Raw genomic sequence first — 60,948 nt, 5'->3', positions numbered from 1 at the left:
GAGAACATGCAAACTCCGCACAGAAAGGCCCACCATGCCCAAACGGGGGTTTGAACCGGTAACCTTGTAGCTGTGAGGCAACAGCGCTGACCAATGCAGCACCGTGCAGCTCCCTCACCGATCAATCAAAATCTAAATTTGTGGGACTCCAAATATCAACTTTGTCAACAACAATGGCGGCGGAGAAGCTAATACTTTCGTTTTTTACAGGGTACAATTTCCAGGTGTAGAGCTGCTGCTAAGGACAGGACGTGATTCCTTTCCACTGTCTCTGTTTTATTTATAAAACTTATTTTATTAAAAGCGATTATTAAGCAAATTTAAAACAGAGCTACCGGTCAGTACCAAGGGCAGCAGAAGTGCCATGATATAGCTTTCGTAACCTAGCAACAGTAAGCGCAGGTAAGAAGCGATCTGAAATTGAGTTTGTGGGCGCTGCCAGCTCAAAAAACGCTGTTAGTGGACACAGGCCTTTCCTGTTGGTTCTCTGTGACTACTTTCATCGACCTCATTGCAGTTAGTTATTCGTCAAAAGCTCTGACTAATCTACTGTATGCTGCGACCGGCTGGTGAACAGTTAGCGGCTTATGAACCAGGTATTCGCCACAAGAGGTGGTGCGGACCAAAACTTAAAGGAGAGTGAATAATAGTTATGCTCATCAGCCCAATACATTTATTCAACAGTTAAACAGGCCATTGTTTTCTAATTCACAATATTGGCTGTGGCGGCTGTGTCTCAGTGGTAGAGTGGGTCGTCTCTAAATCGGAAGGTTGGGGGTTCGATCCCTGACTGCTACAGTCACACGTCAAAGTGTCCTTGGGCAAGACACTGAACCCCAAATTGCTCCCGGAGGCCATAGCCATCAGTGTGTGTATGAGCATAGATCCTGATTGGGTGAATGTGAATGTGTAAAAGCGCTTTGAGTTTTCTGAAGACTACAAAGGCGCTATATAAGTACAGTCTATTTAGCATTTTTACTAAAACAACACAAGTCTTTAAGGTGATAAAATGCCAGTTTTGTTTTAAGAGCTTTCACCAAGTTGCCAAACAAGAAACTAAATGCAGGTTCAATGACATCATCAACTAAAGATGACGATGAGGATTAAAACTGGGCAATAGCGTCTCTGTTATTTGCTGAGCAATAAGCCTGTGTTTATTTATAGGTGCATAAGTTAATGAACATTGGTATTAAAATACAGGATATAACTGTCATGAGTTCTTATTGTTTAATTTTGTATTTAATATATTGTGTCCTTGTCTTGATTTAGTCTTGTTTAGTTATGTAATTAATTTGTGTTTCATTGTCTAGAGATTTTCTGCTTGAGTTCTGCTGTCACAGTCCTGAGTTTGGTTTTTAGTGTTTCCTGTTTTATTTTGTAGTTCTTGCCCTATGTATGTTTTGTCTTGTTTTACTTCCTGCCTTTGTGTGTTTTCCCGCCTGTTGGATTATGTGCCCTGCCCTTATTGTTTTCACCTGCTCCCTTGATTGTCTCACCTGTGCCTGATTAGTTTCACCTCCCCAGTGTATTTAATCTTTGTCTTCCCTTGTCCCTGTGCTAGTTTGTTGTCGTCTGTCCATGCATCATGTTATTTCTCTGTGATCTCAGTGTTCCCTTGGATTACTTATCACCTGTTTTGTTGGACCTTTTTCTACCATTGGATTTTGTTTGCCATGCCCCCCATTGGATTCCTCATACCAGTAAGCCTTTTGTTTCGCCTTCTGCCTTTTTGTTTAATTAAATACTTATTTCAGTCTGCATCTGGGTCCTCAACCATTTGTTTAAACCCTAAACTCGTGATAATAACATGCCAGAGTTAGCAAGAAGGCTGGCTAACAATCTTTGTCACTAGGCAGGACACATGTTGACATGAACAGCAGTATTACAAGTTTGCTAACATTAGCCACCATGAGTTTCTGTTAATAAAAGACCATGCAAGGCTGTGTTGACGAAACTCCTGCATGCATTAACTTGCTTATGAATGTAACTTTGTATTTGTAAGAGTATTAATGTATGGTCAGGCTTAATGTGTCAGTATAAGAAAATCAGACTCTTCATTTTTCAGTTCTCTGTAATGAACTGAAAACTTTTCCACTTCCTGCTTTACGTTTGTTTAATCAACTCCCCTATACTTTCAGCATGTGGCTCACTATGTCAGTTGTTTAAAAGTTATGCATATCTCACGCAGAGATGTAGATATTGTTTAACATCAGTCGTATTTATTTTCGCACACTTCCAATGGACAGTTACACGATTGAGCCAAATTATCCGAGACCACTTGACATCATGCTCCTGTGTAATGTTTGAAGCGGGAGCTGCAGCGAACATAAAACGCCGGGTTTTCATTGGACCGCTCCGGTGTCTTAAAAGGCATCGTTATGATCTCAGAGGGTGCCTGCAGATCCTCAGCGGTGTGATGAAATTATACTGCCACGCTTTGGCAGAGCCGGAGCTTCAGGCCTGGCAGAAGTGCCACTGCTGTCCTGACTGTCTGGTTTGTAGCCTTTACTGCAGAGGAGACGTGAAGACACACCAATGACTGCATCTCCACTCAGCCGTTTGTGCCTCTGTCGTGTCTGTGTGCTCAGTTATGTGTGACACTGACAATAAGCATGTTAAAGGGAAATAAAACAAACTACAGGGCATGCTCTTTTTTCCCTGCTGCCTAATTCGCTACATAGAGCCTCGACATGCTTTTACAGTACGCTTTTATGTGCAGTCGTAACTTTCTCCCCGTATGTCTGCAAAGGCCCTTAATCCCTTGAAAGCCATTACCGTCTCCCCACATCATGCTGCTCCTTTTCCTCCCAAACACGACATGATAGACACATTAACACTCCTTCACACCCAATTGAGCACAGCGTCCAAAAAGGAGGAAGGAAACAGCATTAATGTAGAGGAATGCAGGCGTTAAAAAGAAGTCGATCGAGCAGCTTGTGTGAAGGAGACGAGCAAAATGTGCACCCGGCGGGAAGCTGTGGTGCTCGAATATGAGTATGTGTTAATAACGTGTCACTAATTGAGAGTTTCTGCCAATTATTTTTAATTATTTTTGCATAGGAAAGTTCTCTACACCAGGCTCTCCCAAACTTTTCAGCCCACAACCGCCAAAAAACTTCTTGAAATTCCTCGAGGCTTATAACATTGCACACAGCTGGGCACATGCATTTTATAGTAGTGTAAGAAAGGCTAGAAGCAGAATAGTGTATAGACTGTAGCACTGAGTGGACATACAATATTGTAGAAGCAGACACACAGGTGTTGTTGCTGTCATCTGCATGTGCTTACATTACTTTCATTTCATCTTTACACTCATCCTAACGAGATGGGCGGGCACCGTGCATGGAGCAGAGCAAGTCCATTCTGGGTTTCATTTTGGAGACGGCCACTCAAAGATCGTCCTCCATGTTTCATCGGGATCAGTATTTATTTTTTATGTCAGTCAGCGCTCAGAAAGTATTTTCGCATAAGGAAGTAGAGCCTCTCCATTGCCCCCAATGTGTCATGAGTCATTCTAGTTTAGTTATGTTGTTGATTTGTATTTTGGTGTTTTGATTTTATGTCACTTTGTCTCTTGTTGTCATGAGTTCTTATTGTTTAGTTTGTATTTTGTGTTCCTGTCTTGGTTTAATTGTGCATTTTATTTACAGAATTTCCTGTTTTACTTTGTAGTCCTCTCAGTCCTGAGTTTGGTTCCTAGTGTTTCCTGTTTTATTTTGTAGTTCTTGCCCCTTGTATGTCTTGTCTTGTTTTACTTCCTTCCTTTGTTCTGTTTCCCGCCTTTTCGATTGTGCCCTGCCCTCATTGTGTTCACCTGTGTTAATTAGTCTCACCTGTCCCTGATTACCCTGTGTGTATTTAGCCTCTGTGTTCCGACCCTTCTGTGCCAGTTCATTGTCATCCATCCTGTGGAGTTTGTCTTTGACCTTCCTTCTGTGATTTTGTTCCTCGTCTCTACTTTGGATTATCTTCGTGCCTCCCCTGATTTCCTCGTGGCTCCTTGTGTTCCCTTGGATTACCTGTTTCCTGGTTTTGTTTGTAAGTTTTTTTGCTGTGTCTTTTGATTTTCCTTTTTTGTCTTTTGTTGGAGTTTAGATTTTGTTTGTGCATTTTTGCCTTTTATTTAATTAAACCTTATATCTAAGTCTGCTTCTGGGTCCTCACCTTTTGGTTTAATCTGAAACCGTAACAGAATGACTGTATGTATAGATGGATGACAAAATAAAAGGAACAATAACAGGAACAACCAAAAATACCTGATGACCAGGGAAAGTTTTGCGGTAAACAGAGTGAACATTTCAAAAGATACGAGTCATTTCAAAAACCTCAAACATGGGCTGAAGATATGGAAAAGAAAATCCATCAGCTGACTTAGCGAGTAACGAGAACATTCATAGAAATGTAGTGGAGTCAAAAGTACAGGATTTGTCTGTCAAATGTAGTGGAGTAAAAGTTCCCCAAAAATAATACTCAAGTACAGATACTCAAAAAATGTTTCATACTGGTTTAAAGCCTAAGATACTTAATTTAGCTGGTTTGAGGAAAATTTGCCGACCAACGTGAACTTGTCGCTGTGTGTCCTGTGCTGCTGTAACTTCACCTCCTGCAACTGATGCTTCAGTTAATCTGTCGTCATCACCTCAGGGGTCACATGGCAACAAAGACAAGCAGGAAACTGAAGACACATTATTTTATTGCATGGTTTGATTTTAAAGTAAACTACTTTAATAATAATAATTTAAAATGTTCATATGTTTTCAGGAAAGCTTCTCGATGTCTTGCCACCACCACTCCGGGAACCACTGCTCTAATTGGTCCATGAGGGAGCAGAATTTCAGCGCAGGTTGTTAAAAAATACACAAATTCATGCTTTAAAAATATCAACAAAAAAAAATTCTACAGCGTCTACAGTACCATAATTATAAAAAAAACTACAGTATTTATCTCCAACATGTACACAATTCAGCCATGAAACAGGTTTTCCTTCTTCTTCCACAGCCTTTAATTGTCTGTTATCTTCTGTCTGTCCCCGTTTGGTTCAGCTTGTTGTTGGCAGCGCGTCTCCCTGGCTGCTACTAATAATATTTCTCTGGTGTACATTACAGTTAATTGAAGTGCAGCAGCTGTCAGAATAATTACATGCTGATGTTTGCGACTTGGCAGGGGAGGATTACACTCAGCCACAAGCTCTGGAGAGTTTCCTTTTTTTTCTTCGTCTTCGTTCTTATTTCAGACAAATGCCAGCAGAAAAGCTGGCTCAGAGACGGAGAGAGGGGGAGAGATGGATTCTGTTTGCCTAATTAGATACACACTGGGGGACACGATGGAAAACCGTGGTAGTCACACAACTTATTTACAAATGGAAAACAAAATATGACACAAATTCAATGTTTATAAATAGAAATTAAGAAATATTTCTGTTTGTTTCTTCGAGTGTTCAAAGTTCAAATCCAGCCGCCCAAATGGCCGCAGCTCCTTCGTGCTTTTGTTGGCGACGATGGGCACATCCACTCTGCAGGAATCCACTGGACTTCTTCCTCGTCCACCTTCCTGAGGTCCGCCTTCAGCTCTCTGAACGCCATGGCGATATCTCCGTTAATAATCACCTTGTCAAACAAGTGACCGCACTGGCTCTCCATGATTTCAGCCGAGTCAATCATGTCCTCGAAATCCTCCTCCTGTGACAGAGAGAAACCAAGGTAAACAAAATGTTGTAACAGGACGCTGGGTTCGGCTTCCAAAAGATCAATCCAGTTTTGTGGTTTGATTTTTGGGTCCTTGAATTTATCATCAATCAAAAGATGAGAGGATAAAAGAAACACCCAGTAATTGATGTTTAATGATGATTAATTGTTAAAGGGCCAGTTCGCCGATTTTCAACCTCAGTCCTATCATGCTATTATGTTGAGCTAATTTCATTATGGTAGAATAAAAATGCAGTTTGGCTCTGTGCCTTTGGAGGACGCTATCAGCTTCTCAAATGGGCCCTGGAAAACCTCCATCAGACTATGTAAAAGTCTCGGAGCTCGCTAAACTACACTTCCTCAATCTAGGACGCCCGCCTCCGATGTCATGTCTCGTCCAGAATTGTCAGGTTTGAAATGTAGACTGCAGACCTTCTCGTCGTATTTCCGATTCTGTGCGGCTCTGAGTCATGGCCTGCAGAGAACACCGTAGTATTTCACTCCAGCGTCTCTCGCTGGGCCGTTCCTTTCAGAGGGAGGGGCGCAATGCATGCTGGGTGTTGTAGGAATGTAGAATGGGCAAAACCACAAGCTGCATCTTTCTCCACAGCTATTGCGCCAATTTCAAACATTCTTGCTTCTATTGATTACAGAGAACACCAGCTTTGTCTGACAGTGGCTTTTTTCAGGGGTGAACTGCTCCTTTAATGTTGAAGTAATGCTAATGAAGCAGCTACATTCGGGCCATATGGTGACAAAAAAATCTCCTCCAAGAAGTTTTTTAACAATAATCTGCACCCACTGTAACGTACCAGGACATGGAACGGATCCCCATGAGCGTTCAGCTGTACAGACCGAGACGTAACATGTCGTAACATGCTCAGAGTGAAGGAGGAGAGGCCTTCTCACACCAGCTGTAGTGCAAGTTCAGAGCACAGCCCCTATAAGACATGCCTGACCTATCTGTGATGTTTGGCACTGGGCAAACTGCAGCCGGGCTGCAGCACAGGTGTGTGACCTGCTGGGTTTAATAAGGGCAACATGGGCAGCCGGGGTCAAACGGCGATGGCGAGCCAGATGGAGATTATGAGAGTGACACGGCATCATTTAGGCATGTCTGAAACACATCAAACACCCTTCATCTCCAGGAGAAAACATCCTCACTTATAAGTTAGAAACAGAACAAAAAGCCACCCACCATGCAGCCCTGTAACTCTCCCGTCTCTTAAATGTCTCTTAAATGCAAACCAAAGGGTCAACCATGTGTAGGGCAAGGTGTGTGGATGAGTAAGGGAGCCGTCTGTGGGGCTGGGCGGGTGTATGTTTGACCTCACTCCGCCCTACATGTTACAAGACATGGAACAAGCACCTGCTGCCACGCGTGTATTCAGTGTGTTACAGCGTCTCTTACTGAGAAGATCCTCATTGAGGTCTTGTCCTCTTCGTCACAGATGAACTTAGCTCTCCGTCTGGTGAGGCGCAGCTCCTCGATGCGCGGGGGCTTCACAAACACCACGTACGGTTTGAATTCAGCGGTGTACACCTGCTTGATTTTCTGTGGTGACAAAGGAAAAAAGGAAAAGGAGGATGAAGCCAGAAGTAAATATTTCACTAAATTTCAATCAAACCACATGATCTTAATGTTTCCTCTTGAGTTTTAAGCATGGTGGGAAATTGCGAGTATTATTTCAAATGAGGCGAAGTGAACCTTGTAACTGGAGAGCAGAAAATTGATTTAAAAAAACGTCTTGCTTTGAACCATGGTGGATTACTTTCCATACTGTCTGAATGACATGCAGGCAGTAATGTGCAGCAGATTACCAGCCTGCAGGGGAAATCTTCTTCACTTTTATCCCTCTTTTTTTCTCCAATTTTGGAGTCACTAATTCCCTCTGTCGACCTGTGGGGACTGAAGAACGCTGTGTGCTGTCTTTGATGCACATGGCCCTTGTTTGGACTGTTGGCACAAATTAGCTTATTGGCATCTCCAGGTTGTACGCGAATGATTTTAGAAAGCTTGGACAGCGTGAAACCTCATGAGCTAATCCGATCCAAGTCACATATGATGTGTTTGAAATGGTATTCTAGCCTGATCAGTCAGTCAGGACGCTCCTGCAGCTCACATTGGAAGACATCAGATCCAGAGTGCAGGCAGACATTTACCATATTTACACTACCTTCATTTTTCTCTGACGTCATACCGAGGGAGGGAAGCTCAATGCTGTTTTATGTCAAATCGTATATATGTTGGTCAACTTATTATCATTTTGCTACTTCATGAATGATCAGCAACTAAAAAGACAATGGACAGTGAAAGTCTGGCCGCCATATTTCATCACTCATTAGTTATCATTAGACAACAGCTAACCTTAGCATTCATCTACTTCTTAGCCAACGAAAACAAACAAAGTTAGGGCTTTGCATCCTTCCCATCTCATCTTGTAACTCTATGAAATGTTATGTTAGCTTGGAAGGGGCTGAATGCTAACATTAGCACTAACTAACCGTAGCGTATAGGTAATCGAATATGTCCTCGTCAGATTTGTTAGAAGTTGCTGATCAATCAGCTAGCTGACAATTGATACCAATTTGCCAGACTTTTTGCTTCTACACTGATCAGCCATAACATTATGACCACCTGCCTAATATTGTGTAGGTCCCCCTTTTGCCACCAAACAGCCCTGACTGGTCGAGGCATGGACTCCACCAGACCTCTGAAGGTGTGCTGAGGTATCTGGCACCAAGACGTTAGCAGCAGATTCTTTAAGTCCTGTAAGTTGCGAGGTGGGGCCTCCATGGATCGGACTTGTTTGTCCAGCACATCCCACAGATGCTCAATTGGATTGAGATCTGGGGAATTTGGAGGCCAAGTCAACCCCTTGAACTCGTTGTCGTGTTCCTCAAACCATTCCTGAACCATTATCTTGCTGAAAGAGCTCACAGCCATTAGGGAATACGGTTTCAATGAAGGGGTGTACTTTGTCTGCAACAATGTTTAGGTAGGTGTCAAAGTAACATCCACATGAATGGCAGGACCCAAGGTTTCCCAGCAGAAAATCATTGCCTCAGCCCAAAGCATCATCAGCATCATTGTCAGCGCAGACACCCTTACTGCTTGGCGGCTACATAGCCCCATACACAACAAACTGTGACGCTGTGTGTTCTGACACCTTTCTATCAGAACCAGCATTAACTTTTTCAGCAGTTTGAGGTCTGTTGGATCGGACCACACGGGCCAGCCTTTGCTCACCACGTGCACCAATGAGCCTTGGCTGCCCATGACCATGTCGCTGGTTCACTGGTTTTCCTTCCTTGGACTACTTTTGGTAGGTCCTGACCCCTGCAGATCGGGAACACCCCACAAGAGCTGCAGTTTCAGAGACGCTCTGACCCAGTCATCTAGCCATCACAATTTGGCCCTTGTCAAAGTCGCTACGGTCCTTACGCTTGTCCATTTTTCCTGCTTCCAACACATCAACGTCAAGCGCAAAATGTTCACTTGCTGTCTAACATCCCACCCACCGACAGATGCCACTGTAAAGAGATAATCATTGATATTGACTCGACCTGTCAGTGGTCATAATGTTATGGCTGATCCGTGTACATGCCTTTCAACCTTAAACATAGCAGAACAACATTATAACAGAACTCCCATCCTGAGAGTGATGTCAGAGGACCTCTCTGTTGTTCCTACCACTACCTAACATGACTGTTTGGAGGGTTAGATAAAGGCTTTCCATCTCTTATGTCAGAAAGCTGCATCATCAGCATACAGTGTGACTTTAGCCTTCGTCTTTACCACAGAAACAGATGCAGATCGATTGGTGATCGCTTGTAAGTGACAGTGTGTGAATAGTCCATCTTACAGATCTGATTTGAGAAACCTGCAATCTGAGACAAAGCCATGGAGTCACCAGTCCCAGCGTGTTAGCATGGACTTTCATGGTTAGGGCGTAGCACATTTGAAGGTCCATGCTATCCGTCCTCAGCACAGGCTCGTCAACAAACTAGTAGCATGTGATCCCTCACTGGCTTCCCACCATGCACAAGCCGCCAATTCAGTGTTCAAAGAAGCCTCTGGCTAAGTGAGAAGCCGCGCTGCCAGGAACAAAACACTGTAGTGGTGACACACAGGTTCTTGGAAACTTGATTTTTATTATTTAAACATCCACAAGTCACTCGATAAAAGTTCCACAGTGACTTTTTTGTGTTAGTATGAAGCATTTTGAATGATCTACCAGGGACACGTGAATTATTTTGGCTCAAAAACTTGTTAAACAGTCGTCCAAATTTAGTTGGCTATGCATCATCTTTGATGGAATAATACTTACACTAGGGTGCACATCCAGGAGGCACACCTTGCCCTCATTCATCACTCTGTGCACAGAGTCTAGACTCGTTCCATAGTAGTGTCCTCTGTGTCTCCCGTACTCTATAAACCTGGAGGCAGAAGGAAACAGGGACAGGAAAGAGAGCATAAAGTGGTGCTCAGACAGCAGAAGAAAGGGTGGACACCAGAAGAGCACCAGAGGGACTATTTTTAACATCCTGGGAATGGAAACCTCAAAGAACGGTACCTATGATTGAGGATATCCTCTTCAAACATGTGAATGGATACAAAATGATAATCCACCCCTTCGTTCTCCTGCCTCCTCTTCTCACGCGTGGTGTCTGAAAGAGAACAGGGCAGGAGGCTGAATAAAAAGATGAGAAACCATTACTGGGTGCAGGAGGTGAAGGTGGCGGTCTTACGAGGCACGGTGACGCCATAGTGGTCAGGGTCGGATATCAGCAGCCTCCTCTTCAGTTCACTTACGCCAACGCCGCTGGGCCCTGGAGACACAGATCAAAATGTTTCCCTCACGACAACATCGAATGGGCTTAGTGATCTGGTGACACATCTGTCTTTATCATCAGAGGAAGGGAAAGGAGGGTCAGACAGACAGAGCTCTGATTTCATTCTGATTCTCTTTCACTCAATTGAACGTAAAACGCTCCTTCACCCTCTGGAAAATCCATAGCATCGCATCTTAATGTGACATCTGCAAAGCCACACAGTATCAGTGCCCTTATAGAGTAGGATGCACAGGATGGAGCAGTAGTGTGCACACACATACTGCCGCATCTGGGATTTTTCTCCTGCTAGCAGGCTCCTGCGCGCTGAGATTGCATCAGCCTCTAATGGAGCGCCGTCTGAGAGGAGGATTCCTGACATACCTGCCTTTTCCATCACAGCGTCGCATGAGCTCGATACATTACAAAATATCAAGTTTATAGACTCTCCGCTCTTACACCGCTGATGTTTTTCACAGCTGCCCCGCAGAACTGGAGAGGAGCATCATCGGGCTCTTTGGCTACTTTCTCCTGACCTTTATTTTTTCAACAGTTATACGATCTGTCGGGCTGGCAGCAGCTGCCACCAGCTTTCCTGGGGTATAACGGGCTTTTGTTTCATTCAGAGTGCGTGTAAAATGCAAACAAAAAGGGATATATTTCCAACCTGGTCAAACATTATCCAGCCGGTTCTGTTTTAGCAATCCAGGTTTTGGTTTTCCTGTCTATAACTATCTCTGCCAATAAGCTATATATTCCTAATGATGACCTCCGTTCAATGAAGCGCCTTCACAGCAGACAGTAATCCAGAGTCCGGGTGAGCTCAATTAAAGAGGTCTGAATGTAAATCCAAGCTGTCTTATCTGCTCAAGTTTGATGATGGAGAACTTGGCTGACATTATAAGGGATCTTATTCTAAATCCACTCATATCTTTCTCTCCATTCATCTTCCTTTTATCTCCTCATAAGGTGAAATATGTTCCCTCTTTTCCCTCGTTTTCCGTCCCATCTCTTCTCTTTCTTTCTTCGATTTCACCTCGGTCACAGACAGTTGTATCATAATCTGACATTAAAAAGACCTCACTGTAAAAATTCCCCGGGGAGAGATACAGCTCAAAAATACATAGAGCAGACCTGCAGGATTGGCAGAGACTTGAATCTTAGGGTGGGCCACGTGGTAACTTAAGAGAGCGCGATATATTCCGACTCAGGGTTTTCTGACAGTGTTTACGTGGTTCTGATGGGAAATGATCGTTCTTGAGCTCAAACGCGGGAACATAAATCTTCATCAATGCATTACTTTTTTCTTTTGATCAACAGCAGATTCAATAATTGTGTGCTTTATGTGAATGGGATCACGGTATGATCACGAGCCGTTGGGTAACATAAAACAGAGCACAGCTGACCATCACATGCAATAATGTGGATATTACCACAACATGTTAGAAGCTTTGTCTACAGCAGTGTTATATATCAGACCAGCTGACAGCATAGGACCCCAGTTCACAAGCTTTTGATGTGTGCATTAACGGCAAACTTTCCACACTACATGGGAAGTTTCCTTTGTCCATGACTGTAGCTCTTACGTACCAACCAGAAGGACCAGGCGGTGTCTGTCCGTGGGCTCTTTGTTGTAGGGGATCACCTCTATGTAGGTAGGGGCACTAATTGTGCTGTGTACGCCTGTGCTCCACCTCCTGGACCGAGCTGCTTCTCTGGCCCAGCTGCTCTTTCTCCCGAGGCGGAAACTTCTTCTTAAACCAGCTAGAAAACAAAGAGGGGGATATTTGACCTGCCAGGTGAATCACCGAAAATCTAACAGAAAGGTATACACACTTTGACAGTATTAATTCATTTTTTTGGCTGCTTGGATTCAAGGCAGCTGAACATCTCTGGCTTATGAAGTATTGTTGTAGTAGCAGCCAAGATTGGTTTTGGTCTTAAGAGCAGTCTCATGAGCACTATTTGATAGTCTCGGTCTCGTTTTGGACCTGCATTTGGACAAAGAGGACTCTGGATTTTATTTCAAGACCTGCCGATTCCATATTCGGCCCGTACCTGGACTTGAACCGGCCACCCTCCAGTTCTCAAGCCAAGTCCCTACAGACTGAGCTCCCACTTTCAAGGCCCTTTAACACACTTTTGATCTGCGATGTAACTCGATATTTAATTTCAGGATGGACTGGTAAAAAAAAAGAATGCTTTAGTCTACTCAAACACTGTTCTCATTTGTTTTCTGTGGTGGTTTTTTGTAGGAATGTGAATCTCCCAGATCAATTTGAGGGCTGCCAATTGTTTTTTAATTGTTAATGTGTCATACACTGACTTGCACTAGTGTGGTCTTGGTTTTGGTTCAGTCTTAATCAATCAAAGTCTAGATCTTGTCTCAGTCTTGGTACAAGCTGGACTTGGTAATGACTCGGTCTCAGTTTAGGTGTTCTTGACAACAACACTATAAAGATGACATGTTTAATGTGTTTGGAATCAATCCCCCACCAAAGTCCACATCCATTAGTTTCAGAGTGATGTTTGCATCCATGTGAATGTCTATTATTTAACCTCCTTTAGCTCTGTTTTTGGTCTCCACCAGTTCTTGTGTAAAATAATGGCCATATTTATCCATCATAATAGTTTATTTGGCCCAATTTCAAGTTATTTAACTTAATAACAACCAACATTTTTTGTAAATAAACTCCACAAGTGTGTGAGGCTTGATTAACTTAAATTAATTCTATGATTCAGCATCTATTTACAGTAACTAAACCTTTGCTGATGAAAGATGCAAATACCAGAAGCCTTGTTATAAAACAGCAGAGAAACCAATAACTATGACGGCTGCAGTAGGAATGAGAGGCAGAATCGAAGAGTACCATTTAACAAATCATCAACACCCAGACTCTGATGTCAACGCTACACTGAACAACAAAAATCTTAGTGAAGAGACGACAACTCTGTCTGTCACGCATCCCTTGTAGGCCGTCTGACGGCGATCGTCTGCCATGCGTCTGTGGTCTGGCCTGGCTCTCTTTTATGATGTTAACTGCTGCTAAGTGATGGTGCCAGGCTCTCTTTGACGTCAGCTGTAATTTCACTTTGTAAGCATATCTGTCTATTTCCTCTCCAGGCTCATTCTTAGAAACGCGGCTGTATGAGTTTAGAGAGTTTAACATTTTGTTTACATGAGGATTAAACTGATGATTTCACTCAGAAGAGAGAGTAATAATTGTGTAAGACAACATCAGAAAACATAGTCAGTCTAAAGTAATCTGGCAGTGAAGAGTTCCCTGTTACAATGCTCTCAGCCGTAAAACCAGTTCTTTTTTGGAAACGCTACAAGAGACTTCTTCCTCACAGGACTGTGTGAAGTAAGGATGAAAGGAGAGATAAGACCGAGAAGAGAGTGATGACCTTGAACACAAAATAGACCTGAGCCGTCAATGTCTAAATTGTAAGCTATGAGGTACTACCTGTAGTTCTCAGAATGAAACATTTTGCCCCCCAAAAAACACCGAGACCATTAAGGTCACTTAAGTGGTACTGAAAATTACAATCTTACTATTCAAGCAGCTAGTTCCACATGTTTGGGAAAAGGTAAGACATTGATACAACTCTAACATCTGTTCATTAAAGTCACACAGGAACAGAAGTCAGAGTGTCCTTACCTGTTTTGTTAAACTCAATAATGATCTTTAGGCACGTAAAACAAAACGTCCCCCCCCAACTGATTTCCAAACACAAACCTTCAAATACTAATTTGCAAGCTGCTTGCAGCATGATAGTGGTTAGCTTGTGGGTCACCTGGCTAGTGGCTAGTATGACCCGCAAGCTAACCAACAAGTGGGTCATTCTATGATTATATGAGTTAGCTAGCTAGTTAGCTTTCTGATAAGGTCAAAATTACCAGTAGTCGTCGTTTTCTTAACATCTCATTTTCATAATGCAAAAGATAAACTATTCGGAATGGGAAAACAGCTAGCTTTGCTCTTTCCAAAGGTAACAAAAACACCTACCACTACATCTGAAGCTCACCAAATAATCGTATTTGTGCAATCAAAGCAAAAACATGACAGGTTAGATGAGTAAAAAATGAATATGCTTCTCCTTGATAACAGCCTTTAGGCTAAACAGATCTGACTGCCAGCTTTGGCTTCATATTCAACAGACAGACATGAGACTGTCAAGTATAATGGGCAGAGTTAGCTAGTAGCTAGCTGATAAAAATAGATAGCATTATACGTCCTGAGGTCAAGATGAGTCATCATTTTTTAAGAAGAGAAAATGCATTGATTTATACAATTTAGATATTTTCGAATAAAAAAAGTTTTATAATAGGAAGACAAAATTAGAACAGGATTTTTTTAACACTGTCTTTAAAAAAGAAACTAGCAGTGGTTAGGTTAGCTTAGCTTAGCCTGAAGACTTGTAAGCATGGCTCTGTCTAAAAGTAACTATCACTACTGAAGCTCACTCGTTAACATGTAATGTCTTGTTTGTTCAATAAATAAAAAAAAACTAAAATGTGTAAAAACAATTAGTTTGGTTTAACAGGGATTATGTGCTTCCCCCTGATTCAAGTATTTAAGCAGAGCTTACTAGCTGCTAGCTTTAGCTCTGTATTTAGCGGAAATTTAGCGGTAGACAGAAGACTAGTATCAACCTTGTTGTCTAATTTCGGCCAACATCCAAAAAAAGAAGAATTCCTAAAATGTATAACAGGTAACCACCACAAAACATCATTAGCAGGGAGTACAAGCTCTAAGCTTGTTATTTTCCCTCTTCAACATGCCTTTACTCGTGTATCTAAATAGACTCCACTATGTCTATTCTCTCTCTCTCTCTCTCACTCTCTCCTCTGATTCCTCTGCATGAAGTCATTTGTGCGTGCAGCATCAGTAAGGGTGTACATGTCAGACAAAGAGGAAACACAGGACGTCAGGTGGAAGCTGGCCTGAGATAAGATGAAACACACATTATTAAATGCACATGACTTATTTAATGCAACATCTAAAGTAACCTTGCCTTTTTACAATCAGTTTGAAGTGCACGCACCCATGTGAACATGCTCATATGCACATACATCATATCCAGTCCGTGAGATCGAGACAAATAGAATAAATGGGAAGGATAAAACCACATTTGCTGTTCCAGTCCTGTCCCACAAATCTCCAAACCACAAAGCTACATCATCATATAAACTGCTTTGTACTATAAATATAACTGAAGTCTCATTTTTTGCTTGTCTTTCTCCATCTAGGTTCAATATATACAGTATGTTTACTATATGTGTGCTTTGAGCTGTCATGTTGAATTGCCTGTCTTACTGTCTTACATACTGTCCCTTTTACAGTATCATTGGGACAGAAGTGGAACAAGTTCAACATCTTACCAATGTGAATCCCAGTTATAGCTCTGTAGTCCACATCCTCCAGGACTGGAAAAACAGAAGAGAAAAGAGTGAGGAAATCGTCAAACCACACAGGGATGGCATGTGCGATGCTCTGAAATGTCATACTCAAAGTATTTGCGTGTACTGACCCACACGTCATACTGTGCTTTGTAAATTCTAATTATAGGTTGTTTTTTTTAGAAATTATATCTACGGTTTATGAATATTAATAACTACCATACTCTGACACACAAATTGTTGTTGAAAACTAGCACAGCAGAAGATCAGATACTTTAAACCTGCTTGGTTATAACAGAGGAACATTTAACAGACTCCTCTACATTTAGGAAATATGGCACGTTTAAGGACATATGGATATGATTGTTATTGTTGGATATTACATGGCTGTGTTAAATACTTGATTCTGATTAGTTAATTACAGCATTCCGAGGGTCTGTATTTCTAGACCGTTGTTATGTATAGCAGACCATTGCTAGGGATGTGACTCTAATCACAAATCCAGAGGACTAACTGTAATCATATTGATGCGCCGACAGAGGACCGGTAGCCTAAATTTGACATCGGTCTGTTTACAGAGGGAAAAAATGAAAAGAGACAAGGGAGAAATAAGGGTTCAGTAATGCAAAAACTGAAGGCTACGACAGAGAGCTCTACAAAACTGAAGACAGCACATGAAGTAAACATTAAACAGCACAGAAAGGCGGTGTTTAAAGACGGTGAATGGAAAAGAAAATGTCAACAGACTCTGACAGTGACGAGACAGAAAACCTCAATCAAGTGCTGTGCTGTTGCTGCGGTCTGCTTCATCGTGTCACACTTCACCATCAGTGGAAATGTTCACATTTAATGTGAGTAAAAACAGCTAGGTTAGCTAATTTTAATGTGAGTAATAACAGCTAGCTTAGCTCATTTTAATGTGAGTAAGAACAGCTAGGTTAGCTAATTTTAATGTGAGTAATAACAGCTAGGTTAGCTGTATAAATAGCTAGCTTAGCTCATTTTACTGTGAATATAATAACAGCTAGGTTAGCATATTTTAATTTGAGTAATAACAGCTAGCTTAGCTTATTTTAATGTAAATAATAACAGCTAGCTTAGCTCATTTTAAGAAGGCTACAGAGTTAACTGTTGCTATGGACACAGCTTTCACTGTGAGTATAACAGACTATTTTTAAACAGAAAACGGAGATATAATCAGTTTTTAAAAAATAAAATAATTTCCAAATAAATATATTGTGTCAAATAATGGATTTCATAGGTAAATAGCTGTGTATGCAGGATAATGTGTAGTAGCAGGTTGTTATCCCAGAGGAACCCCGTCAGGGTGAGACAAACCCTGTCGGGATTACATTCCAAGATAACAACCTGCTCACTACACATTATCCCTTACATAATACACCTCTTTAAATTTTTAAAAAACCCAAACCCAACATGTATGATGATGTAAATTATGCTGAAGGTAAAAAGGAACAGGCACACAGACAGACAGACAGACAGACAGTACCTTCACTCTCATCTGTGGGGCATGTGGAGAAAACAAAAGCAGTGAGTACAACAGCAGGGCAGCAGAGCTCAACCATGACCGTGATCTTCAGACATGACCTGTCACCTCTCAGCTCAGTACTAAAGGACCTCTAATGTGTTTATTGGAAAGTGTTAAAAGGTTTTATTCTTTTCAGGTGGGCTGACTTTATGGACAAACGCTGGATCATCACCTGGTGGTTTGACTCGCCGTGGCTTGAACAGGGCTTTAGGTCGCTGCAGAGCAACTCTCCTGCAGAAAGACAAATACAACAGGACTGAATCGAAGCAGTGAATATCTTATAGATATTACATGACAGTGTAGCACGTTGCTTTCAACAAGAGCAGCCACTTTAACCACCTCTCATGGAGCTGCTTGGAGGGGATGAGTCCTGCCCAACTGCTGCTGTCCCCGAGGTGACAGGCCTGCCACCAGGTGTCGTCCTCCATGCTGACAATCTGGAGGACGTCGCCCCTTTTAAAGGCCAACGCTGCGTCCTTACAGGGCACAGTGGGATCCTCGTTTGGGTCATAGTCAAAAAGGGTCCGCAAAAACAGCTGAGGAAAGAGTATTATTTCATAATATGCATTCAAATAGACAAATAGGCGACAAAGAAAGACACAGATTTTATCAGTCGATTCAGTCTTCTCCTCTTCGACTGCGGATTTGTGAATTTCTTCTGTCCTTCTCGGTGCATTTTTGCATATGTGGATGTCATTTTTGACAAATGACCATGATGGAGAGACTAATTTGTCTTTATCCCTCACAAACATTCCCTGCACTAAAAGTTTCCAGCTTTGACATCTTCTCCGTGTGTGTCATGAAGTGTCCTTGACTTGTAAACAGAGAGGACTGGGACTTAAATTCCACTGTCCACATCAGGTGAATAGATTTATTGTTAATGTTGAGTCGATGCTGATATGAATTTTGTTGACATGGCGCTGCTGCAGTCCATACATATAACCAAACACATTAGATACTACTGATTTGATCTTATTTTACTAAAACCACGTGGGCAGCCTTCTCAATGCAGCAAGATGACATGCATATATAGAAAGTATACACAGCACAGAACATGTGTAGTGGGAGGTGTAGCTTTTACTTTACTATACCTTCTTCTTATTTGGTGACATCTCGTCCTTGGAGGAGGCTGGAATGATTTTAAATTTCACCTCACCTTGAGAACAAGCCTGCAAAGAGAAAAGTATGAGGAGTAGTTTGATGTTTTGGGAAGTATTCCCGCTTTACTCTTGCTTTCTTGCTGAAAGGTGGACAAAAAGATTGATTCCACTCTTGTAATACGATAGCATCCAGTTAGCTGAGGTTACCATAAAGACTGAAGGCAGGGGGAAATGCCTACTTTGGTTTGATCCAGATGTAAGTGAAATCAGCCTACCAGCATCAATAACTTATTATTTTGTTTACTGAATTTGTTAAATCCATTCAAAAACTGTGGTGTGAAAGAATACTTGATCATGTGAGCCTAACAACCCTTCAACACCGGATGGCACTAACAACTCTCAGTAATACTGGGTCCACAGCTCAGTCCAACAACTCGTGGAGCGAACTCTTAAGACTTACACACATACAATATTTTGGACTGACCTTTTGACCTTTTGACCAGACTAAACAGTCAGGGATTCAACCTTGCGGTATTGATAGTCTAGTATGCTTCATGAGACTGAGGTAATTAGATGGTTCTTTTCTTAACTTCGTTAAGTGGTGCCAAAACAGAGGTGATTTAATGTAGATTAAATCATATAATTTATATAATTAATAATTATTTTTAATAATTTTTAATTTCATTTAATAGCCATTTTTTATACCTCCCTTTACTTATGGAATCTGACTTAGAGGCATAGTCCGGTCAAAGTGTATTTACACTACATGCCTCATTCACTCTTTCAAACACAGATGTCAAAGGCCAAAGTTCAAATCTCTAATCAGGATCTCACTAACTACATTCATACACTGAAGGCGATGCCTTGAAGAGCAACTTGGGGTTCAGTGTCTTTGCCCAAGGACACTTCGACATGTGACTGTAGCAGTCAGGGATCGAACCATCAACCTTCCAATTGAGAGACAACCGACTCTACCTACAGCCACCCCTTGTAACATCTTGGACCACAAAGGGTTGGTCATAAATAATAACTGCTTAGTTATAACAGAAGAATACAGGTAGAAACAACAGGATCAATCGGATCATGGACTGGATTTCTCGTGTCCATTAGGTTCTGAGCTGGTACTGACACACGGACTACTAAGTTGGTTGAGCTCTTTTGGTTGACAATAAAAAAAATCTCAAACCTTATCCTTAATGAGAGCAAGAAAAGAGAAAGAAACAAACATTCAGTGAGGAGCCATTAAAGCAGATAGTGTGAGCGAGCAGCTGAGGTGAGACTGACCAGAAGAGGAATGATTTCTTTTGGCTTCTTGTGCTCCAGTGAGACTCCATTCACCTCCTTCAGCTCGTCTCCTTCATGGATCAGACCTTCACAGTGTTGGAGATATGACTGGAAATCTTTACCACATTTATTTTGCACCATAATTATGTAATTACACCCGTATTTAAAGGTGCAGAAAGGTGTACTATTTCTCAGCTCACCGCTTTTATCAGCCGCTCCTCCTTTCATGATCCTCGCCACAACAATGGCCCCGGTGCACTTATCCCTCTTAATCGTTGCCCCCTTGTGGATGATGATGGGCGAATGAAAGGTTGATGGACAAACACATGCACAGAGGAAAAGAGATCAACTAATGGAAAGTCAAAATAACATGTTGATTTTATTACAGTCCAGACATATTCGGAGTCACTTCAGTCCAGAGAAGCTTATTCGTATCAGGACGGGGCCGTTCAGCCAGCTGCCTTCATGTTACACACAGAGCGCTGGGAAAGGTTATCCAAATCAGCATTATTTTCAACAGATGTTATTGATGTGAAGCAAATCGCAATGGAAAGAGCATCTTATGTAGAGGACTACAATCAGCTCACGCTCGGGTGTAACTCTGTTGTCTGGAAAACTGGAACATGTTGGATCAATCAAAGCAAGCGTGTCAGAAAAAGGTCAGGCCCCTCCAATCTAGTTTTGGGATCAATACAAAAGTATGTTCTCTATTATTGGTCCTGAGCTCAAACACTAACACACAAGCATGCACGCACTGCAAAAAGGCCCCTTTATTAAAGATATCATCTCGAAGATTTTCATGTAAATAAATGTCTGTTAAGTCTCTATCTATCACCGAATGAGGTAACACGATGGTGATTGAGCCTATGGCCCACTGGTGAAGGCTGTTGCATTTGCAATATTACAGACTGGGTGTCTGTGGCGACATTTGTGGGAAAAATCACAAGTGGCGCCCAGTTAGTGACGCGTTTCCATCACCCAGCAATGATTGGTCTGCCAGAGAGGGTAGGCGGAGCTAAGCGGCTGCTTTTCCGGTCTCTGCAAGTGTTGCGAGTAAACAGTAATCTACTATGGCTGAACAAACAAAGAAAAGATCGATGATACAGATACAACTTCAAAAATAACTGAAAATCTGGAAAAAAAAGAAACAAATTCGATGCTCAGATGAAGGCAAACAGTCTGAAAAGGAAAGTGACTGTCAGCGAGGAAAATCAAGAGAAGCAACCAGAGCCAACTGTGGACGTCACACATGAGACACTGTCTGGATATCTGGGAAGTGTGCCCCCGCAATTACCGTTTATCGCCACAGGTGCCGCCAAAGAGAACGAAACTGAGATCTTCAAGATTACAACTTTAATTAAATTACGATCATATTTACCCACAAAATCATATTGCATTTATAAAAGATAACACTATCTTGCTGCAGGGTTGTGACGTTTTGTCAGAATTATCTCAAAAATTCAAATGTAATTTGGTGGAAAAGTGAGGCCACATTCTGAGAAACGAAAGCTTAGTTCTTGATGAGGATCCAGGACATTCTTAAAGGAATTTGTGCGTGAGGGCATTTTTGATTATTTCTGATATTTTCTAATGAACTACTGGACCTGTAGAGTGGAAAGCAATCTGGCGCATGCAGCCCACAGCTGTCGGTTACTGTATGTATTTTATGGAGACCTTGATCCAGATGCCGATCAAAAACCTTCTATTTATTATTGAAATAACACATTTAAAGGATTTAGCTGCCTTGGCGAACATATGCATCCTTTATACTTTGATTAGTTTAAAGTCCAGTTTCTCCTGATCCAGGAAATTTCCTGAAATAAGTGACGATGGCTCGGAACGAGGTGGACCAGTCAGGTAGCATCAAGAAAATGAGGCATGATTAAAGACCTTGAAACAAGTGGATTTACATCAGAAAGAGAAGAGAAATTATCTGAATCCATTTAAATGCAGGCAGGGACGTAGATTTGCGGCGCATATACACACAATAACACACACAACAATGCTGAAACTATGTCGTGCGTCAGAGCAGATATATGGCAACAAAGACGTGGAAGAATTGACTCTGCGAATTCTTGGTGGAGGAAAGCGACTAGCAGGCCAGACACAAAGGTGATCCAGGCGGCTGCAGGAACCTGCTCTGCTGTTTCCTGTCGTTCCCGGAGCAGCAGACCTGCTGCACCTTGGCATACGTGGCTCTAGCAGTCACGCTGTTTGACAATATGACATTAATCTAGCCGCAAGAGAAAAATTTGCCAACTCCCCAAGTTTATTTCTTTGAACAGCCTGTGCATGTCAGATATTGTGGCAGGACAAATTGCACATAGAAATGCAGTTGCCTTGTTACATGGTTGTCTTAACTTAAACACTGTTTTTTGTGTGCGCATTATAAGGGCAGGTAGACCACATTAGAAACACAATGACATCTAGTAAAGTGAATTCCTGCTTGTTTCAGAGCCATTTTAAGGTTTCTCGTAGGTCATCATGTATAGCAACAGAGGGAACTTACGTTTTCAGTGCTTATTAGAGTTTATTAGTCTTTCTAGCTGCAAGGTCACGAAGCACTCGCTATAGCTTTTAAAGGAATAATTCAGCATTTTTGCAAATATCCATTTATCCCCTCGTGCATGTGTGGGTTCCCTCCGAGTTCTCCGGCTTCTTCCCACGGTCCAAAGACATGCACGTTAGGTTCATTGGTGACTCTTAAGTGCCTGTAGGTGTGAGTGTGAAAGGTTCTCTGTCTCTGTGATTGACTGCCCATCATTACAGGGTGTCAACCCCGCCTCTCACCCAGTGACAGTTGGGATAGGCTCCAGCCTCCCTACGACCCTGAACAGGATAAGTGATATAGATAATGGATGTATGGATGGGTCTTTTTATCCTTTCTTGCCAAAAATAAGATGAGAAGATTGATACCACTCTCACGTCTGTAAACCAAGATAAATATGTGGCTGAGCTGGTACGTTGTTATCATTTCTTTGCTTAATGAATGGGAACAAGAAGAAACGGCTAATCTTGCCCAAAGCTTAAACAAAAATCTGCCTTTCAACAGACGCAAAGCTTACCAATTAACATTTTATCTTTCATTATTATACAGAAAATGAAAAAAGAATCTGAGAAATAACTACGTTTAGGGTTGTGATGTCCTGGTCTCTCTGCCTGCTATTGGTTTGGTTGACTTCCTGGTTCAGGAGCCAATGGGCAAAAGGACATCAGGAAAGTGCCTGCCCCTGAGTGAATTGTTCCTCGGCTTATTTAAGCCGGAACTGCTCGCAATCAGAAGATTAAGGGTTCGGGCCCTTCATGGTTGCCCGACAGAGGTAAGAGTGGAAGCCACTTTAATAAAATGAGGACCAGTTAACTCAGACGCAGGCAGATGTCCTTCCCAATTCTGCCCACTGACTCCTGAACCAGCAAGCCAAACAACCAAACCAATAGCAGGCAGAGAGGGCAGGCCGTCACAGGGTCTTTATGCAAATTAATTGATGCTATGAAGCAAAATTTCAGGAGAAGGACAAAACCTCTACTGCGCCTCTTCTGGCATTCATAAATTCAAACCTACCCCTCCCTCCCACACTTGACTTGACCCAGGAAGTTTGACCTTTTCTAAGTCCAAGCATCATTATCATCAATCTCATAATCAATGCAAAGTTAAATAACATCCTGTTGAAGGTCCTGGCTAGTGAAGTGCCTGCTGGCTTTAGCTCACATTTAGTGTACAGACATGAGAGTGTTACTGTTTCAATATTCTAATTAATCTCTGCAAGAAAATGTTGTGGTGTGTTTTCTTACATGTGCTACTAGATTAATTTAAGCCAAAAATGAGATATCCATTTTTTAACTTTATTTTGTACCATGAAGTTGTGTTCACTGACCAGGGGCTCTTTGGTTTTGACCAGGCTGACAATCTTGACTGTATCCTCGTCGCTGTCCAGCACGTCATCAGGTACTGGAGGCAGAGTCGGCTCAAAGTCCCTCTGAGCTACAGCGTCGTGGACAAACAGGAGACTCTGTAAAGGAAACAGGAATACAGTGAAGTATGTCTCCACCTGACAAGCGCTATGGAGAGATGTGGCGACAGCGATAGCATCTTCTCATGTATTTCACTTTAAAATTAAACCGTGTCAACAACCAGGGCCTGCAGGATACGGCAAACAAAATGGAAGGTGGTGTGTTGGATGTCAAGCTAGTGTCAAATTCTGCTTTATGAACCAATGCCAGGACTGCACGGTGGTGCAGCGGTTAACAAGATTGCCTCACAGCTAGCAGGCTCATAGTTCAAATCCCGGTTCGGATGAAGTGGGCCCTCTGTGTGGAACATGTTCACCCCGTGCATGCGTGGCTTCCTCCTACAGTCCCAGGGCATGCTCGTTCGGTTCATTGGTAACTCTAAAATTGCCCATAGGTGAGTGTGAAATGTTGTCTGTCTCTATAGCTGTGTCCCAATCCATCGCCTGCAAGGAGGCGGTCTATGAAGGCTGCGTCATTCGTACCCTGTGTAGACCGTTAAAGCCAAACTGAAATGAGACTGTCTGGTCTACGGAGAATTTCCTGTTTGCGTCACCAGCTGTTCCTGCCCTTAACCTTGTGTCACAAAACGCCGCTCCTGTCGCCTAGCAACAGGCTAACTAGCTTGCATAACTAACGTCACGTAACTTAACCTATTATTTTAAAGATAATTTGTTCCAAGGCCACTTTCAGTTACATTTAGAACTGTTTTTCTCGGCCGCGTAAGATTCCGCCATCTCGTTTGAATTAGCGCGCAAGGAATCTCGGGATATGACGGGCCGCGAAGGATGCACCCAATGGATCCTTCCCGATGGATGAAAAGGAAGACGCATTTGTCGGCCGCATCCACAATGGGACACGCCGCTGTGACACTATCGGCCTTCAAATCAACCTTTGAGCGCTGCAGCCCCTGGATTGGGACATGGTTTATGTGTCAGCCCTGTGATTGACTGGCGATCAGTGTCTCGTCCAATGACAGCTGGAATAGGCTCCAGGCCCCCCACAACCCTGAACAGCATAAGTGGGATGGATAATGGATGGAGTTAATACCAGGGTAATCACTGCAAAAGTTCATTAATTTAAGGTTTCAATTCTAGATGGAAGGGTATTAAATAACTGCATGTTTAGACCAACATTTTTTATGCAATTGTAAGGTAAAAATGTGCTCAACCAGTCCCTGGCAACCAATTAAAGGCGACTGGATTGTAAATGAGTGTGTGCAAAAATGCTAACAAGTTTGGCTGGCCTGCCTGCACTCACAGACGCGCCTGAATCCAAATACAGCACCTTCTTCAGGGTCGAAACCTTCAGTTTTGCCTGTGCCAACATGCCAAATTTGATTTAATTTTGAGTGTACTGCCAGCCTGTGGGCCACCTGAAAGCAACCCCCCACACTACGAACTCTGCCTGTCAGCAGTCACACTGGCTCAGCTCAAACATCACGCATGTCTGAGAAATAAAACCCCTTCTCTACAGCAGGGCTGTGAATTGATATATGAGTCACTATCAATGCCCAGACAGTTCATTTAGGTTCGGTATTTGTTAGCTTTGGCAGAGTGAAATCTCCAGGTTTGTTTGCAGAAAAACAATATTCTGGATGTCTCCTTTTCTGGACAAAAGTACAATTTGAAAAAGAGTGGAATTTACTGTCACACGAAAGAATGAAACATCTGCTCATCAACTTAATTTGAACAATCAGCCCATCCATCTGTCAGTTAGTCTACTTGTTATCCCCGTGTCCATCAACAGTTGCTCTGCTCAGAAACAGCCAGCGTGTGAGCAATGTGTCTCTGGCCACTTTTAGAGACGGATTTTCAAAAAAAACAAACATTCATTTACAGAATATTAAACCCGGAGTCTCTTATAAGTATGTGTGAGCTCCTGCGTTAGAGCCAAGAACAAACAGGTCATTAAAACTGTTTAAACAAACCTGTTAGTTCTCGGCGGGCCTCGGCTCCTCATTAAGAAAAGCTACGACTTCGGCAGCTCACTGGAAAACCCTACGCCGTGTGTGTGTGTGTGTGTGTGTGTGTCTGAATTACGACTGTCAGCAGATCAGAAAAAAAGGAAACATGCATTTGAGTAGTCTGGGCCTCTGCATGAGTGAACACTAATAAACATAACTAGGGAGTAGATTAGCTTCAGTGCCAGTGTGGGTAAAAGATGTCAGCACCTCTCAGCGGGCAGAATGATGAGGTGAAATCAATTTGAATAAAATTTACAGTTGGATTAATTTGTCGCTCTGTGTGACCCACATAAGAGGCGAATGCAGGAAACAGAATACTACGAGCCTGTTGATGTGAGTGTTAGCTCAAGTGTTTAGTCGCCTGAACAGCTTCAGAATAGCTCAGATGAAGCATGACAGCATGGAAATGAGTTCCTCAGATTACAGTGCTAGCGTTAGCTATGTGAAGAAGAATGACTGAACATGTTACCGCACCATTCATGAGTAGGTTCCTTTCATTGTTAATGATGCGTTGGGGCACTGAAGTAGAAGAAAAATCTTATATTCTTGCTTCATAAATGATCCATGTGACTGGCAATTTCATGCTTCAGTGATATAAAACTGATTTCTGCACAGAGCGTGTACCGAGCACAGTTTTGGTGAATGTTTATGTGTGCAGTAATATTCCAGGAAAATTCGCTTAATCAGCTCTGTCGCCAAGAATTAGATCAGAACAGAGATACCACTCCGTCCAGTTGGCTTAACTGTCGTAGAACAAGAGTGGAAACAGGAGGAGACATTAGCCTGGCTCTGGTCACATTCACAAATATACCAACCTGCACCTCAAAAGCCTGCTTATCAAACGTTATACCTGGTTCACTGAATTCATTCAAAAAAAATCCTAATTTTAAAAACAACAAAAGGAACTTTTATTTGGTGTCGATTTTGGCGGCCTCTTTCTCTATTCTTGTGTAGTTTTCTCCCCGTTCTTTCTTCAGCTTGCTAACGTAACTACTCAGTGTGAAACTATGCCAGGTATGCTGTCCACTGGAGTCAAACCTGGTGACATTTAGCGCAACGATATAGAAAAAGTCAATCTTCTATGGTCTGGTTTGCTTTTGTAGGTCATATAGAGGCATTAATATGTCATATCAATATCTGAGACTGTTTCTTGACAAGTTAAAATCTCCAGTAGATTTAGGAACATTTTTATGAATCTTAAAAACAGAGCAAAGATAGCTGCCCACTTGCTCTTTATGTTGTATGCTAAACTAAGTTAACCTTCTCTTCCTCGTAGTTTCATATGTAATGGGTGGATATCAAAGCAATACAGATCTTGTCCCAGCTAGAAAGCAAAACAGCTAGCACCGTTTCGTCCAGAAACAAGGAGACATAACATGCTAATGGTTCTAGGAAGATTAAAAAGCTAACGTGTGCATCTTTTCCACAATTATATTAAAGTGAAAGCTGTTTAACTCTGACTGTGCTCAGAACACAGGCCTCGGTGCATCTTGTTTACATTTAAACACATGTTGCCGTGACAAAAATAGAATGTAGAACAGGCCGCTTTGATCTTGTCCTGAAGAGTTCTGGAGACACAAACTGTTCCGTCTACATTTTACTGCAGAGAGAGAATCTATGTGTCTAACAGACAGGCAGCTGATCCTTAATCAAAGAAATTCTACTTCATTCTCCATTTCTCTCATTTCTTGTCAGATTTCAGACAGAAAAAAAATGGAAAAACAAAAATTAGTTTCAGCCTACCATAACCTACTACCAAAAAGATACACATTTATGAAGGAGCTGGGTGAAGGTTGCTTCGGCACGGTGGTGAAATGTTTGGACACGGTCACCAGAGACATCGTGGCTGTAAAGCTTTCCAAATCCAAATCCGTTTCAATACAGGAGGTAAGACAAGAGTTAAGTAGGTGCCTTGTTTTTTGGCAATCATATTTGGTGTGATTGAGTATAACATAAATGGGTATTGCTGTTAACATATGGAGCTACCTGGACTTAGCTTAAAGCAACACAATATGCTGATAGTCCACCAAAATCAAAGCCGTGAATGTTGTCAATTCAAGCAGCAAAAAAGACCCATATTTAGGACGTTTTAAGGTGACGGCTTCTAGTGGCCGTAGATTTTATGACGGAAGCATTGGAGGAAGTCAGGTGACGTAGAATTAAGAGGGACTAAACTTCGAAACAAGACTTTTACCAAGGAGTCCCAATATTTGTGTCCAATATGTTCCCGATACAGAACTTAAGTTTCATAACTTCTTTGCTCATTTTAACCCAAACCATGATGTTTTCCAAAGTCTCAACGTCTGCCGGTGATAATGATAATAATGCACACAGAAACAAATCCTTTTTTTTTTGTCGGTCAGCACAAATTCCAAACATATTTTAAGTATCATTCAATCATCAGTATCATCAATCTACTTAATCCCCACCCAGAGGAAGCAATCCACCATGTCAGTCAGAGAACCATGGTGTCAGACTTGGAGATGCTGACTCTGATGTGGTTTAAGTTAACATTTGGGACTTTGAGGAGACTTTAAAAGTAGGAAGTCAGGACAAGTAAGGGACATGATGTGACTTACATCAGTTGGAGTAATTGAACTTTGACTTTTGGTCTCACATTGGACTAAAACTGGTCTCTGGTTTCCTTGAACTACATCACCTGATAATTGAAATACATTAATTTAAAATTTGTGTAGACTGACAGAGAAAAAGGGGAAATATGTGTCCACGAACACAAATCTATATTATAATTTGGTGATTATTTTGTGGACTGGTATATATGTGGTTCTCTCTGTTATTTGGAGAACGTGTAACAATATGATGTCATGGCTTTCAAAATGTTCTAAGAAGCTGTTGTTTTTCCTGATATTTATAATTGTACACATAATGACTTACTTTAAAAACGTGTCATTGCCTCTTTAGGTCACCATAATGAGACAGTTGATGGACAAAAACATGGACGACTGCAACATAGTCAAGTTCTACGACTCTTTCAACATGACGCTTGGACCAGCGCTCGTCTTTGAGATCTTAGACATCAGCTTAGAGGACTACATTTTTTACACCGATTTCGCCCCTATGCTGTTAGATGACATCAGGACCATCACCAAACAGGTATGAATACAGCACCATCATTAGAAAGTACAGGTCTGTAAAACATGGTTCAGGCTCTGAAATTATTTCTGTCTTTGTGCTTGCAGGTGGCCACGGCGCTTAACACACTGCAGAGCGTTCAGGTGATCCATACGGACATTAAACCAGCCAATGTCATGCTGGTAAATAGGAAACGACCATTTAAAGTCAAGCTGATTGACTTCGGCTTGGCCATGCAAAGATCTCAAGCCAGGCCAGGAATGACTTTGCAAGCAATTATCTTCAGGTAAGAACCAGAGAAATGACCATTTTCAATTCATTCATTCGATTTGTGAGATGTTCTCTCTGTGTGTATTTTGAATCCTAAAATATGACGGTGTTGCTCATTGTGATTGGTTCTTCCACAGATCTCCAGAGATTCATCTGGGCCTACCATTTTCAGAGGCCATTGATATGTGGGCATTGGGGCATTTGGTTTTCATCATGCTCATTGGTGAACCACTGATCTTAGCAATCTCTGAATATCAAGCAGTAAGTAGTTTGCTACTCAACTTCTTTTTGTCCACTCTCCAAAAGATTGAGTACAGCTTTTGTCATGAGCTACAAACACAAAACATGATTTGTCCATTGTTAAAGTTAACCTTCAGGATGATTGAGGGACATTATGTGATGTTTAGTGCTTTGGAGATCTTTGAATGTTAGCTATGGCAGTAGTTACTAGCATTAGCATGTAGAGCAGATGGAAAACGAAGCGTTCCTGCTGCATATCCTGACGTGACGCTCTTTTATCTCCAGATGAAGTTTATAGTTGATCTTCTGGGTGTGCCGCCTGACGATCTTCTCAACCAGGGGGTAAAGACACACCGGTTCTTCACTAAGACGGAGTCCGACACCTGGAGGCTTAAGGTACTAAAAGTTGTTTCATCTTTACCAGACTTTAAGTGTGTTTCCATCAACTGGTTTGTAGGGAATAAGCCCATTCAACATATTCACACAGTGGATATTTCCTCTGACGTCTTGCTCAGGGTGGAAAGCACAAATGTTGTTCTAATGCTGTAATCTAGTTTTGTTAATCATATAATGAATCTAGCTAATGATCATTTCACTGCGTTGCGATTGAACAGACACTGTAAAGACAAGGGACTGTGAAGAGAAAAGTTAAAGGCAACTTGAAACAACTTATTACCCATTTAACAACAGTTCAATTCAACCATTTCCTCGCCAACGTTACAGTTTGTTGTGTTACACCACAAGATAGAGAAGGTGCCACTTCCTAGCTAATGATAACGTTGGCTAATTAACAGTAAGGTTAGCTAGAAAAGGGAAGCCTAAGAATTATGAAAACAACGTATTTGCAAGCTCATTTAAATCAGCTAACACTGACATTTAACCAGTTCCTAGCTAACATTATTAGGAATTCACATCTTTTCAATCCTGTCTTATAACACTACCAAATGGAGATTTTAGCGAGGACATGGCTCAATAATAACGTAGATGCTGTAAATGGTAGCTGATGAGTTATGAAATGAGTTGTTTTAATTAGAACATTAAAATCAATTCAATGAACTTTTCTTTTAGACACCTGAGGAGTATCTGGGGATAATCCCTGACATCACAATCAGTAAATGTTCATTGTATAATCTGGATGACCTGAAAAAAGTAAGTGTGGAGTTCTTTCATTTTCAGTGAGGTGTCTTTTTATGAATCATGAGGATGACTTGATTAATGGTGGATTTGACACTTGTTTCCTAAACTAGATCTATAAGAAAAGAAACAACAAAGCTGACCCTGGGCAGACTGAGCAGTGCATCCAGCTGTTCAAGGCCATGCTGGCGATGGATAAGAGCCAGAGGATCACTCCCCTCGGAGTCCTCAGTCATCCATTTATCACCCAGGACGACCAGCAAGAACACCGAGACGACCTAGAGGACCAAGACCACCAAGACGACCAAGACCAGTAAGTAGAGTTTTTGAGTATTTCCATGTTGGTGGACCATTTCTATTGCAGTGTTTAGAAAGGTTAAGACCTTTACATCAGACTAACAGTGATTGTTTGAACACAGGAAACTAGAAACCGATGAGGGAACCGTTCCACCTCCCACAGCCCCTCTATGCCGTGTGATCCAGGTCCGGCCTGCATCAACCGAGAACACGCTGAAGCTGGAAGATGAGGAGAGAGCAGACAGGTAAGGGGCTTTTACTTTCTAAACTGTAGAATAACTGCTTCTACTTAAAGATCAGAGAACTTCTACCATCTCTGTGTTTATGAGTTCATGACAATCACAGGAGCAAAACTCTGACCGCGCGTGTGTGTCTTTAGTTTGCAGGACAGGCCCGACGAGACATTCAAGGTCTCATGTCACTCATCACCACCTCAGTCACCAGCGATGACTTCAGAGGACAGCGAGGAAGAGGAACCGAAGAAGAAGAAGAAGAAGAAGAGCCTCTGCCAGCGCTTCTGTTCATGGCTAAAGAGGACCTTCTGCTGCAACCGGGTTGGCGTCATCGGATGAGGAAGGTAAGAAGTGAAGCTCTGTGCAGGTTTGTGCAGCACGATGACCTGCAGCACGTGCTGCACAAACCTTCACAGAGCTTCTGAGGGCAGCACGGCGGCTCGGTGGTTAGCACCGCAGCCTCACAGCGGAACCACTTCCTGTCTGTGTGGAGTTTGCATGTCCTCCCCGTGCATGCGTGGGTTTCCACCGGGCGCTCAGGTTTCCTCCCACAGTCCAAAAACATGCAGCTTGTAGGTCAATTGGACACTTTAAATTGCCCCTTAATCTGGTCAGAGAAGTAAAAATAAAAAGTGAATTAACAATTTAAAAAGAATTTGAACTCTGTGTTGTGATCATTTGTTTATAAAATCTTCAGGTGTTTTTATGTTTCCTTGTTGGACCTCCTCTCAGGTCTGTGGGGGCGTGAACATCCTTCTGTTGACTTTGTTTTACTTTCTTTTTAAAAATTGGTGAAGTCACATCCAGCCTTTAACACCTGACCACAGGCCTCTTTTGAAGATGCTTAATCTGCACAAATGAGACAACAGAAACTGACTGTAAAGAGATGCACCCCAGACTGTGCTGCAGGTGAAACAGCATCTCTGTTGGATTTATAGTCACTTTGTCTTATTGAAGCATTTAATATTATTTACTATCTAAATAACTAATCATGCAGACTTTGAGCCTCATAGCAATAAAAAACCAACCAGCGCTAACAGTCGTCTGCAGAGAGCTGGTGGAAACTGCAGTACCGTATTTATAAGAGGTGTCACGCTCAGACTTTCCAACCATCACGGAAACAATTCCACCTTTGTGTGAATCACAATCCTGTGTAAATAATAGTTTTACCTTATTATATGTAAAATCGGGGGAACACTCGTCCTGGACCGTCACACTTTCCCCGATGCTTGGAGACAGTATGGAGCCGTTACAAAGGACAGGATAAGAGAGGAGTTATATCTGGTCGAGCTGCTCTGGAGGTTTCGCTGTCTGCGTTACAGACACAGAAACTGGACTCACATCTGTTGAGGCTGGACTTGCCTCATCAACTGAGATCTTTGAGATTATATCATAAATAAAATTCTTTAAAAAGCTGCGACAAATTTTCCCCAAAAGATACTTTAAAAACTCTAAAGTAAATTATGATTTCAATAAAAACCTGTCATGAACGGTTATGGAAAGTGTTTTATCTTAGGGAATGATTCCAGGAGTGACTGTGAAATATTGGAGTCTGCTGTGATAACAAAGGTTGTGAAATAAAATCAAACATTTCCTGCATGAACCCTCCACACACCTGAAAGTACCTGTAGGACACCTGAAAGCCTAGACAAGTGAAAGTAGGCTTCGCTAAACTATAACTCATGACCTACTGTTGAAACCCTCATAAACTGAACCACTCACTGTTCAAGACATCATCACCTGCTGACAGGTGAGTCAAACAGGCTGTATATGAGCAGCAGGGTTCCAGTGGTCCGGTCGATTTAAAGTCATTACTACTGAGTGAACCATTAACATGAACATAAAACAAACTCTCAGCTATTCCTCCATGATTACACTCACGCTAAGGTCAAAGGTCAAACGATAGCTGATGAGTGGTTTCTTTCCTGGTACGGTGACTTTGCTTTGCTAGTCCGAATCAGCAAAGGTAAACAACCCGCCAATCCCCACAGAAGAACACTATGCTGGTTGACCAGCTTCAACGCCAGCATCAAACCAGCATCAAACCAGCATAGACCAGCATCAAACCAGCATAGAGCATCAAACCAGCATAGACCAGCATCAAACCAGCATAGACCAGCACTAAACCACCATGACCAGCATACGACCGGCATAGACCAGCATCAAACCAGCATAGACCAGCATGATTTCCACGCTGGTTTTTTCTAGCAGGGAACTGTATATTTAGGATGTTTTCAGACTTTTTCCTGAGCTCAGCTACAGTCGACATCTCCTGGCAGAAGCTTCATATGGAATCCTTAGCTAAGAACAACAAGCAGTGCAAGAGGAAACGGCTAGCTTAAACTGCTAGCTAGTAGCATTTTTGTGGAGACTCCAAACAAGCTAGGCCAGTTGCTTTCCTCTGTTTCTAGCCTTTAGCTAAGCTAACAGACTGCTGTCTGTGCAGTGGTTAAGCTTAGTACAAAGCCTTGCACAAGGGGAAAGAGCTTAATTATCTAGTTGAAGTTTTATGGGGGCTCCTTTCTGAGCTTTTTTAAAGCTAGCTTAGCTACCTGACTGCTTGGTATGGCTACATATTTTTTTGTATGGCATTGAGAGTGATATCAATCTTCTTTGCTAACTCTCAGCAACTCTATTTCCCACAATGTTGAAACCATTTATATCCTGATCTAGTCCTCTGTCATTTCTGTAGGTAGACATAATGAGATTTAACTGGACAGAGGAAATAGCTGGGGGAGTTTTAGGATGACACACATGTGAAGCTACAAAACTTCATCACCATAGAAGAAAATAAATACTTTTCACCTTAAAGTGAGGTTTGGAAAAGAGGTCAACCAGTTCTTTTACTTCATCTCTCCAGCTTTGGTAGATCAGCTCCTCCTCCAACTGGAAGCAGAGAAGAAGAGAAGGATATATTTTTGATAATGAGAGGTATATATTTATAACGTGGCCTGAGTGAGGTTTGCTCTGGACTAAACTCTACTGGCCAAGAGAGATGGAGAAACAAGCAGAGAGGGACAAAAAAAAAGATTTTTAACTTAAACTGCTGCGACACGTCATCATATCTGTCTTCATTTCTCATATTCATACGGCCTCGTTCACTTCACTGGGAATTATCTTTTCTCTGTTTGTTGTGAACTATCTCTTCATGTTACTGTTTTGTTTTTTTGTCTTTGAGCCACGGTCGGAAAAAGCTCCCAAATGTTCAAGGCAACACAACAGCTGCGGCGACAGCTAAAACAGAGCAGCCTTGACCGTCAACAGCAAGTGAAGAGGAGGAGAGTGACTGTGTGCAGTCGCCCGTCTTGTCAAGCATATTACTGTAATGACTTCTACTGCTTCAAGATGTGGAGGCACACTCCAGAGACACAATGCATGAAGGTCGTTAGTTTCCACTGTGAGCAAACAGAAGCCTCTCTGAGGGGAAACAGACCCATGGTTTGGCCCTAACAACGGGTCCTGATGATTTAAGCCAGGCAGAGAGTCGCTGTCGAGCCGAATCTGAAGGAAAGAGAGAAAAGGGAAGAGATGGAGACGAGAAGGGTGGACAGACAGTATGGAAACATGGCAAGAATTACAAAACACAGGGCAAGCCTTTCCAATTGGCGACCCAAATCAGGCCCTTAATGACCTCAATCCAGCCCTTAAATAATTGATACAAAAAATAAAAAGATAAGAATATTTAAAATAATTTAATAATAATTTCTTACAATAAGAGACGTTACCTCCAATGCTATTGACGAGGCCATACAGAGCTAACATCAGTTCATTAATTAGTATATTATTTAATTAATGGATCATTAGTTGAAGTGGTCAGCCAAATTTTAAAGAATATGGTTCAAATACAAAGCTTACAGTTAAAAAGGTGAGCTAAAAGTTATGGATAAATTATTTATATAGTAAGCCAAAGTAATGGATAAACAGTTGAAATATAATACATAGCTAAGAGTTAATGGTTAAATGGTAAAATAATGGTTAAATGGGTTTAATTACCAAGCTAAAAAAGGTGCATGAATAATTCACAGTTAGGAAAAAAATTGTTAGCTTATGTAAAGAATTAATGGTTCAAATTATTTGCTAACACTAATGGATAAACGGCTAACATAGTTAGCTAAATGTAATGGACGAATGGTTAAACAATTATGGATAATTAGTTTAATAAGTTAACTAAAGTTTTGGCTAAACAGTTAAACTAGATAGCCAACAGTTAAAATAGTTTAAGTATGGATACATGGTTCAAATAATTTACAAACTCTACTTGGCTAAAGTAGTTAGCTAAATGTTATTGATAAGGAGTTGAAATGATAAGCTAAAAGTAATGATTAAATGGGGCTATTAACCAAGCTAATGGTTAGCATAAGTAATAAATCAACAGTTGAGAATTGTTAGCTTAAGTAATGGATAAATGGTTCAAATTGATTGCTAACACTGATGGATTAATGGCTAAAAAAGTTGGCTAAAGTTATGGATTAATCGTTAAACTATATAGCTAAAAGTAAAAATGGTTATCTTAAGTAATAGATAAATGGTTGCAATGAACAAACAGTTTAAATAATAAACTAAAGCATAAGTAATGTTAAAACCGTTAGCTTAACTAATGGATATATGGTGGAAATCAATTGCTAACACTAATGGATTAATGGCTAAAATAGTTAGCTCAAGATATGGATTAACAGTTAAATTACATAGTTAGCAGTGAAATAGTTAGCTTAAAGTCGAGGTGAAATTAAAAATGTCATTTTAATTCTTTTAGATCACATCCCCAGTAATATTGTGCATCTATTTGACAATATAGGCAAATCATATCAAAATCCGATAATTTTTTCTTCCGGTAAAACTAAATTTCACGCGTGCTTACGTAAGTTAGCACCAAACAATTTCAACCAATCAATCTGCAACATTTAGCCGCAGAGCACCAAGAACGCTCGGTGAGTTAGCTAGCTACTGCGCTGTGGAGAACATCTGTCTACGCCCACTTCTCAATGATCAAATCAAATCCCTCTAATGATATGTCCCGCCTGCACGTCCTGTTTCACTCGGAAATACGTCACGATACAGAAGCTAGATACTCTCGAAATGCCATTTCAGCTTGACTTTAAGTAGCCTAATGGATAAATGGACAAACTTATGCTGAAGTTATGGATAAAAGATAAACTAGAAAGCTAACAGTTAAAATAGTTAGCTAAATGTTATTGATAAACAGTTGAAATAATGAGCTAAAAATAATGGTTAAATGTGGTAATAACCTAGCTAATAGCAAATGAACAGTTAAACTAGATAGCAAACAGTTAAATTAGTTAGCTTAAGTAATGGATAAATGGTACAACACTAATGGATAAATGGCTTAAAAAGTTAGCTGAAGTTATGGATAACAGTTTAACTGGATAGTCCAGCCGAAATAGTTAGCTTAAGTAATGGATAAATGGTACAACACTAATGGATAAATGGTTTAAATAGTTAGCTAAGTTTATTATTTTGTTTGTAAGCTTTTAAGCCCAATTATTAGTAAAATCTGGTGTGAAGCATGGAAATAACTAGCAAAGGAAGTTTAGGAGGGTCAAATTGAATTAAAAAGTGTTAAAAGCAAAATTGCATTTATTGAAAAAACAACCTCTTTAGGAATAAAAAAAAAGACGCCTTGTTAATACATTTAAATTAATAACATACATTTCTGTTCCCTTGGTTCTCTCTCTCTCTCTCTCTCTCTCTCTTCAAATCTTGCACTCTAAAAAAGTAACTGAATAGGCCTGATGTAGGGTCAGGAAGAAGATACATGAGAGCAAATTAAGGGAAATGGGATATAATGGAAGGAGAATGTGGTGAAAAGATGGAAGCACAGAGTAAGGGGAAAAGTGTAAGAACAACATCCATGTTTAACACTTTGTCCAGGAACAAGATGGAGGAAAAATCAGGAATGAATGTGGAACAGAAATGCTAGAAAGAAAGCAGTGGTATGAAATGGAAAAATAGGAGTGATGGGTTTGTGACAGGAAAGAAGGGGACCGATACATGAAATATGATAAACATCTGAAGGGAAAAGTGACCGGTTCTGAGTCGCAGCCATAGTTGGAGTATTCTCTGTCACTTCATCTTAAATGTGACATTGATTGTTTTCCTCCAACCTGCAACTCTAGACTACACACAAAATGATTTTAGCAGGCTTTTGCTTGGCACTGTCCTCTATGACTAACTCCTGGCACACAGACACAAAATCATATACGCTTTAAACCGCTGCCTTTCGAACCATGGTGCCCGATGTGACAGAGATTTGAGATAACATTTCATAATTCAGCACACATGAGACGGGGTATTACTCTGCGTGACAGGAAACTCATCAGTATATCAGAGGAAACAATTTAAATGATGATAAATCTGTCCCGTTTCCTCTGCTGTCAAACTGTCATCCTTGGCAGCGTGTCTATCTGTAAAAGATGTTTGGAGGGAGTCGCCGCTTACATCTGAGGCCAGACTGGCTGCGTTCTCCTCGACGGGGACGGGGCTTCGCTCCTCGAAATGCTTCAGACGCTCGTGGATCTGTCAAGTCAAGGAAGTTTCACAATAAAGGTTTCCTCTGCAGAATTTCTTTTACCTTTTCCCCCTAAATACTGCTACTAGTATTATGGAAAATCATCAGTATATTACATTACTTTTAAATAATGAAAAAAAATGTATTGAAAGGTGTGTAATTTAACGAGGGCTTGAAGAACAATCTAAATAAAATCAAATAAATGTCAAGCTGCACAATTCAACTTCAGCATTATTGTGACCTGTGTCCTTTTTTTGACAGCGTTGGAAAGTAACTAAATTATTTTACTTCTATGAGTGCTGATGTAGAGACCAACATCACTGGGACTTTTCACTCAGCCTCAGTCAGGTGTTCTGAATACTGTTAATTAACATTACAGGAGAACGTGTATGTCTACGGTGATCAAGCTGGTACCTCTGAATCACACAGCAGACTCTTATTTCACTGGTTGATGATAAATTAAAACAAACAGATAAACGTACATGATAAAAACAGCTGATCTGTGGTAACCTGGAGACACAGAGTGCAGGGGAATGTTTGGGTTGCTTGGCAACAACAGTCCACTTTCAGTCAAGTTGTGGAACTAGTTGGGTTGGTGGAGCAAAAAATAATCTGTTGTTGGTTATTACTGTTTAATACAATTGCCTGTTGTATTAACGGTTGTATAAAAGCAATATCACACTAGAGGTTGTGATGTTGCACTGAATATCATCGCAGCTGTTATTATCTGCGGCACATGGCCTGTAGCCTCGTGCCTACAACCAAATCAGCCTTTTGTACTGTATATATCTGAATATAAAATCCATCTCCATATCTGTAACAAATTCTCCCTGCAGACTAAAGTATTTGCTAAATAAATACCTTAAATGAATCTAAGTAAACAAGCACAAAGCATGGTAGCACAAATGTGTGTTGACCTTAAAGAGCAGGTGGAGCTTCTTCTCCATCAACATGCTGTGGAGAAACCTGTAGTCCTCCTCTCTGTCTGAGTGAGACTCCGCTCCAGACATCACTGCTGACAGCAGCATGCACACGCCTGGAGGAGGAGAAGCACACACATACATCACACGCACAGATCGCCACCCGCACCTGTTACTGATTTACAGGGCCTGTTTGTAAGGTGATGAGGTCAAGAACCCAAAGAGAGAGGTCAAAGGTTAAATGGAGGGTGTGATGAAGAAACCGTCATAGGGGAGCCTTTAAGAGACTCCCTGCTATGGGGTTTATAGGTTTATTTTCCAGTTTGGTGGTATTTTATCTAAAAGGGCAGGTTAAAGGTGAAAAGAAAAAACCCTAATAACCTGGTACCCTTTGGATATACTCCTGTGTTCTGTTCGGCTCAGCATCCCCCACAGTCTGCAAAAAGAAATATTTTCAACAAGTATAGAAACCCCATGTATATATTTGAGCTTAGTTCTTGCTCCAGTTGTTTTGATCAGCCAGCAGTAAACCAGAATATGACACAAGTGTATGAGGAATGATTGAAGAAACATGCTGAAACAGATGCTTCTTATGAGATATAACTGCCACCTAGTGGTGATATGAGATATGACAACACACACTGTTACACTCTCACTGGGGCTATGACATCGTGTTATTGAATCAGTCGATGTTTTATCACTAATATTCAGAGTTATTTTTCTTTATGATGTTACATTTAACATTTTTGCGTTCTTGTTTGGTTATCAAACATTTTTATAACCATGAGTAAAGATGCAGAATTATATTTAAAAGCGTGAGGATCTGTTAAAACTCAAATGCACTTATTAGATAAAATATGTCGCTAAATAAAGAGAGATGTAGATATAGAGATATACAGTACAGTATCCACACTGATATTTGTTAGTATTTCAAAGTTTCAATAGCTTGTAATAAATGATTAAGAATGTAACACACACTTTTATGTCAATTCCAACAAATCTTAAGAGCAGAAATCGTAGATTGGCACATCTTTAACTGCACTCACCAGACTTCGTCATCTCCATCAGGCCCCGTCCAGGCTGTCCATATCAGTTAATATCTAAAAAGTATGAGCTGCAATCAAACATCTACTTGTAGAGAGAGGTTGCAAAGTGTTCGACTGTTCAGATTGCAACAGAGACTCTATCTGTCTGTCTCGTTCAGTCAATATGTGTCAGGGCTGACCTAAATCAAGCCAGCGGGCAATCAATACAGCAATCAAAAAGCAATGGGTTTAATGTTAGCCCAATTCAGCTCACTTTCAACATAACACTTCCACTACATTCATGCAGATTTAATCGAATCTGAGGTCAATCGTTGCATCCTTTAATATCCATTTTCTTCTATTTTTTTCCCTCTATAAACTTCAATTTTAGTTTGAAATTTGTGCTAAAAGGGATTTATCAACCTCAAGATAATGTATACTTATCCACTACAGGAGTTGTTTAGTATCACCCTGACCTCTGACCCCTCTGAGGGGAAAATCATTGAGAATTTTAATTGAGGGACCATATGGGCTGTGTGATTATTACAGAGATATAGATAGATGTAGATAGAGATGTAGATTAGAACCCCACAGGAAGTCATTCCTGCCTGTGGCCATCCAACTCCTCCCTCTGACAGTATTCTTGAACACTGTACATAACCTGGATAACAACTTGTGCCACAATCCGACTGTACAATATTCTGTGCAATAATCTGGCACTGTGCAACAATGTGACAATGTGTCATTATCTGAAATACGGCATTTACTTTTTATTTAACAATGTCGTGTTCCTGTATTTAACTACTTAACTATTTAACTGTATTTACTCTTATTCTGGCAATTATATTTAATTCTGACATTCATATCTAAATCGCCATAGAGCCTATTTCTCTGCATTTTAATATTTTCTCTTTATTTCATATCATGCACATACTTGACATATTTCTTAGTGATATTTATATTTCCTATATTTCTTCATGCTTCTCTCTGTGTCAGAGCAACTGTAACGCCCGAATTTCCCCCCTGGGAATAAATAAAGTATTTCTGATTCTGATATTTAATTTGTTACTAGTCTGTGCACAGAACATGAAGGTCTTTTGTACTGCCTTGCTACTTACACATCACAAACCAATGAAGTCAATATCAATGAGAAAGACAGCATTAAACATACTATTCATGGAGAAAAACCATAGAGGAAAGCCTGGTCACGCCATTAATGTATAGAAACAGCTACAGGCCAGACTAGCGGACAGACCGTGGGTGTGTCCCACATAAAGGCCAGCCAACGAGACGTGAACTCGGAGGAGGAGCTGCAGCAACAACTAGCTTCGTTTTCAGCTGCGTCACGTTATCCAGAGACAGCTAGGCTAAGACCGGAAATGAGGCTACTCACTTCAAAGTAACAGCGCAAACTTAAGACTGCCACAGTGGCAAAGCGTTATCTCTGTAGACAGTATAAATACGTATTATCTCAAATTTTTCGTCCAGCTTAGCCGCGCTAAAGAGATATAGTTATTAATATGTCAACAAAAAGAAAAAACTAATATTTATGTTTTCTAATGGCTAGCAGTGATGCCACTTCAGCCAAACCTTTAGCATATTCATGTATAAATATTGTATATTAGAATTTTAGAACTGCTTTTAATCTCTGATGCTGACTTTTTTCCCATTGTTTTAATTGTTCAGTTTCCTCTTATTGTGTTTCTTTTGTTCTTATTGTGTTTCTTTTGTTGTTTTAAAAAGTGATCACATAAAGTCCCTTGAGAATTTTGAAAAGTGCTATATAAATACATGTATTATTATTATTTAAATGTCTCCTGATAACATGAACTATTTTTCAGATTTAGCGTGAAATGTGTGAATTGTTAAAAGTACATATCTGAATACAAGGGGGTTTTCTGATTACAATCTTGCCGTCACTCTCCTAAAAATCGTTAAATTTATTTTCCAGTGTATTCCAAGGATGGCTGCTTTACTCTTCCAACTATTGTCTCATGTCTGACACAGGAAGAATAGACAATGATGAACTTTTATTACTGTGGCAATATGTTTTGCAGTTATCTCTGCCCATTCAGTGGTATATTCTGTCTTTTTTGTCCTCTTTTTAAGTTCAAATTTACGGGTAAGATAAGATAAGATGATCTTTATTGATAACAGCTCAAAAACAGTAATAAATACAAACAATAATAGCAAAGATAATAATAATAATAATAATAATAATAATAATAATGATAAGAAATAAAAAACTAATAACAATAATAATGAAATATATACATACATCATTTACACCCTTTTACTTGTATATGTAAAAATGATTGCACTGAAAAAATTAACCTATATGTATACATACACGTAATTATACATATATACACATAGGCCTACATATAAACATATATGTGGTTATGGATAGACCGGAAAATATTTAATCGAAAAGTACACCTAATGTATTCGTTGCTCTGTTTTTCTTATGATTATATTTTATGGTATTTTTCCCTCATTGGCGTTATAGTCGATACTTAGACTTTTATGTTGAAATCTGAAACCGGAAGTTCATTTTTCTAGCTAAACATTACCGATGAGTCCGTCTTCTCCGTTTCCTCCTGACTCTGCTGCTTTTCGCTGAGCTACATCGGCCAAGCCAAGCGCATACCGTAACTACATGAGATGATGCACTGAGGGTGGTTTTTAATAAAGACCACCCGCTATGCAGTGCTTGTGCTCGGTGCGCGGCTTGTAGGTATCTGTTCGGCCGTTTAGACTGAGTGTAGATATCAGGAAGCTGAAGAAAAGAGAACTGTGAGAGCAGACAGACAGGAGGCCACGGTTCCCCCTAACACACATACATACATCACCACGGCCTTGATGGTGATGTATGCAAGGAAACCAACAAGAGTCAGCGATGGGTAAATCAAGCACAAACCTCAACTTTTAGAAAATCACGCGTTAGGTTTAGCCAATTTTGTGTAGACTGGGTTTTCAAGCTAGCGTATATCCGTTAGCTATCGATGCTACCAGCTAGCGTGAACAGTCTGCAATTAGCCCTGGGTTCTCGGTATTTCCTGTAGCTAACCGAATCGTTAGCTAACTAATATGTTAATGTTAAACCTTACATACATAGGGGATATTTCATAAGGCATTTTTAAACATTATTGACTATTTTCTTATTGTGGAATAATTAGCAAACAGCTGTTGCCAAAGTGTCAAATATAGCTAACTTAGCTAACGGCGGCTATTTAGCTAAAGATGTTACAGAATGTGCAACGGTTAAACATTCCGTTTTAAACTAACCGTCAATTTGTCTTATTTTTCTCTACAGGTGCAACGACAGAAGGGATTCACAATCCTATCAGGTATGACATGATCAATCTGTTAACGGTCCCCTCTCATTACTGTCCAATAATGTAGCTGATTAGACTTCAGTATTTGTGTATTATTAAAACTCTAGGATTTAGCAAGGACTCACCGACCAAGCTCCAGTTAAACTCAAAATAATATATATTAGTACCAATATCTTGTTCAAAATTAAAACATTACACATTTTAATTGAAGTAGTATACATGGTTACTGAAAAAAACTTATGATGAGAAATACTGATGTTGCAGTTTGAGAAAAATCTATAATTAAGTAATTACACTTAAATTCGTGTTGTTTAGATGTAAATTCCGACTTGTAAGCAGGACAAATAAGTATATATAATAGTGCTCCTTTAACAGTGCCGATACAAATTTCAATAATTCTTCCAAACACACATTTCACAATGGTGATTTTTATTGTGACAAAATAAGAAAAGGAAGCCACAGTTCAAGAGTTTGTATAAAACTTTATATGTGTAAAGATACAGTTCAACATTTGTGTTCAACTATACATTCAAGGGCGGGTTCACACCAGCCTTGATTAGTCCGATTGAACCAAACCCTGGAGCGTTTTCCCCCTTGGTGCGGTTCGTTCAAGTTAGTTTGGATGCCAGAATCGAAGTTTGGTGTGGACCAAACAACTGGACCATGGCCCGCTAGAAAAGACGGGACTTGGTCCGTTTCCAAACGAACCACGGTCCACTTGGATGATGAAAACATTAACAGACTTTAAAGTAGGACTTAATATAGGAAGCAAACCAAAGAACTGTGTATTGTGGGTTGTTAACTGGTTCTTACACTTGCAGAGACAGGCAGCAAGACGAGTAAAGGACAGACGTGGGGGAGCGACGAGAAAATAGACATATGGGCTGACCAAACTATTTCACAAATGCTTGTGGAAATGCACCAGAATACGGAGGTATTCACACTGTTCAGGGAGAAAACTCCGACAACAAAACATTAAAGTCCGCGATCGTGTTGAGTGTGAGCGAGGAGTGTGCTACCTCTTTGTTTACTTCATGGAGTTTTCCCACGTGGAAACCAATCAGAACCTCGTGCATCAAAGTTTTGGTCTGCTTGTAAAAGCTGCCGTGTGAACACTGTAACAGTTATGTCTTTGATTTGGATCTAACAAACAGACTTTAGGTGTGAAAGCACCCTAAGAATAACCCAACAGCCTCACAAAAATGTGAAAAACATATTGATCAAACCCTTGCTAATAAAGAAGCTAGTTCTATGCTGACGCCAATGTACTACTTCTGGTACCTTTGTGTTTCCTTTGAAAGCAACATTTTTATGACCTAATCGAGTCAGTGCATCTTAATTTAATGAGCCAGACGATGTCACATTTCACTCTGAGCAGTCTTAATTTTTGAGGATATATTTTTGAGTTTACACTGTGCTAAGGGTTTTGCATTTCATCAGTGAAGCCTTCACTATATTTTCCAGAAAAGTAAATGATGGTATTAACTGCATGAAGAAGGTGACTTAAGCTTGAGCACATTCAGACAAGATTCTCTGCCTTGCTATATTTATTCCAGACCCATAAATCTCAGCCAAAGAGCCAGTCCAGCAGCCTTCACCGTTACGACAAGGTGCGCGATGGCTCCTCAGACCCCACGCCCCCTTACAAGATGCTGCGACGCTCAGACGAAAGTCCCGTCAGCAGACACGGAGACAGCGCAGGACACGGCAAGGCAAAAACCTCTCACACAGTCAGAGGAAAAAATGGTAAGGCCAGGTTTGGTGGTCATACATATGCATGTAGTTTTAAATTTAATCTTGAACTTGAAGGGTTATTTAGGGAAAAGGTGTCATCTCGGTCCTGCAAAATCTTCAGACAAAGAGAAAACGGCAGATGCATGTGGCTACAGGCAATATCATGGCTCTCAGCCTAAGCATGCATTCTAACCCTTTTCAGATATGGGTGCAGAGTTTGATGAAAACATTTACCTAGAAACTGTGATGGAGAGCAGAATACAGCTTTAAATTATTCTGTCATCTCACTGCCATCAGATCACAAAACAGCTATTACTGTTGAAATGTAAATAATTCTTGATTAAACTCCAGATGAAGGCAGTTGCATCTGTCACTGTAGATTCAGTCCTCTGAGTGTATCCTGTCTCTTGATAAATGGTTTTGTTGCAGGGACCAGCGGCTCTCCTCAGGAGAACTCTCACAACAACAGCTCCCACCATGGCTCCGACTCACATGCGACTCAGAGCAAGCCTGCAGACAGGGTAAGATGTTGTCCACTGTTATCTGATGATATACCCTCAGGATTTCCTGTAGAAATTGCTGTCACGCTCCTTTGGAACATGGTATGCGGGACATAATATAGAGGCATCTCTCTCCATATGCAGACACTTTTGTCTCAACAACAGGGCATGATTGAAACGTCATGTTTCTTTAACGGGCTCTTTGTATAGGCAAGATGGTCTGATTAGATTTCAGACTTCCTTCTACAAAAGATTTAATTAACTTATTCCGATAGTTTACAACTTGTACTAAGCAATAACACCGGATACTGAACATTTACAGTAGTCTGCTGTCACACTGACTGTCCGTGGTTCATCAAGTTTAACATGCTGTAACAAGCACATGGTGTTATGATGATCTATACAGATAATCATCAATAAAATCATCATCATCATGACAGGCTAACAAAACAAACATGTTTACTACTGTTTAGTTGTGTGTGTGTATACGCAGCAAGGTTTTCAATCTAAAAACAAGTGACTAGTGTGCGGCCAAAAGGCTGTGTTCACATGAGAGGAAAAAACCTAAGCAGGGGATTACGGGAATATAGGATGCTTTTACCCCTCTATTTCGATTCAAATTGTCCTCGACCAAGGAAATAATGAACGATAGATTGTAACATTTTAGTTCTTGTTCAGATCCTGTACAAAATGACTTTTAAACAAGACATGGTCAAAACCTGGTATCTGGCTGACTACATCCGGTCAATGTGCGCTTTTGTGGGCAACACTGGAAGCGTGGCGTGTGCGTGACAACGTGTCTCGCGCGGTTCTCGGCCAACATACACGGTGAAAATGAATTGTGATAAAGCCTATTGATCTGTTAAAGCCCGATCTGGAATTCTGACTCCCCTTGTTTGTACACAATGCTTTTGTTTTCAAGTGTTTCCCGGGCCTTTGTTGTTGTTTTGTTTTGTTTTTTACTTTATTTGTAACTTTTGCAGGAAGTTATTTGATCGTTAAAGTCACTCACAGGCTCCTGTGATAGGTCGCCCGACTTCTTAATTCGAATTTACACCCAGTGCACCAAGCCTAACTGACACCGGTCGTAGCTGCGCCCTGTCTTATGATGCACGTCCACGTGAACACACGCACAGCGGTGAATGTTGCCAAGCAACACACCTCTATCCACTCTCTGACTTCTCCCCTTAAGTTTTCCACAGAAGATATGAATAACACAAAACAAAAGTAAAGAACAATATAAAATGTTCTCACAGCAAAACTGAACAACACACACACACACAAAAAGATATCAACAAGGAAATTGATCACCGCTGCTTTCTAGACCTACACCTGCTCCATCCTAGGCATAAAAGATACACATAGGTGCAACACAAACGGGGTGTATGTCTAAATGGTGCACAGGGCGTAATTTAAAGTCTGTCCTAACTTCCAGCTCTAAGTTGGACATAATGTAACACCCAGGCGTACGCACAGCTGGTGCACTCGGCTCCTGATGTTTAAATCTATGTTCTTTGGTGTCACAAGGAGCCCCCAAAGAAATAACTGTTTATAAGCATTATTAATACATTTATGAATAATGACTTAACAGGTACAGACAGGATGGAAAGACAGCAAGTTGTACTACAAGTAATAGTAATAGTTTTCTGCTTATTATGATAGGATCACTGACCCACACTTTAAAATTGAATTAATTAACTAAATATTACAGAGTCAAATACAATCACAGTTAGCTTTAACTGATTTTGAACAGTTTATAAGTGAAAGATTCTGCGATGTGTATATTTGACACCATAACTACTGCAGGTAAAAAGGTAACATACATGGCTTTATACATTTCAATCAGATTGCTTCCAAACAAATTTTACTGTCAGCAGGTGGATTTACTACTTGGTTATAGCTTCTGAAATCTCGCTCGTTTCAGACATCAAACAAAACACACCAGAGTCTGCTTACAAGCAGACTGAGACCCTCATTTTCAAAGGGGTGTTGCCTCAGTTGGTTGTCCACACCAGGGTTCAGTTTCCAGCCTACATGATTGAGTTAGTTTTAACCAAACCAAAGTGGTTCGCTGTGAGATCAGCTTTAGCAAGATTTAAGTGTCGAGATTTAGTTTTTGCTGATGTAAGCTTATTGATGATTTTGACATCTGTCCTCTGCTCTGCTTCGAGGTTCAGGGGCCTAGATCAGTTTGTTTAGCCAGGACCTGCTGCAGGAGTGGCAGTCCATCTTTGGTACACATGCAGTTGTGAAAGACAGTTTCAATGTAATGCCAAACCTAATATCCAACCTACAGAATCCATTGCTGTTAATCTAGTCAAAGCCCCACCACCACCCCTCTATGGTAATGTTAAGACTCTGCAGTAATAGCAATGTTAAAAAGGAATGAGGAAGAAGAATTATGAAGAGAACCACAATTGTTTATATTTTTGGCAATATTTAACACCAGATGACATCCCTCTTTGTTTGTAGTAATACATACCCAGCTATTATCTACTCTTAACTCTACTGTTTATATTTATTGTGATAAAGGCCATGTTATATTTGCTCTATAGAGAGAAAGCTTTAAATAATGTGTTTTTGACATTCAAGCCCCAGCTGCAAAATCAGTTTGTTTGATATCTGTCAGGTGGGAAAGAGGAAGAAAAGGATGAGGCAGATTTCTCTTCCTGGAATTGTCACTATATACATGATCATTAATATTAAACATACCGGCTTACATCCATTACTGAGGATGGAGAGTGAGGGATGTTTACTGACTAAGGAAACACAGACTTATGCATCATTTGTTCATGTGACGTGATACCTTTTGTGATGTTTCGTGTTGTGGTCATTTTTAAAATCATACAGTTACTCTGAGAAAATGATCCATACATGATCTAATCATGCTTAATGTTGCTGCCAACTTTTCCATATTGTGCTGTAGCGTTTTTACAGAGGGCTGCACAGTGGTTAGCACTGTTGCCTCACAGCTAGAAGGTTCCTGGTTCAAACATAGGAGGCCTTTCTGTGAGGAGTTTGCATGTTCTCCCTGTGCATGTGTGGGTTCCCTCCGGTTACCGTGGCTTCCTCCCACAGTCCAAAGAAATGCTCGTTAGGTTCAGTGGTGACCCTTAATTGCCCATAGGTGTGAATTTGAGCATGAAAGTCCGGTGTATGCCCCGCCTCTCGCCCAATGACAGCTCAAGCCCCCCCGCGACCAAGAACAGGATAGGCTGTATTGAAAATGGATGGATGGATGTTTTTAAAGATTCAACTGTGTTGCCTCTAACATCTATTTACTTCCATATAGTAGGAGAGGACTGAGGAACCTTTAGTTCGGTCTGCATGCTGTATACCACTTAGTCAGGATCCAGCCTGGTAACAGCAGTAACAGACACTAACCATAAGCGTATAGGGACAGTACATTTTCTTGCTGATGGTCTTTTTGCTTTTGTAGGTCATATAGACGCATCAGTATTAAATTGAGATTGTTGCATAACCAGTTTAAAACTCCTTGTAGTTGGATTAAACGTGAAGAATGCTTGAACTTTTTACCCCATCACAGACATTATAAAGTCCGCCATCAGCTTACCTCTAAGTCAGCCGTCCTACTTTACTCATCATTTCCTAATGTCTCGTGTCTCGTCTCTCTCTCTACACCAGGACCCAGCAGATGACTGGACAGAACACATCAGCTCCTCTGGGAAGAAGTACTACTACAACTGTAGGACTGAGGTCTCCCAATGGGAGAAGCCCAAGGACCTGCTGGAGAGGCAAGCCCACTTAAATTAATTTTAATCAAGATTGTTATTCTATTATTCTCATGCAGTCATACATCTCAAGATCACACAGTGCAGCAGAATATCACTAGCTTGTGGTGCAAAGTCCAAGTGCAGCCTGCGTCGTGTACATCCTAACTGTTGCTTTCTGTTTATTCGGCCTCAGGGAACAACGACAGAAAGACCCAGTCAAGATGCCGCCAAACAGTTTCCCCAGAGACATGGACTACAGACAAGAGGCCTTGCAGGACAAAGCCACAACAAGTAAATAAAGCAGAATTAAAACCTCAGTAATGTGGTTCGAGTTTTTACACAAAATTACCTTGACAAATAGTGACATATTCTAACTGACGTCATGTTCTCCTGCTCTGCCTCTTCCTCACAGAGACCACATCAGCGGACCAGTCCACTGCATCCAACTCCGGCCATTCCTCCTCTTCCTCTTCTTCTCAGAGCCTGAACTCTGCTGCTGGTGCTCTAGGTTCCACCCCCTCCACCATGTCCTCCTCCACTTCCTCCTCCTCTTCCGGGCAGGTGCCTCAGTCTGTCCAGTCCCCGTCACCGGCGCTGCTGCAGGACCCGGCCCTGCTGCACCAGCTCCTCCCCGCGCTGCAGGCTACTCTACAGATGAACAACGGCAGCATGGACATGGCCAAACTCAACGAGGGTAAGGACACAGAAATGACACATTTTCACACATATTTCTGTCTTCCATAAACCACTGCGGGTCAAAAAAATTGGGAATTTTCTAGAGCTGCCCCTGATTAATTATCCAGGTTTATATTTATACTTATAAATCCAAGTATATTCAACATGGTTGGAGTAAATTAAAGTGGTAATCTTGAAGATCTCAGCTCCGTTCTCTTTGGCGGTACTTATGGCAATAAACGGTAATTGTGGGAGCACACTTCCCAGATATCCAGACTGAGCCAACCGTGGACATCACACATACGTACGTGTGATGTCCACGGCTGTAACTCTTGATTTTCCTCGCTGACGGTCGCTTTCCTTTTTAGAGTGTTTGCCTTCATCTGAGCGTCGAATTTGTTTCTTTTTCTTTGGATTTTCACTTATTTTTGAAGTTGTATCTGTAGTCATCCATCTTTTCTTTGTTTGTTCAGCCATAGTAGATTACTGTTTACTCGCAACACTTGCAGAGACCGGAAAAGCAGCCGCTTAGCTCCGCCTACCCTCTCTGGCAGACCAACCACTGCTGGGTGATGGAAAGCGCGTCACTAACTGGGCACCACTTGTCATTCTTTTCCGCGAAAGTCGCCACAGACACCCGGTCCATAATACTGCAAACGCAAAGGCTTCCATCAGCTGGCAACAGGCTCAGTCACTATTGCCTCATTCAGCGATGGATAGAGACTTAACAGACATTTATTTACATGAAAATCTTCAAGATTATTGCTTTAACCCACGGAAAACTTCACTGTGTGGGATGTACATTCTTGTACTCTTCTAACAGACTCACCTCCAATAACAAACCTGCAGACTACGTCACAGTAATACGTTACCCATTAGCCCAACAGCTTTAAAGTGACAGGCTGAGCGGGTAACACTATAGATTGGTTTGAAAGACACAGAGACAATAAAGAAGGTGCAGCTCCTGGATGGAGTTAGAGGCCTTTTTCTCAGTTATTATGGGGAAGCCCTCGAACTTCCACTTTTTGTAACCTTGTGTGTTTTGTTTGATCCTGTATAACAAATATACCCACATAGAAGTGGCTACTGCATTGCATTAATACCGCTTCCCCCTGGGTTACCCAGGTGTCCGCTTGACAATGTATTGGCACCAGAAACGACAGATACAAAAGTATTTTGTGTTATAATACATTATATTATATTATATTATACTATATTAGATTAGATAGAGTTTGGGCTGCACGGTGGTGCTCGGTGGGGCCTCCTCCCACAGTCCAAAGACATGCTCATTAGGTTCATTGGTGACTCTAAATTGCCCGTAGGTGTGAGTGTTAGTGTGAAAAGTTGCCTCTGTGTGTCAGCCCTGTGATTGACTGGCGATCAGTCCAGGGTGTAACCCCGCCTCTCGCCCAATGACAGCTGGGATAGGCTCCAGCCCCCCGTGACCCTGAACATATATAAGCAGTATAGATAATGGGTGGATGGATGCATAGACAGAGTGCTAGTATAAAACCAACTCCTACAGATAGTGTTGTATTATTTGTAGCCTTATTGTTGCTAAACTAGCATGCGTTTTCTAGTCTGTCTTTAAGAGTAGGTCGGCGCCTAAATAGTTTTGTAGCTCAGTTTAACCTACAGGTTCTTAAAGCCTCCGAATGTATGACAAGTGAAGTGTCGAGTGCAGGAATGGATGTAGATGGAATCATCTGTCAGCAGCAAACCGTTTCTACTGTCAAGAAAGACAAAAAGATAAATGTTAACCGCAGGAGGAAATCATTTCTGACCACTTTCAAGAGCGTGACAGGAGAGATTTATTGTTTTCACTTTTACAAGAGAAGTCTGTTAAGAAGCAGGACTCAGTTTTCCTTTGATCAATAGCATCTCAAGAATCCTTTGCTAACAGGACTGTGAAGTGTGCTGTATCTTTGGATAGTTATATCCCAAAGACAGGTGTTTGAAAAATGGAGCTTGTCTTTGTTCTGGCCAATAAGGTATCTTGTGTTCTCCTAGCCGTTGATATAGTCTTGTGTGTATCCAAAGAAAATGTCTGTCCACCCCTTACCTGTGTGTGTGTTTGATCCTGATATTAATGTTTGAGTCTGTTCTGCCGTATCTAACCTTGTCGTTCAAAATGACATTTACACGACTCCTGTCCCCAGTGAAAAGATCAATCCCTCCACTGATGTGTTTCTTATCTTAACAGTGTTTTCTGACCTAACCATGCGTGTATGTGCCACTCACCTGTTGTTAGTCCTTGCTCACTCACCTGTGTGTGTTTGTGTGTGTGTGTACGTTTCCTCTTTCCTCCCTCCAGTCTTGGCAGCTGCTGTCACCCAAGCTTCCTTGCGGTCTGTGCTTCATAAGCTCCTCACTGCTGGACCTGCTTTCAACGTCACTGCTCTGCTCTCAGCTGCTCAGCACTCCAACCAAGGTACGGCCTCCTCGCTGTTTCTCACCACCTGCTTCAGAAACTAATTTTTTTTAAGGATCCTGCTCTCCGTGTCCCCGCAAAGATGCAATCCAATACCAGATTTGTTGCCATCATCCTGCAGTCAATGAAACTCACAATTGATGCAAGTTAGCTGTATGTATTGCTACTTGCTTTGTGGCAAAAAATATGCTTATAATATATATTCCTACATTGACTAATATTGATATTTATCATGATAATGCAGCCTGCTGAAGAGTATCCTGATGATAATAATGAAAGCATGAAGACACCAGAGGACAGCAGATTAGTTAAACTTGTAGAGTGAGTTAAGTGTATTAACATATGCTGCATTCCGCATCCAAACAGACAACCAGATGTGACGTAACGTAAGGGAGTCCCGCCAATCAATGACTGGTTTAACATGAATAAATAAATTCCAGTCTTGTCACTGAAGATGAAGAAATTGTTAATTCAAATGCGTATGACGGACCACAAGCTAATAATTATGAGCCTTTTAGACGTCAAAGAGACCAGGAACAGGCCAGGATGAGGAGAAATGACGGCCATAGGCGATACACTGAGTTGTAGTGCGACGAGAACCAGTGGAGAACTGTGCAGGTGTCGTGATGAGTGCTAGTGCTGTGAAGTTTATCACATACCAAAGGGTATAACAAATCATGAGTAGTAGTAAGTGGGACCATTAATACTTACCCATTTTAGTTAGTAATGGATATAATACGATGCCACAGCGGTGTGTGAGAGAGAGAGACAGAGAGGGAGAGAGAGCGCTGACAGTTTCCTGATACTTTGTCTGATAGGTGCTTGTGTGTCCCGTCCCAAAGTCCCATCTCTTCACCTGCGCAAAACGCACCCAGACACAAAAGCTAGCTCCGTTCCTCTTCCTGTCAGTTATTTAATTTGATTTCACAGAACGCCTCCACTTTCTTCACCTGCAGCTCAAACAATGCTTTGCAGTGGAAAAGTGGGCGTGTACTCCGGCGTGCACTTCACGTGCAAGGAAAAAACATTAGACTAACTTGCTGTTGTGGCTGTTTCTGCTGTTTGATCTCCATATTGAGTAAAATGTCCAAAGTTTATGATCATTATAGATGTACATTTTATTGCGATCCCCTAACAAGATTATTTAACTGCCAGCCCGACGTTCTACCACGTGTTCCAGTTAGCTTCCTCTGCTAAAACAGAGGATTTGTTGCAAAGCAAAAGCAAAAATTAACCAGCCTTTGTAGCCTTTTAATTTGATTGTTAACTTTCTTTTTGCTTAACTGATTTTTAATAAGTGTGCTGATAAAGTAAGTAGTTTACAGCAGGGATTGAGTTTTCATCAGGACTAGTTCTCCCAGTGTTCATAAAACTCTTCCTTAGGACTGACAGTCTGTATTTGTCCATGTAAGTAGATTGAATCAAAAGTTAGGAATAATAATGATCTTCTTGTCTTCGTGTTTCAGCCCAGCACTCCAGTCAGTCCCCCGTCTCTCTGACATCAGATGCATCATCACCGCGACCGTATGTCTCGCCACGGAACGGCACACCACAGAGCAGCCAGAAACCCCTTATGGGTGTGCACCAGGGCAGCATCACATCCTCGCAAACAAGGGTGAGTCCAAGTAACTAAAAGTCAGATCTGAAAAATAAGGACTTCCCCTCCCTCATGACTCACACTCTTTCTCTCTCTCTACTCTTTGTTTTGACTGATCTCATCTGTTTCTGTTTTTCCCCTCTCTTCCCTCTTCAGGGGAGCATGTCTTCAGGTAAACAAGGATCAGTCCCCCTGTCTCAGACCGCAGAGAAGCGCCCGGAGGACCCCAGAACTCTCCAGCAGAGAAGGTAGAAATATTAAGATATCTTTTCAACACACCAGTTTGTGATGATAGATTGCTTGGGGGTAAAGTAAATAAATAAACATCAAAGAGGCATTTAGAAACTACTTCAAAAATCCACTTCAATTACATTTTACAAACCTTTATAGGGACTATTTGCTATGTTTAAAGTAGATCCAAGGTCAGCTGTTTGTAGGGAGGTTTTTCTATCGTAAGGAAAACATGTAAACTAAGAGTGCATTAATACATAGTAAAGACTGAATAAAAGGCTCTATCTGACTCATTTAAAACCATCAGTCTTCCTACATTAGAGAACCTGCGGTTTGATTTTATTCACACCAGCTGCTCTCGGTTAATCATTTGTCTCGCTCCCGCAGCCAGGAGATGATGTGCGCGGGATCAAACCTACCTGGTGCTGCGTTGCCCCACGCCCCCTCCAGCAGCACCAGCCAAACCCCAGGCGACAACCCCGGCTCCTTCACCCCCACCCTGGCAGCTCACTTTGATGAGAACCTCATCAGACATATCCAAGGATGGCCTTCAGAGAACACTGAGAAACAGGTACAGAGTCCACAGAGGTTCACAGTACACAGCATTGGATGGCTTCCCACTGGTTTCAACTGTCAGAGCATCGTTATAGAGAGTGTCTGTTTTTAGAAATTGTTTAACACAGTCGGTGCTATGGCGCCACCCAAAGTGCAAATGTTACATTCTCCCCCTCTTGTGGTGAGCATTGAAGGACGGCAAAGATTCTTTTTTTTATTCATCCCATAAGGTCGTTTTACAGTGCGTATCAAAGAGTGCAGCGAATGCTAGCACAAACTGAGACTCGTATAATAGTATAACATTGTCATCACAGGGTCCACATACTATTTCACACACACACACACACACACACACACACACACACACCTTGTGGCTTTTCTCAGAGGTCATAATTAACTGTAATAGCTAAAAACATGACGGGTGATCAAGTAGGGGTGTAAAGTTCATCACCATACTGTATTTGGACAACCGTGCAATATCAATATTGCTGATATCACAAAAGCTGCTGCCATGCGCTTAGGATTTGATTTCAATTTAGTGGCCTTTGATCTATATCGACAACAAAAATAGAATTTTGAAAATTTTATAGGTAGGTGCTCATGCGTCCCGTCCCAAAGCCCCGTCTCTTCACCTGCGCAAAACGCACCCAGGCATGAAAGCTAGCTCCGTTCCGCTTCCTGTCAGGAGAACGGTAGGCTTGATGTCCCAATACAAAGAAAGAATGTCATTGTCATTCATAAAAAGTCAGTGCGACTACTACCTCATCTTAAAAATATATTTTCCCATTATTTATATCGGTGCCTAGCTGTAATGCAGTACTACTGCCAGACGGTGGCTGTAGCACATCTGAAAGCTGTTTGCTAACCGCCATTAAATAACAAGAGAAGAAGAAAGCGTTCGTGCCGGGTTCTGGTAAAGTGGGTGTGGTGCTGTGAGATTCAGAACCGGAGAAAAATGCAGAGACGAGTGGAAAAATAAACAAAATGAGGTGAAGTGCCAACTTTGAAAGGTAAAACTAGCATATCATAAGTTTACAACAGCTACGTACAGTTTGATTCTCACCGTAAGAGAAATGATCCATGTCTGTGTATTATACAGGGAAGATGCGTGTGTTTGCGTGCACTGGGAATTGTGGTCTAAATTTTTGCTTGAATGAAACATTGATCGTTACTCTTTCTGTCAGGCGGCTCGGTTGCGTGAGGACATCCACAACATGGGCAGCTTGTACATGTCTGAGATCTGCACAGAGATGAAAAACCTGCGCTCCCTGGTCAGAGTGTGTGAGATTCAGGCCACGCTGAGGGAACAGAGGTGAGGACACTGTCCCATTATCACAGAGATCCACAATGAAATTCACATCACATACTCATGTACTTACTCTCTGTTTACAGGATCCTGTTTCTGAGGCAGCAGAGCAAAGAGCTGGACAAGCTGAAGAACCAGAACTCGTACATGGTGTGAGGAGCAGACCAGAGGAGAAAGGACTGGGATGGATGGATGGATTAAAATTAAGATGAAAAAGAGGAATAGACATGGACAGCAAGCTGCTACAGCCTGTTTATTCTCCTTCCTAGAGCAACTGAGAGATGCTGTTAGAAACACGAGACAGCGGCTGACACGGAGAAGCTCCATCATCCTGAACATGTCTTTCTTTCTTTCCTTTTTTTAAGCAGTTTGTTTTTCCCCGTGTCCACCACATGCTCTGCTGAATCTGGCTGAGTCGGACACTTTAACCGGTGGACACAGAGGACCTGAGGCTCTTTTCAAACAGCACCTTCTCGGACTGTGAACCTTGGATTGTGTGTATTGTATTGGGTTAACTTGTTTTCTGGTGTGTTTTTTGATGTGTAGTGGTCAGGAAAAGATTACAATTCATTCTTGGGAAAATCAACTAAAACAAAACCATCTCATAAGAATTCGTGTGACAGTTTTTCTTTTGGTGGGCAGGAGTGTTTGAACGGACTTGTTCGCTTCCCAATCTTCTGATACGGACTGTGTCATGCATTGAAATGTACGGATTCAATGGCAGTGATGTTACTAATGTTCTTTTTTATTCACTATACTTGTCAGTGGTTTTGCCTCCCAGCGTGTCTTCGAGCTGGTTGGTTTTACATGTCATGAGATTAGCGAAGACCTTCGGCCAGACCGTTCTGAAACAACTTCAACATGCTTCAGTCTTTTCTCCCAGTTGATGGGAATAGTTTCAGTGGTGCAAATTCACTGGTGCAGTTGCGGCACAAACACCCGATGTTTCAAAGCCATTTTGAAAAAGCCTACATTATTGGACCTAGGTTGGCTGCTAGTACATATGAGGTTATAATCATTTGTAGCCCTGCTGGCCGTTTTTTCTCTTCTTCTTTCTGCTATTTGTCTTTTTTCTTTGTATAATTGTCAACTTTTTGTTTCTCTCCCAGCTCTGATTGGGGAAATATTTCATTCCTTTTGTGCAGCTTAGCAAGAGATTGTGTTAAAAAAACAAAAACCTAAAAAAAAAAAATAGAAAAGTGACTGAACTCGCAGTCACGTAAAGCTAAATTATTGTTGCACACGATTGATTACGTCCTCGTAGTCATACCGGGGGAAAAAAAATCAATGGAAAGACGATTTATTTTTTCAAAAAGGAAACTCACTTTTAGTTCCATCGTTTCTGTTCAGCTGTCATGGCTGCTGCCCTTTTATCAACTGACTGGAGCCACGTCTGGCTGCTTTTTTTAAAGGGTTCACTCATGACCAGAGGGTTCACTTTTTATACATTCAACTGCAGTCACACTTATACACCCATAAAGCAACTTCCTTTGTCTCTTGGCTATTCTTTTCTTTGTCCTTGAATAGTTTCCACCACATCTGATGTGCACACTTTTTTGGGGGGGCGGTGGGGTTGGGGGGCTTTGTATTCCATAAAATATGAGAATAAAATATTATACCACGTCTTGTTTGACTTTTGCTTACTGTTCCGCTGTTTAGACTCTGATTTAAGATGTGTGTGTGATTGAGGCTGTGTGTGTGTGTGTTGTATACCTTGGGTATATTTCCTGCTGAATAATGCATTTTGTCATTTTAAATTCATGTGTAATGAATCAGGTGGAGGAGGGTTAGTGTGACAGCTTTGGGAATTAGGCCTAATCTCTACCCTAAAGCTAAGAACTGATCCCTCACGGACTTCAATAACGTCAGGCGTGCAGTGCAAGAGTCCATGGCCCAATCCCAACCTCCACACTCCGGGACTCCCGGACTTGGAGGTTTTTAAGTGTGTGAGAGCTTAGTGCTGTCCCACTGTCAAATCAGTCGAGTGTGTGAGGGCTCGGACTTCACAACGGCAAACTGCGGACTTTCCGTGAGTCCGCATATCTGCGGGATTTACCCAGAGTTCATAGCGAACTTGGTGACGTGAGGAACATGAGTGTCCAGCCCCTGACGTATAAAAATGTTCGTATATTGAAGCAGGCCGAATATTCAATTAAGTTTGAACAAAAAAAGACGAAACTTAAATATTTACCAAGTATTAACAATAATGTTTTTTTCCACGCAACATGTGATGCCATGATAGTGTGTCCGTGAGGGTTCAGTGCTTAGTCTTTAGGGTGGAGATTATGGAGTTTGGGATTGGGCCTGTGAGGGTTTGAGAACTGTATATAAATGAAAAATGGGACACTATGGCACCACATGTTGCTTGGGAGCACCATTAAATAATTAGACACTACTTCAATATAAGAACATTTGTGTAAGTTTAGTTCGGGACGGACAATCAAGTTTGCTATGAGCTCTGGGTAATTACCTTATTTATATAGTCTATGGTAATAAATAAAGGAAAGTCTGCAAATAGTAGCCTGTAAATAATAGAGTCAGGAACCAGTCCACAAAACAGCTCAGGTAGTCCACATTAGAGCCCTCACACACTTGATGATTGGATAGCGCTACAGCACTGAGCACTCACACACTTAAAGTCGAGATGAAACGGCATTTCGAGAGTATCTAGCTTCCGTATCGTGACGTATTTCGCAGTGAAACAGGACATGCAGGCTGGATTTGATTTGGGCGTAGACAGACATTTTCCACAGCGCAGTAGCTAGCTGACTGACCGAGCGTTCTTGGTGCTCTGTGGCTAAATGTTGCAGATTGATTGACAGGTGGATGTCATGATATTATTGGTTGAAATTGGTTGGTACTAGCTTACGTAATCACATGTGATATTCTGTTTTACAGGAAGAAAAAATGATCGGATTTTGATATAAGAATACGAAGAAATTGATTTTCTGTATTTTTTTTGGCCTATATTGTCAAATAGATACACAATATTACCGGGGATGTGATCTAAAAGGATTAACATGACATTTTTCATTTCACCTCGACTTTAACGGGAACGCCCGAGAGTTCATGAGTGTGGGTGTCTCTTTGGTCTGCGTTCACTTGCTCACACACTCATAACACATTAATATTGAGTGTCCGTGAAGTGTCTGCTGCTCCGTTTCCAGCCACATGATGGAGACAGTGAGCGTTCAAACCTTGAATCTGTTTCTGCTTATGTGTGCGTTTTCTGTCCATCAGATTAAAAAGCTATTACTGTAAATGTCACGTGTAATATGTAACCTGAACAAAAGCAGAGGGCTGGATACAATCAGAACGGAGTTGACCTGTGTTATGATTCAGGGCCAAACTGTGAGCACACACAGGTACACAGATGACTGATGATAATTGAACAGAGCTGCTGATTGACAGGACAAAAGCATTATAAAACAGTTGAATATAGCAGGTTCATAATGTCAAAGTGTTTCTCGGGGTGGTTTATCTAGGATGACGTTGAACTTGGCTTCTAGGTAGAACACGTCAGCAGCTTTTCCTGCTTGCACAGCTCCATGGTGAGCTTGTGAGCCTTCTGCTTTATCACCCCTCTGAACGTGGGTCAACTGTTGACAAGCAGTTTCAGGAGAGTCCCACCTGTACCACTGCCAGATGAAATACCTTTTTTTTTTCTACAGCTGCAGAGCTTCAACCAACGGCTGTAACTATAAATCCTTTTGTTCGACTTGAGACAGAGAAATAACACAGGACACTAAGTGATGGAGGTGATAATAAATATGGACCCAGAAATGGTCAAATTTTGTTGTAAAATCAATTAGACTTAGACTTAGACTTAGACTTAGACTCAACTTTATTGATCCCTTTGGGATGACTCCCTCTGGGAAATTCAGTCTCCAGCAGCTTATACAGTACAATACAATAGGAAAGAATCAGCACACAGAGGGTAGAAAAATAAAGATCAAAATATATATATCTATCGATATATATATATATATATAAAAAAAGTACAAAATTAGATAACAAAATATATAAAATATACACTCTTAGAAAATGTACAAGTAAACAGTGGGTAATAGTTCAATTAAACTAAATTAGGTTATTGCACTGTGGTATTAGGTTATTGCACTGTGGTGAGAGATTATTGCACATTGACAGATTTTTATTGCACATATGACCCTTTGAGAAATAAATAAATATTACTATTGAATAGAAGAAGTTAACTACTATTAACTTTGTGAGCTGAATTAGTGGCTACCGCTTGTGAGAGAGTCTGTCCCTGTTACCTCCTCCCCCTAAGTGAGGAGTTGTACAGCCTGATGGCATGAGGGACAAAGGAGTTCTTCAGTCGGTTAGTCCTGCACTTTGGAAGGAGCAGTCTCTCACTGAACAGGCTCCTCTGGTTGCTGATGACGGTGTGCAGAGGGTGGCTGGCATTGTCCATAATGTCCAACAGTTTGTTTAGTGTCCTTGTCTCTGCCACCGTCACCAGAGGGTCCAGCTTCATGCCGATCACAGAGCCGGCTCGCCTGATCAGTTTATCCAGTCTGGATGTGTCCTTCTTGGATGTGCTGCCTCCCCAGCACACTACAGTGTAAAAGAGGACACTGGCAACCACAGACTGGTAAAACATCCGCAGCAGTTTGCTGCAGATGTTAAAAGACCGCAGTCTCCTTAGGAAGTACATCCTGCCTTGTGTCTTCCCGTACAGGTGGCTGGTGTGTGTTGACCAGTCCAGTTTGTTGTCCAGACACAGCCCGAGGTATTTGTAGGAGTCCACACTCTCCACCTCAGCTCCCTCTAGTAGGACTGGTCTCGGCTTCGGTCTGGACCTCCCAAAGTCTATGACCAGCTCCTTTGTCTTAGAGGTGTTGAGCTCTAGGTGGTTTGTGCGGCACCAAGCAGCAAAGTCCCCCACCAGACTCCGATACTCCTCCTCTCTGTCGTCCCTGATGCATCCAACGATGGCTGTGTCATCGGCGTACTTCTGTATGTGACACAGCTCTGAGTTGTGACAGAAGTCCGAGGTGTACAGGGTGAAGAGAAGAGGGGCCAGCACTGTGCCCTGGGGGGCTCCAGTGCTGCTGACCACAGTGTCAGACGTGGTGTCCTTCAGCCTGACGTACTGTGGCCTGTCGGTGAGGTAGTTGGATATCCAGGCCACCAGGTGGGGGTCCACTCCCATCCGGTTCAATTTATCCCGAAGCATAGGGGGGTGAATAGTATTGAAGGCGCTGGAGAAGTCCAAGAAGAGAATCCTCGCTGTGCCTCTCCCCTTATCCAGATGGGAGTG

At 41.4% G+C, this 60,948-nt stretch overlaps 2 protein-coding genes across 3 annotated transcripts; one reads left to right on the top strand and one right to left on the bottom strand.

The window, feature by feature from the left end:
- Positions 1-5,444: 5,444 nt before the first annotated feature.
- Positions 5,445-38,628, bottom strand: LOC138611468 (MAGUK p55 subfamily member 7-like). The gene is made up of 16 exons (XM_069684610.1): positions 38,536-38,628; positions 37,549-37,626; positions 33,898-33,978; positions 23,727-23,861; positions 20,052-20,133; positions 19,852-19,937; positions 18,559-18,636; positions 17,807-18,003; positions 17,640-17,698; positions 15,904-15,948; positions 12,108-12,281; positions 10,437-10,517; positions 10,262-10,355; positions 10,016-10,124; positions 7,096-7,239; positions 5,445-5,678 (listed from the first exon to the last, which is right to left on the bottom strand). The coding sequence occupies exons 1-16, from the start codon at positions 38,626-38,628 to the stop codon at positions 5,445-5,447; spliced, it is 1,770 nt and encodes a 589-aa protein (XP_069540711.1).
- A 3,515-nt stretch (positions 38,629-42,143) lies between these two features.
- Positions 42,144-56,841, top strand: LOC138611467 (WW domain-containing adapter protein with coiled-coil-like). Of its 2 annotated transcripts, XM_069684608.1 has the most exons (13): positions 42,144-42,466; positions 42,880-42,913; positions 44,458-44,647; positions 45,065-45,156; positions 48,781-48,890; positions 49,063-49,160; positions 49,282-49,563; positions 51,859-51,975; positions 53,442-53,590; positions 53,729-53,820; positions 54,191-54,374; positions 55,543-55,670; positions 55,751-56,841. In XM_069684608.1, exons 1-13 carry the CDS (start codon positions 42,426-42,428, stop codon positions 55,818-55,820), a joined length of 1,587 nt encoding a protein of 528 aa, XP_069540709.1. In that variant the 5' UTR covers positions 42,144-42,425; the 3' UTR covers positions 55,821-56,841. The 2 variants fall into 2 exon arrangements, with proteins under 2 accessions (XP_069540709.1, XP_069540710.1); XM_069684609.1 differs by lacking the exon at positions 51,859-51,975.
- Positions 56,842-60,948: the final 4,107 nt, after the last annotated feature.

This window comes from Semicossyphus pulcher, unplaced genomic scaffold (assembly GCF_022749685.1).
Source record: "Semicossyphus pulcher isolate SPU_LCO1_2020_fin unplaced genomic scaffold, fSemPul1.0.p SCAF_7, whole genome shotgun sequence".
In the NCBI taxonomy this organism is placed as follows: domain Eukaryota; kingdom Metazoa; phylum Chordata; class Actinopteri; order Labriformes; family Labridae; genus Semicossyphus; species Semicossyphus pulcher.
Note: the sequence above shows the minus strand (reverse complement) of the source record. Positions and strands in the feature narration are given on the sequence as shown.

What these genes read in the sequence shown, in the direction of transcription:
- LOC138611468 (XM_069684610.1), bottom strand. Translation starts at nt 38,628, where the DNA reads ATGTCTGGAGCGGAGTCTCACTCAGACAGAGAGGAGGACTACAGGTTT. An exon ending in TCAAAACCAAAGAGCCCCTG is followed by an intron (nt 20,134 to 23,726) that starts GTCAGTGAACAC and finishes ATCATCCACAAG; the next exon opens with GGGGCAACGATTAAGAGGGA. An exon ending in CCTCAATGAGGATCTTCTCA is followed by an intron (nt 5,679 to 7,095) that starts GTAAGAGACGCT and finishes TCTCTGTCACAG; the next exon opens with GAGGAGGATTTCGAGGACAT.
- LOC138611467 (XM_069684608.1), top strand. Translation starts at nt 42,426, where the DNA reads ATGGTGATGTATGCAAGGAAACCAACAAGAGTCAGCGATGG. An exon ending in GGGATTCACAATCCTATCAG is followed by an intron (nt 42,914 to 44,457) that starts GTATGACATGAT and finishes TATTTATTCCAG; the next exon opens with ACCCATAAATCTCAGCCAAA. An exon ending in CAGAGAACACTGAGAAACAG is followed by an intron (nt 54,375 to 55,542) that starts GTACAGAGTCCA and finishes TCTTTCTGTCAG; the next exon opens with GCGGCTCGGTTGCGTGAGGA.